Genomic DNA, 64245 nt, shown 5'->3' with positions numbered 1-64245 from the left:
TTCAGCAGGGTCTCCTTGGAGTGTGTCTTGCCTCTGGTTCCAGTCAGTCTTTGCATTAGCAACCTAGATGATGACTGCAATGTACTTAATAAATTTGTAGGTAGGAAACTGGGAGAGGTTATAGAAATAATGAAGAACCTTATTGGAATTCAGTTAGAGCTTAACAAGTTGTAGGTATGGTCTAGTGAACTTGGAGGTGGCTGAGCAGATTGTAAGCTATTTTGTGCTTAGTGGAATTTAAAGTACAAAATGAAAAGTAATGAGGTGGTAAGTCTGCATAAAATAGGCAGGAAGGGTTAGGGACATGTCAGGGCAAACATGAGCCAACTGAGTTTTGCTACAAAAAATTGGGGACGGCATGAAGTTTCTGAACGTCTGAGAGAGTCTGAAGGTAAAGGAAGTGATACTTTGCTCTACGTGGCATGCATTGAGACTTGTCCAAAATGGGTCTGATTCCACACACTTTTGAAAAGAGATCTGGACAAAATGGAGAAAGTCCAGAGCAGAATACTAAGAAAGACCAGCAGGGTAGGAACATTTTACCCATTAACAAGATAAGGAAATTAATAAGCGATACAATTTTTTAATTATTTAGCGCCGTTGTAGAGAGAAGGGGAGATGTACATACAATTAGCATGCCCACAGGGATCAAGAAGTGATGGATTAAATTGTAGTGAGAAAAGTTCAATTTACGTCTTAGAATGTCCTAATGAAAAAGGTGATTAAATATTGGAAAAGACTATGAGAAGGTTTTTGAATGTGGCCTGTTGGAGACTTGTAAGTAAAGATTTCACAGATGATATACAGCTGATCCTGCTTTGGAACAGGAGAGTAGGGTAGGCAACTTCTCAAGCTCCTTTCCAGCCTTTTCTTTTGATTTCACATGAGTTTACATTTTAATGGATCCGAGTATAGATAAACTAGGATTTAAAATAAAGTATATACTTGTTTCAACACACACCAAATAATAAATCATGGTGGGGAAGACATCTTGCTTAGCTCTAGGAAACATTGGACTGACTTCTAACACCTGTAATTGCAATTTTGAATTAATAGCAAAGTCCATTATTTTTCAAAGCTTTGAACCTTTGTGCATGAAAAATGCAATTGCTGTTAGATTTGTAATTTTAAATTATATTTTGGATAGGTCAAAGGCCTATAGAAACTGTCCAAAAATTAGAGACTGTCTTTCCTGGTTGGATCATGGAAACGATACAGTTCTGGTTAAATCTATTAGCATAGTTTATATATCAAAATACAGGTTTACCTTGTGTACAGGTAATATTTATGTAAATGCAAACGTCATTAATGTAACGTAATTGGTACAAGACTGCTCAAGTGATACTGGTGTAGGGCAGTTACATTTTGCCCATCAAAAGTATCCAACTACTAAAAATTTGTCCATCTGTGACCGATTCTTGCATCTGCTTCCATAGCTGTCCAGAGGGGCAGGGCTTCCTTAACAAAGCTCGTCTTGGACCAGCCTGTTTATTATTAAAGGTAGGCTTCCACAAAACCTACAATACAGCAAAGCATCTGTGATAGGCTTCATCAGAGCTGTTAAAACAAACGCAGTGGGAACCATTTCCTTACACATTCAGTATTCCAAGCAGCTATTTATTGATTATTCACATCCCTCTCTCCTCAGTAGTTTTGCTTTTTGAAAATTAGTTTCTCCATTGGTAATATCATTATTTCAAATGTGTGGCAGAAACAAGGGGTAAATAGTATGTTTTCTCCTACAAAAATCTGGAGTTAATGATGAACCTATCTCTTTGAATGTTTCTTTGCCATGTATTATTTGGTATAATTTATAGGATGCATAGCCACAAAGCAGTCATTCAGTCTTACAGATACATCTTTGGGTGAAATCTTTAATGCCAGCAGCTATTGCAAGTGAAGAACAGTTTTACCATGTGTGCCTTTCTTGCATGTCAAGAGAATGTGATGTAGCAAGCTGTAAATGATATGTACAGGAGCTTTCCCAATTTTTTTACTACAAGAAATCTTGGTGTATTTCCATTTAGTAATGAAAGTTACTAACTCAGGGGATGGTGTATTTTTTGCTGTTGTTGAAATTCCATCAATTTGCTGGTTATTTTTGCAAAGTCTTTTAGTGCAGATTCATTTCTAAATGAAACTTGAAGGTGAGGGGATTTGTGGACTGAGATTATTTCAGTGGATGTTGCCATGGTTCTGTGGAACTGTGCTCAGCAGTGCTTTATCTCAAGTCCACAGTAACAGTAAATCAAGATCTCTTGAAGTAATAAAAACATGTTAAATTTCTGCAAGGTATGGCTTGGTTTATGATCATCTCCTGATGTAGGATGTTTGGGAGATGAAAATAGGAAGTTATTGGCTCAAACTGTCCTGCTTGTCTTTCATTGGGAAACAGCCCACTAATAATTTGGAATAGGTTTGGCTTAGCAACAAATATAAGGATATAAAAGGTATTTCTGTAATAGAATGACATGTTTGAGCCTTTCTTTTTAATCATCCTACACCATGTAACTCAGATAATACTTCCCAATGTTGTTACTGAAGGACACGTGACAGGTTTATGTAAAAGGCATGGGTGTAGATGTTCTAAATGCAAGTTTGCACCCTGTATACTGTGCTGTGGTGCTGACTTTTGACAAAGACTGTACCTGAATATAAAATTACCTTTGTTCATGTTTCATCAGCTGGATATATGTTGTAATTTTGCTGATGGATTTTTTTTTTGTTCTTCTCCAACATCCTTTGCCCTCAAGTAGGAAGAAAAGTGTTATGCTTTGATTTTTGCAGTGGTAGCTGTAACTGTATTGAGCCAAAAGGTCTCTTTGCTGTATCTCCTAAAGTTGGTGTATTCTGGGCCAAAGGCAGTTCTACTGGATTCTGTGTTATTTGGAGGCTACTTACCTTAAACGTAAACCTTAAGCAGGTGTGTGTTTGTCATATCTCTTCTTGTCTGCCACTTCTGATAGAGTGTAACCTAGAAAGTAAAGCTGTATAGTACTCTTAATTTGCAAATAGTATAGAAGGACCTAATAGCATCAAATGAAGAATGGAGTCTGAATTTTGTTTAATAGTAGTGGTTATCTAGATTGTTAGAATATGAAGGAAAACACAGCTTTAATTGAAGGCATTTGGCAGAGTGAAGCATCTCTAAACAGGGCGTGTGGTCTGATGTCTCTGAAGTTTGATGACCTGTACATACGATAGCGAGTGACTACTCTGGATAATGCATCTCTTAGCTACAGAAATCATATTGCTCTTGTTAAGAATTGGATGCACAGAACACCTTAGTTGAGAGCTTATCCTACCAGGGGACTATTCTAAAGTGCTGCAGAAAGAAATGCTGTATAACTTGATAGAAACCCAGTGCCTGAATTTTTTTTTTTTGTAACTAGTTAGATGAGTCTAATGGTAGCTTTGCATCATCTTCTTCAGCGCAACTGCTTGACAGCTGTTCAGTAACATACAAAGGAATTTGGAGAGAACTGCTGGGAGATTCTTTCAGTATAACATTTTGGGGCTGAAGCAGCTGGAATCCCATAGCTTCAGAGCGTATTCCATGACTGCTGTGCTAATAAGAGCATTTTTAATTCTTCAGTTTCCTTTTAATACTCAAAAAAATGTAGCCATTCCCTTTGGATTTGTTGTTGTGTGGGGTTTTTTTTTGTTTTTTTTTTTTTTTCCAAGATAAGAACTGAGGAGAGGTTATTACAGCCCACTTAGGGGAACAAGTGATATTTGAGGCTGATTGAGAAAGGGCCGCTGCATTTGTCGAATTCTCAAAATGCTGTTTGAATTCTAGGGAGCTGTAAATGGCAAAGCAATCTCTGTATGTTGTACCACCGTGTTCCTGCCTGGGGCAGTACTGACAAGAGATTTTGTGTCTGCTAATACAACTACGAAAAGCAAAAGCTACCTTTCTTATCTATATTCTAAGCCTAACGCCCTCAATGCCTTTGTTCTTTCTACAGCACTGCATTATTCTTATGTGCCTTATCACGCTTTCACACTCGTGCAAAAGTGCTGGGGTTGGGGTTTGTATTTTCCTCTTTTTATGCTTTCTAGATTAAACTGTAGTGAGCTTGAGCTTCATAGGTTTAACTGATGTTTTAGGAGAGAGAGTTTATGTAGACTGTTCCACACGCAGTGCTGAATGGAGGTAACAGTATGGATGAAACCTGTATTGATGCAACAACAGCTAGTAATCAATTAATTGGAGGAGGTGGAGCTGAGCTGCTGTGGAATATGGGAGAGGGAAGGAAAAGGCATTGACCCACTTGTTCATGGTGTCTGGCGTCCCCTTTCTGTTCAGTCCACAAAGTTAGGCTTGTGCAGTTTGTTAGAAGCTGGAATTTTGAAGTGTATGAAGGATACCTTTAACATCTTGCAGTGATTCACTTTATCAACTATGGATCAATCTCATGTAGTTTATTAGTAAGAATACTTAGTCGCTTGAAGCGTTGTGTTAGTAAAGAAGCTGTGGGAAGGAGCAGAGGTCTCCCCTGCATATTGAGCTGCATCGAGGGGATTGCCCATCCCACTGAGGCCAGTATTCGTCATCTCTGGGAGCTGAGTTCCTGAGGCCACAGGAGGATGTGTGTGTTTGTGTCACGGATGGCTTGTTTCCGTGCAAGTGATCTGTGTGTAAGGGCTGCGGCAGGATGTAATCTTTAATAAACATTATGGGGATCTGATTTCTAGGAGGAAAAACATATGTTGCTAGGAAAAATAAGGGGTGTTGTGGAAGTAGTGTTTGAATTCAGACCAAAAAATTGAGGAAGTCAACAGTGGCAGATTTCTTGTCTGCTGTGTAACAGCAACCATACTGGAATTTAACAAGCCACAAATATATGTTGTCTATTAAGTTGTTTTCTTAGTTTGTAATCCTTATTTTAGTAGAGAAAGTTATATAATGTGTGGCAAGGACAGCAGATTGAAATGATCTGACACAGATTCTGACAAAGCCATGACATCTAGTTAATTAAGGCTTCATAAATTTGAAGTGTGCATTGTTTAATTTTTTTACACCCATTTACAATGTAATTTTTACTTTTGAAATTGCATAAAGACTTCAAAGTGTGTACAGAATAGATTTTCTGAGGCTTGAACTGTTTGCTGCTGTAAGATTATCAAAGCAACTAGTTAATATCTGATAGATACTGTGAATGCTGCTGTGGTTTCATTATAAATACCTCTTGCAGTATTATAGATATTCTATTTAAATAAAATAGAGTATTTTTGTGGAAAAATCAGCAAATGTGAAGAGTTTTGGTGTTAGAGTAGTACGTTAGCATATGTCATAATGGTCATGTACTGCCGGTAGGAGTTTTAGAAACTTATAATAACAACTCTTTTTTTTTTTTTTTTTCTTGGCTACCGTTTCTTTTTCAGGTATGTAAAACTTCACTGAGTTTCTCTCCTTTTTTCCCTTGTAGTTGCATGTGATGTTTGTTAACTCCTTTTTTCTCTCCCTACCCGAACTTGGTTTGGAAATACTATTAGAAGTTACGTATCTCGGTATATATGCAGTATTTTGCACAATAGTAAAATTCTAATAAGCTCCTGTAAAGTTGTTTGTGAGTACTGAGTAATCACCATCCAGTAGAAAGTATGCTGCCTAGAGTAACAGATGCTCGTAATGTTCTCTTGGATGTAGGTTATAGTGTATTAGTTCACTTGAATGTAACGTATTTTAGAATTTAAGAGTAATCTGTTTATATGTAATTTTTCTCTCTTTTTATTACACTGCTTTCCCAGCAAGGACAAGTTTGGAAGGTTTGCAAAGCTTTTCACCTTCCCTTTCCCCGCTTGCCCGCTTTCAGAATCGGTCTCATTCTCCATGACTTCTGTCTCTGCAGTCCGCAACTCGGTCATAGAAATCAGTGTGGAAAAGTTGTTTTAAAATGGGCTGTCATTCGAGTTCACTGTGTTGCGTAGGAACGCCTAGCATGTAATTTAGTTTTGCATGAGACACGAAACTCCTTTGCAAATCCCTATGAGGACTAGAAAACTAAATGAATATTTGAGAGAAAATACAATTTGAGCACAAGTTTTGTCATGTAAGTAACGCTGCTTTTCGTACGTTTCTTCAACCTGAGTGGTGTAGCATGGCTCGCTAGTCAGAGTAGCTGAGGAGTAGTGTCTGACAGCATGCACTGGAGCTGCCACAGGTGGGGGCTTCCTCAGCTGTTCGTCCACAGAAGCTGTTCTGAGATGTCACCGTAAGTCATGCAACAGACCTGACACTTAGTTGCGACTTCTCTTCAAAGCAAAATTTAATGAAACCTCGATTGCTGCTTTCAAAGCACAGCCTTTGCTGCCGTAGGAGTAAAGAACAGGAGCAAAGCTCGAGTGCCTCATCTAAGGGTATAGGATGCTTTAGGGAAGTACTGGTGGTTTTATTGTGGGGTGGAAAGTTGTCTTGCAGTTAATTTAAAGAAAAATTAAATGCAGGTTGGTGGTGGGGATTTAGTTTTGTTTCACAAAGGATAGTTTAATCATTTGATGTGCCCAGCACTGTCCTCTACAGATGATGACATGACTGAATTTTCTAACAGTTGATTAACTCCAGATGAATACAACACTACCTCAAACCAGGAATAGCCTTAAAAGGAAACCATTTCTTTCTCCTTCTTTTAGGATTGAGTTTTTTCCCCTCACTGCTGTTCTGCACTAACTGCTTTGATACTTCCATGCATCTTTTTCAGTAGAAGAGCATCTTTGTACTGTTTCCCATTGCATATTTCAGCTGTGACAGTCCCTGCACTTTGCCTTTCATTTTATCACCTGCTCACTAAAAAACAAACAAACAAAAAAAATCTTTCTAGTTTGTCTTCAGACTTGCAACTATCACTTAGCTTTAGATGGATGATTGTGGTTTTACTTCATTTTTTATTGTATTTTTTTATAGGCATGCGGTGACCCCAAAGCCAAACCATCCTATCTTATTGACAAAAACCTGGAATCTGCTGTCAAATTCATAGTCAGGAAGTTTCCAGCAGTAGAAACACGCAACAACAATGTAAGTAACCAAATGGCTATATAAATACTTTTGTCAGTATCCTTCAGCACTTGTTGCTCAAGTTTGTGAGGTTTTATGTGTTCTTATACAGCATCTCATGCTGACGGTTGCACTTGGAATCCACTTGTTGATTCAGATGTCTAATGGGAAACTAGCAAGAGGTATCTCCAAAGAGAGACTGTGAGACTGTAATTCTGGATTGGTTTTGTTAGGGTAGGACACTTCTTGTTTTTCTTTCTGCCTCTTCCTTTCTGGTTTTCTGGCTGCTTGTTCCTCTCTGGTTTTCTTTCTGCCTGTTCTCTTCTGTTCCGTTTCAAAGAATTGTCCAGGGGAAGTGGGCCTGGAAAAAAATCATGCCTTACCTGGACAGCAGAAATTCTTGGTGACCAGAGTGATTGCAGAAGATGGAAGTTGTGTAACTTTGTTATGAGACCTGACCAGTAGATCAATAAAAGGCATCTGACTGCAAAATGGGAAAATGTGTTTGTACTTTGCAGGTGGTCTTGCCTATGGGGTCAGTCCCTGGGGGAATAAAGAAGGTTTTAATTTGTAAGGAGAAACTTTGTGAAGTACAAAAACATGGAAATAAAATTGTCCTCTTTAGGTGTAGTGAGTTATGTTGTAGTAGGAAATTATTTTTCAGCCTTCTGTGTGATCCAGTATTGCTGAATTTAACTTTGTAACCTCTTAGAGATAATTAAGATTACTGAATTCCAGGTAGATGTTTTGGCAGGTGATATACACTTGTTTCTCTGTTTCAATTTGAAAGTCAAGGGAAAGATTTTTGTTTTACTTGCTTATATTTCTTCCAAAAGGTGGAAGGTGGAGGTAGGTGTTGGGTTTGCATGATTCCTGCATGCAGCTACTTGCATGTGTGCTTGAGAGGTTTAGGCTTGCATTAAGCATTCAGGTTTTTGAAGAATGGTAGTGGCAATAGCAATGGGAATAATTAGTTTCTTTTACAATGCCATCTAGAATTTCTGTGTAATGTCTCCACTTATACCAATGAAAACAAACAAACAAACAAAAATCCTTTCTCATATGGAGGAAACTATTTCTGTAACAATGTGCTTTCTCACTTGAAACATGTATGTGTTTTGTACTGTTTAATATCACTCATCTTTTTATTGAATTTGATTGTGTTAGTAACAAATATGGTGAATTCTTTATCAAATTTATGAGAAAATAGTAAACTCTTCATATCATGTTTTCTAAATGCTTCTGTATTCTCTAAACTTCAGGGACAGATCTAAAAGTAAAAGATGATGTACATAGAATTTGTTTAACACAGTTGCATGTGGGCTCTGTATGTCTTCCGGTTGTTGACTATGAATTTGGAGCTTAACTAATGATAGATATTTAAAGTTTTGATACTGTGAAGTTCATGGAAAGAGATCAAAGCTAACTTGATATATTTTGACAATCACAGCTTCTAAAATAGGACACGCTCATAATGTTTTGTCATTTCCTTGAGTTTATTTACCATGAGCCAGCCAGGCCTGTGTTTGTTAAGCACAGTTATCAAAAGCCTACCCTCCTTATGGATGAGCACAGTTTAAAGCAGGGATTTTGAGTTCTAACAATAGGCAGCTGGGGATTCCCTCCCTGTGGTCAGAGCTGATGGCAGCTTGCTTGTCTTAGTTATTTACGGCTGTTTTCCTCAAAGTGTGGCATCTCCCAAAAGAAATCTTTACCCATAACAGACAGCTAATGAGACCAAAGTCATGTCAAGTACAGAAGTTGTTCTGATTTGATATAAGGTAAATTTTTGTTTGTAAACCTTAGCCTCAAAAAGGCATAAGCCTCTAGCTCCTGGTTAAGAACATGTTGCTCTCCTTGCCTTTACTTTGTCTCCATCCTCCTGGCCAACAACCAGCTCACCATATATTAGCAGGGTGTAGCAGTCAGTTTGTTCAGTAGGAAACTTATTGGATCAGGGACACATCAGCTAATGAAATATTGTGAAGGATTATTGCAGGGGAAATAACTGAGAAATCATGGCCTGTGCTGCCTCCTTGCAGTGGGAATTCCAGGGCAGCCTTTCAGGCAGGAGTCTTGGATTTTGTACATTGCACTGCAGCGGTTGCTCTCACTTAGCGTTGTCCATCTATACAGTTAGTAGTACCAATGGACGTGTCAGTAGGTCATGTTGCTAAACAAGCTTGCATTGAGCTAGAGCATAGATAGTGCCTGCCTTACCTTGCCTGCTGCTTTCTTTTTCACTTTGGAGCTATTTTTAGCTGTTGGTTTGAGTTTTCTCAGGTCCCATCATTTACAGTGGTTTGTGTCTCAGAGGTGAACAATACATTTTATTGAAGAGTGTGAGCACAGTCTATGGTAATCAGATGATCTTCAAAACCCTGTGTTTTTATTCTCTCTAAATAGGTGGTTCTCTTATGTTTGCTCTTGATAGCTTTTAGATCTTTATTCACAAAAAATACAGCTCCTGGTTTTGATCTTCCTTCAGTGATGACTTGCTAAGTCAGACTTAGAGAGATATCCAGTGATCACCAATTTTCAGTATTGTACCAAGAATGAAAGTTTATGAGCAGTTCAAACAATGAAGTGCCTGATGAATCCTTGCTGACCAAGCTGAAAAAGAAAATGGAGTAGTTCATCTTCCAAAGGATCAGTTATAGATAACTCTGGACCTCAACAGTTCATAATTCACTCTCCCATTTTCTGAGGGCAGCCGGTGTGATCTCTTACACTTGCCCTTTCCTCTCCAGTCACCATTGTGAATCATATAACCTTGAAATAGTGCAGTTTGAGCTCTTAAATAGACTGTTGATTTTGGCCAGCAATGCAATATTGTTTAAGAGTGTATGAAATACCTGCAAAGAAGGGAATGTATGTAAACAAAATGAAATGATTGACAAAGTGAGAAACAAACATTTTAGAGTCCTATTTGAAAAGGAAACTATATAATAAGTAGAAGCATCTATCTTCTGTGTTTGGCAAACCTTAGTATTTGTATTTACTTTAAATTGACTAGAGCTTTGGTTGGAAAAAGCCTTCTAAGCTTGAGAAGCCTCCTTTCTCGGACAGATCAGTGATATGATTGTGCTAATATGAACTCAGGGTAACATCTATTTTCACTGAATTTTCTTGACTAGCTTCAGAAGAAAAGTTCCAATGTAAGAGGTGTAGAAGCAGCCTGATTTCCCTGAAAGCTTATGCCTGATCCTCTTACAAGGTCTACAGGCAAGGTTCTCACCACAGAGAATTAGAACATATCAAACTCAAAAAAAAAAAAATGCAGAAAGACCTAAAAACTGCTTTATTTTCAGTCAATGATAACATTTACTGCCATTGTAAAAACAGAATAAAACACTTCACAGTGGAGAACTGGATATGCAGGGAGAAAAAAAATGTAGATTTTTCAGTAGATTGTGAGTAGGGTCTGAAAAATCTGCTGCCTGCACAGGTCAAGTTCTGTGTCTGTGTGGTGAAGCTATCCTCCTTTTTGCTTTCCAAAACACCACATATGGGAAGTAGTTAGAATATCTGCCTGCTTTCTTGAACATATGTTTTTTCTTTTACTCAGATTGCTCCTCAGCAATTTCCCTGTAGAAAAACTTCCTATATTTTTACATGTCTCTTGGAGAAATTGAGGCTTAGTCATTGCTTGGTGGTAAGCAGACCAGTGAAGTATTGTGTCAGCAGGGACTGGAACTAAGATCATACAAGAGCAGAGTACAAGCAGTGTGAGCGTTTCCAGCCTGCCCAGGTTAAGATCTTTAGATAGGAATTAGTTCACTTCACATTTATTTACTTTTTCTTCATGGATGTTTCTGTTCATTGTATGGTCATTAACACCTATGGCAGCTAATTCCTTAGAAGTAACTTAAGTAACTTAGATCCCCAGATTTAGTAAACTTAAATATTTCTCTCCAGCTTTCTGGAGTGCTGGATATGTTGTACAGGAGACTTGATTTTTCAGATAACTTAATGCTTTCTTGAGCAATAAAAACCTATCTACTCATATTCCACCAGAAAATTAACTGACTGAAGACTAAAATTCTTTTCAGGTAAGAGGATGCTGTGCTTTTCTTGCACAGCTGTCTGTTCAACTATGCTACTGTTCAGAGAACTTGCAGAGCTGAAGGGACCACAAATGAGATTGAGTTTCCAAAACTCACTGAGGCAGTAATTTAGTTTATGGGAGTTTCCCCTTCGTGGGTAAAGCCAGACGATGAGGAACTGGTTCTTGTTCAGCTTTGTACGAGCAGCTTGAGAATAGGATGTACTAATGATATTTTGCAATTTCTTCTGAAATAAACTATCTGCAACAAAATTTTATCTATATTTTTACTAAAAAAAGAATCATTCACAGTGGAAATTACTCCACTAATACAACATTTCTCTGATACAACCATAGAAACTGTTCTGATTTTGTACAGAACAGCATGTCTGGTATCTGCAGTTGTTACCTGCATAAGACTGACTTTGCAGCTTAAAATGACCTACGCCATGATATAACCAGAGAATAACTTGGAAAATTTTTCGGTGTAACAGTCACTTGGAAGTGAGCATTTATTCATAGCCATTCCCAAAGGTAATGTGAAACCTTGAAATCTCTTAAAAATGTTTCACTGAACAGAACTGTGCTGACATAACTTAGGTTTTCCTTAAAATTGTAAGTCCTGTCAGCAATGATGTTTATATTCATGGCTTAATCCTTGATTGCACCTGAATTTGGGATGGATTAGCATCCAAATACTTTTTTTTTTTTTTCTTCATTATTTGTGATAAATAATTGTAGTCCCTTGCTGTAAGTCACATTAGTCCATATGAGTCAATTTGGCAAGGTAAACCAGTCATGTGCTTACTTTAGTTGCTTAATAGTATGTGCAAAGGAGTGAATGTGTGTAACACTTAACCTGGTTGCTTCATCCATTAAAACTCTTGATTTAATGATTGACAGCCGAAGAGTTTGGCCATTAAAAACCAAAGAAACAAAAAACCTCATTAATACCTGAACAGTATTGTAGTTAAGCAGTGTTACTGAGATGGCATTCCAAAATTAGTTTTCATGCATTTTAATTGAATAGTTCTTTCATGATTTGATGAGATAAATGTAATTATGCAAGCAGCTAGAGACATATGCCCAAAACATTTTTATCTATGGGATAGCACCAAGGAGACTTTTTTTCTGTAAATAGTTGCCTCGGAGATGTCAAGACCTGTGGCCAAAGCTTGTGTGATACAATAATAAGTAATGAGCCTAATGTAGGAAGTACTGTATGAATTTGTGTAAGAAAGTGACAGAATATTCCTTACTGACTGGCAGATCATTGTTCAAAGTGGAGCCTCACTGCTCTGATTGCCATTGTTTATAGTATGGTTAGCCCTGGGGGCAGTAGCAGTTGTGGAGGGTCATGTGTGGCTATCTCATTTTCAAAACTGTTAACTTCCTGCTAGAAACTTGCAAACAAACCCCAAATGGGTCTTGCAGTAGAAATACATTAGTAAACATATTAATTATTCTATTACATCTTTTTATATGCAGTATGTTTTCTTCAGAGGCTGCTTTTAATTGGACATAAGAAAACAAAGGACACATCCATCATTCTACAGTTAGTTTACAGGATTTAAAACTTTTTTTTTCATTTGATTAGATCCTTTTCTCTCTCCCCACACTCTTCTGCTCTGGACTTTGTAGATACAGAACTTTGTCCAAATGACTTGAACTTTTAAATCTTTATCTAAAGACTCCTCAGGTGGCAAGCATAGCAAATATATTAAATGGCAGTAAGAATACTGACAGTGATTGTTTATCCCTATCCCCAGAATTTCAACAGTTGGAATTTGTACTACTACTTTTGGGGACTTATGTTCCAGCTAGTAAGATTAAGTTGGTAGTGTTTTCTCTGAGGACATTGCAGTATCTGTGGGGTTGGTTTACAGAAAGCAAATTCAAGTGTTTAATAATCATACTTGCAGGAAAAATACCACACAGATATGAGAAGGGGAAAATTCCCCTTCCTTCTATCTATTCCTGGATCATGAAAGGAGACATTCATTCACATATTACTGCTACCAATCAAATAAATAGGATAAAATAGTTACAGAACTATAGTTAACCTCTCGTTTTCCACACATAAAACTCTCTGAACAATCTTTTCTGGCTGTCTCATATTTTTCCTGTGTCTTCATATTAAATTTTCACTCATTGTTAATACACCAGCATGTGTGTCATTACTTTCTTCAGCCATTGTGCTCATGCAGGCTTTAAGTGGGGCTGACACTTTCTGGTTGTTTTTTTGCTTCTTTTAATATATTTTCTCTATGTACATCATCAGTTGTGTAAAGTTTTTTAGGGTTTAATATGTAGAAGGAAAGGCACAAGACAACTTGGTAAAAATCAGTTCCTTTTCTTTTAGGTGACATACTTGATGAAGTGTCAGTTTCAGTTTCTGGTATTAAAAATCCCAGTTTGTAAATAATCAAATATGATTGGAAATATGGTATTTTGTTAATAGAAAAATTATTTCAGGCTTTTTTTTTTTTGATCTTGCTGCACTATGATGGAATTCCTATCACTTTTCATACATCATAAATCTAATTCACTTTTTTCAGCAAAAATATCGTTGTCCTTCTTGGTAAAAGTTGTACTTCAAATTGTTTAAGAATAAATAAAATACATAGGTCTAACTAGTCAACAAGGCATGCTTAGCTGTAGTGAAAATAATTTTTTTTATGCTAATAAAGTTTTAAGAGTTATTTCTTCAGCTTACCCTATTTTAAAATTCTTGTTGAATATTGGAAACAGATTTGTTTGCTGATAAATGGAATTGCAGGCTAAGGAAAAAAAGCTTCAAACCAAACACAAAATGATACAGCACCAGCTATTTCTAAACAGCTGTTAGGAAATAAGTAATGGAAAGTTTTGTTGCAGTGGGTGTGGAAAGAACTACACCCACATTCCTGAGTGATAAAAATGCAAATAAACATCCAATACCCTACATGCTGTAAACTGTACTTTAAACATCACCGATGAGGCTGTGCTGTATGAATTGAACTGTTTGCACTGTACCAATTTAACAGTGACTACAGTTGATGTAATATTAATATTTTAAATAAAAGTTTACTGACATCTTCAGTATGAAAGAGTTCAAAGAATGTTCACCTTAACTCTGTACAGGAGTTTTATCATTATTGAAGTATAAATATTTTTGGGAATACAGGTGACCAGTTACGTGCACAGCAGTGATTCCTTAGTTCTTGAGTTCATTCCTGAGTGTAATGAACACCTCTCTGTATTCTGTTATTTCATGTACAGCTTCACAGAGTTTATGAAAAACTTAGAACTATGATTTCTTTTGCAAGCACGGTTCCTAGCTGCCCTATCTCCCCACTTCATGCACTGCAGCTTTGAAATTGTGGCATTCTCCAGAAGTGGACACTCAGTTACACCAAACAGAGGTGTCATGTGCAACAACCTGTAAGCTTGATCGTCTCCCAGAGCATTGCACCTTGTTTAGTGTGCATTAGGACTGCAGAGAGAAAAAAGCACTTAAAGCATACATGCAGTTGAAATGTGAGTTTTGTGGTTTTCATCTCTCAGCACTAGAATTATTTTTATTTCTGAATACTACCCTGTGGCCTGTTGCCAAAAATGCATGAAACAACTTCTCAAAGTCACCAGACTGACGCTTGTGTTAGTTGCCCAGAAAGAAACCCCATTTCTGCTTAGTGTTCTTAAAGCAAATCCCTGGCAAGAAACACTTTTAAGCAACAGGACCAGAGTGAAGATTAAAACTGAGCATCTTAGGTAACGAATGCTCATCATGTAAGAGCTGTTGACTGACAAAGCAACTGTGAAAGTACAGGGTCCCAGGCATGGATGCAGGTTGGCTCAAGGTGTACTGGAGCTGTGTGCTCCTGCAGGAGCTCCAGGCTCTCTGCGTGATGGTGCTGGATGCTTCATCTTCCAAGTACAGCACAGTCAAAGTTTAAGGTATATGCTGGGAAAGGTAGTACCAAATTCATACTGAGGATCAAAGTACAATTCATAGGACTTAAATTTGACAACACCTTTTTGTACAGCAGCAGTTTAAATGGAAATAACCTGTTTGCCAGTGCAAATTGTCAAGAGAATTTACAAAATACACGTGAGCTCACACCCATTTTTCATTTTAAGTCCTGGCTCATGACTGTGTGAGGGAAACTGAACTATTATACAAGGCAGGCGTTCAGTGTCAGGCTTTCAAAGTTAAACCTTTTGCACTGGTTTAAGATTAGGCAGGAGTATTTTATAATTTAGCCAATCCAGTTTGCTCATAACATCATCTGCCTGTCTTCCTTGGCTACAATGGAAGTCTTGTGGGTCCAGGCTTCTAAAAATCATAAATGCCTCTAAAAATTCAGAGGAAAGAAGCAAAAATTATTTTGTATATGATATGCACTAGTGGTCAAGGCAGTCTGTTTTTTTTTAATTTAGTTGGATTTTTGTGCTTTACATAAAACTGAGAACACAGAGAGCAGCTCTATAAAGAGCAAGATGAAGAAGCGTGTTGAGTTACATGTGAGGAGTTATACTTCCCATATGAAAATAAGCTAACCAATTTTAAACAGTTTATTTAATCTTTCTTATAATTGATTGCTCTTGGTGAGAAGGAAATCCTATTTGACTTGATCAGTCATTAATTTAAAATCTTGTAGCTTTTTGGGGGGCACTTTTTCGTATTAAGTGTTATGACTGCTTTAACTTATTCCAATTCATGTATCAGGATACTTAATTTGTAGCTGGGTATTGCAAGTTAAGTGATTGGATTCTTGCACTACTGTGAGACTGTAATACATAGATAAACAGAATGGCTGTTCAGTAACAGCTGCTTTTTTATGTGATCTTAATTGTATTTAAGTGATCTGTCTGGTTCCTCTAGAAAATTTTGAAAAATAGGGAGATGTCATTTAATCTCATGGTGTGTTTAAAAAACAACTTAAAAAAAAAATCCATGTGAACTATTTTATGGCTGTGTATTCACATTTGCCTCTTCCATTTTATCCACCAGTGTCTAAAGCTAGTGTTTTGCTTCTTTTTTTGTTTCTTTATTTTGTTGCTTTTGTTTGAATGTATTATTGTGTTTATATGGAACTGGTCAAAGAACCGTTACTGTATTTTATGTTTGTATCTACATTTTATTTTGCATGCTTAACGTGGCTTTGCCTGGATATTCTTTTTGGTAAGTTCAGAATTTAAAAGCATAATGTTTTTCTGTAGAAAAGTTTGTAACCTGCCACCTTCTTTTCTCCCACCTCAAGTAACATGTTTTGTTGTTTTTTTTTTTTTTGTCATACTGATTTGTGCTCATGTACTGTTCTGCTTTTGCTAATTATACATATGATAACACTGTTGGCCTAACTACCCATTTTCATCTCTAGCTGAGCTAAACAACATGACTTTGGTACTAATGTGTACTAATTTGACTCTATCTTCGAAGTATAGTTGGCAGCTGTTAAAATGATCTGTTCTGAGAATTCTGTGTGTGTTTGACACACAGAACCTTAGCCTTAGAAAACCATATTAAGGCTTCTGCGCTTTACAGGTATTATTTTTTCAGCAGTCTTCTCAAGATCTTCTAAGAACAGTGTACATGTTTGTTTCATTTGTAGCAACAGCTTGCTCAGCTCCAGAAAGAAAAATCAGAAATTCTGAAGAACCTGGCATTATACTACTTCACGTTTGTTGATGTTATGGAATTTAAGGTAAGTTATTACAAATACATCAGTTGTTCCTGCCTTTTTATTTATGAAATAACACTCTATAATCAAACAGCTAAACCTGTATTTCTTTTCTTAAAAAAAAAAAAAAAAAATCAGTCTCCATCACTAAGTATAGTGAAGTAATTTACACAGATCTTTTTAAACTAAAATAATTCCTTTGTTTTTCAAGGACCATGTTTGTGAGCTGCTGAACACTATTGATGTTTGCCAAGTCTTCTTTGATATTGTAAGTTTCTGGGTTTAAACTTCAAAATGCCACTCAAAAATGTCTCTTAAAATGTTTCTAATCAGTGTCCTGTGTACAGAATTAGAAGGACTTGTTTATGTTAGCCCAAGAAACATGACAACCCTTGTTATAAATGCAAGAGAAAGAAAAACACTGTAATCTTCAGATCTCAAACTTTTATACCTTGAAATCAGAAGATAGACCATTTTAAGCAGGCTGCTCACAGACAGCAGCAACAACATTGTTACCAGACATAGAAATATTTATTTAATTTTTTCTTTATTGCATCTGCAAATTATTTCTTAGGCTTTACTGTTATCTGTATGCTTAAGCTGTGTGAGGCTCACAAAACAGGATTATTGCCAGTGTCCACCTAAGCTATGTGAGGAAGCCACTTCTGGTGTTCGCTGAGACAAATACAAAAGCAGCTAAAAGTGTGACATTTAAAAAAAAACAAAAACCAACAACAAAAAAAATCCCAACAAACCTTAACCCACAACCAAATACTGTAAAACCCAAAACCTCAGACACCTTTCCCTCTCAATTTCAGCTTTCGATCTTGATGTTCATAATGTCACTTGCTAGTTGTAGTCATTACTCAAAATTAGCTGACTTAGCTTCATAATAGGAAACAGAGCAGATGTATATCCTGTGGTATGATATTACCTGGCCAGTAGGGTATGTGCTAGCATTTTACATTGGAGTCTTACTAAAATATAATTTATAAGCAAGACACTTGCTGACTGCTTGGTAACATCCATGAAAAGTTGTCCTATCTATCAGCCTGACCTGTGATACTTAAGTCTGGAAAGATTGATTTGCTTGCTTGCTTTGATGAGTGCAAACAGTGCTGGGGTTTTGAGTGAATAAATCAAGATTATACAAAGCCTGTGTGCAACCAGAACAAAAACTTTATTCTAAAAAGTCTGTTGTATTTTTAAAAATGCAGAAAGTTTGTTGAATGGTAAAGGTTTCATGTTTGTTTCTTTCTTTGTTTTTTAATCTCTAGACTGTAAACTTTGATTTAACAAAGAACTACCTAGATTTGATTATAACCTACACAACTCTAATGATACTGCTGTCTCGAATTGAAGAAAGGAAGGCTATCATTGGATTGTATAACTATGCCCATGAAATGACACATGGAGCAAGGTAAAAATCTGTCCAATAAGAAATGTGTGTAATAATAACAGTAACAGCTACACCTAAGTGAATTATTTGTTGTTGCTTTTAGTGACAGAGAATATCCACGCCTTGGCCAGATGATTGTGGATTATGAAAATCCTTTAAAGAAAATGATGGAGGAATTTGTACCTCACAGTAAAGTATGTAACTCCTTTTCACAGGCACACAGTAACCTTAATTGAGAGAAGCAGAGATAAACAAGTAAACATGCAAGAGTTTATTTTGCCAAAGGCCGTTAAGAATAAATTTTACAGATGGTTTTACTTCTAATGGGTGCCTGGGGCTGGGGACTGAGACCTTATTAAATAAGAGAACCTCTAGAAATACAGGAATGCTAAGATCCATGGGTAATGTTCCATTGTTTTCACCAAGGATTAGAAATTGATTACAAATCAGTTGTGGATCATCTGAGAATAGCTACGTGTGTTGTGGTTTGTAGTGGGAAATTAAGGAGATGCCTAATATTTCTATGAAATGAGTTTTTACTGGTTTACCATTCTGGATGAATTATGTTTTTCTCTTTTGTCACCTGAGGTTTTCTCCTTTGGATAGTATTTCAACTGGGGATCCTGGCGATCACCACTACATCTTTATTAACAGCTCCAATACTCAAAAGCTGACCTTGTATACTCAGCTCAGTTGACTTCACTAAGTTAAATGAACCCAATCCCTTCAGCCTTTTCTGTACAAATGTGTTTAAACTTGCATTCTTATAGAGTTGGTTGTGCTGCAATTCTGTGATCGTTTATCTAGATGGTATTTTTGTATGGGAATACCCTGGAAAAGTGACAGAAGCCTCACTAAAGTCAATGTATGTCCTGTTTAGCACTTCCTGTTCATCCACTAGAGTTGCTACGTTCTCTAAGAAAACTACATTGGTTTGATCAGTACTGACTGACTGCTACTTATAAAGGTGGTTTTTTTCCTACATGCTTGCAAATTGATAGCCCAACAACTTATTTTTGGAATCTTCAGCAGGGGTTTGGCTTAAATGCTAAGTTACTGCCTAAAGTTTTGAAAGTTTAGTGGTGGTTTGTTTTTGTTTTTTTCCCTGATTTGAAGTCTAGGTACTGGTTGTGTTTTCATTCTCTAGTCCTCTTGAGATTTTTCTTGATTTCCTTAAATCTTTTAAGATAGGCACTAGAAGTTCAGAGGATTTTCCATCTACGTCTCTTAAGTGCTCTGAAGTGAAGTAGTTTCTCATTTGTCTAAATAATCTGTAATATTTTTGTTATACTTTCATATTTCCTGTCTTATTAAGACTTACTTAGCTAAGCATTTCATTGGCAATTAATTTTTTCTTGTGCCAAAGATGCTTCCTTTTTCAGCATTATTTCTCTTCATGCTTTTGTGTTTGATTGTGGACTAGTTGTTTCCCTTGAAATGTTTTGTAAAGCCGTTTTTCAGTCCGATTTTTGCTCTTCTGATTATTTTTTGCAAGAGCTATAAATTGGGGTCAGAGATCCCTTCAGGCACTCACTGTGCTACAGAGACACGTACTTAGCTTGCACTCTGATGGAAATGCACACTTAAGTTGTCCTTTCATCATCTTGCTACTCTGCAGTAAATGTGTCAGTTGTTTAGTCCTTTAAATTAACTTCAGCTTTTTTTTTTTTGCTGTTGCTTTTTGCCTGATGAACCATCTCTGCTGGCATAATGCTTAGACCTGGCTCCCTAAGGACCCATATAAGCACCAGTATTGATGCAAAAGATAGGGTAGAGGCATAGGACACTCAGATAAGCTTAATCTGCTACGAAAATAATTATAGTTTGCCAGCATGGTAGGAAGGACATACTAAATGAAGTGGCAGAGAAGGGAGTAACACAGTAATTGGAATGCTTGTATAAGTAATGAAGAGTTTTCAGTTGTACATGACAGATTTCTTGTTACTATTGATTTTTTTTTTATGGCTTCTAATTATCAACTTTTTTATAAAAACCTCTTAATAAGGAAAAAAAAATCAAACCCTCCTATTCTCTTCATCCTTCCTTTAGCCTGGAATAGGCTTTTATATGTAAAGTCAACTAGATGCAATGGGTTTTAACCTCAAGTTTAACGTCGGAGCTAGTTAAGGAGAATGTTTGGATTATTGTTAGTAATAATGCTGAGAAAACAGCACTATTGATAAAGTATTGCTTAGTGTCTTCTACACTTGGACTTTGACAGTGTCAGTACACAGCTCACAAAAGAGGTAAAGAACTTGAATATTTATCCAAGGCTGAGTTTTGAGGACATCTTCAAACTAATAATTTGTCTCCTTTTTAGTCCCTTTCGGATGCTCTGATTTCACTCCAGATGGTCTACCCTCGAAGAAATCTCTCAGCTGATCAGTGGAGAAACGCACAACTACTGAGCCTCATCAGTGCCCCCAGTACAATGCTTAATCCTGCACAGTCTGACACAGTATGGCCTTTTAATTTGCATTATATGATAAAGTTAAGCATTGTTGTCTGTAAAACAATGTGGGAGTGTTTCATTGCCTGTTTGATTACCTTTATGTGGCTTTTAATCAGAAAAGTAAATAGGCTGGTTGGGAGAGCTGAATACTATAGTACGAGGGAGAAGTTTTCTTGCATCAGTTAAAGCTTCTGTGGTGTTAGCTTGTGCCTTCATTTCCAGTGTTTGATAATCAAAAGATGAAGGAAAGCAATGTTAACTTCTGCAGTGTAGAAGGAAGGCATCCTGTGTGCTGTCATGGGGGTTTGTGAGCAAAGCTGAAAATCTGACTGAAAATCAGAATTTTTGCTGTTTACATTTGGTGCCCCAGTTATGCAATGTTTCATCTTTCTAAAAAAGTTCAAGCTTTAACAGTAGTCAGGTTGTGATTAGTATGCAGCATTTGTTCTTAAATCATCTTAAGTACAATGTTTCAACTAAATGTTTGTCAAAATTTGTTTAGTTTTATTCAAGGTATTGGATGGCTTATAGGGTTCAAATCCTCAGTTTCTAAAGGGGTGAAGCAGTGCACTGTTAGTAATCAGCAGCAGTCTTCCATCATTCATCAGGGTTTAAGGCTTTGTTCCTTTTTTCTAAAAAGTGCTTCTTTTGAAATGTATTGTCTTTTATATATTCAGTTTGCTACAAATTACTGTTTTTTCAACAGATGCCATGTGAATACCTCTCTCTGGATGCAATGGAAAAATGGATCATTTGTGAGTAAAATGTTCTGAAACAGCTCTTGGTTTTGTTAAACCTAGTTAGGATTTGAAAGATTACTTGCTTTTCTGTACTGTACAAAAGCTGTTGTATTCGAATTAGGTTCTAGAGAACTTGATCAAATCTCATTTGTATGCATCATACTTTTACATGCAGTGAAGTTACAACTCAGCATATGCTTCTGGAATCAAGTGTGTCGTCAATGCATTCCAGACTTCACCTCAACATGAGGGCTTTAGTAATTCTGATGAAAATAGCTGTGTGCTATGAGCATTAAATAATTCATGTTACAAAAATAGTACCACTAGAACGGTGTGGGGTACTTTTGATATATATAAAAAGATGTTATCCATTAAGTAGTCTATTAATGAACTCTCTGAACTGTTTAAAAGAAAATGCATAATGACTTCAGTATTCTCTTACTGTCTTTGTCCGTCTGGTTTGTGACACACATCAATGTGAACTTCTGAAGTTGGATTTATTTTGTGCCATGGAATCCTAAATAGTGATGCTACAGCTTTGAACCTTTGGAAACTTGCACTTCAAAGCAGCTCTTGCTTGGCTCTGTTTCGAGATGAAGTATTCCATATTCACAAAGCTGCAGAAGACTTGTTTGTAAACATACGAGGGTAGGTTTTTATCCTCTGTTTTTCCCTTCAGAACCTCTGTTAAAAAAGAATAATTTCTTTCAGAACTGTGTTGAAAATGTTACTTCTCCTTCATTAATGATAGCATGCAAACTTTTTTTGCTTAGTATCTTGACTGTTTCTTTAATGCAAACCTTTTAGGAGCCTGATTTCATAACCATCAATTCCTTTTTTTGTCTCTGTTCTGAGTCTGGTAAATCAGTCTCTGAAATGGCCAAAGTTAAAAAGAATGATCTCGCCCACAAATCTTAATCTAGTGAAGAGAAATGATGTCATGAATGTAGACTCTGCTTGAAAAATTGTATCTGTCTGTCACTGCTTCTACAATATACTCAGAAATAAAGTTGAGACCTCCACCAGCAAAACACAATGAGCATTTGAGTAGAACATACTTTTGGTGTGGGTATCCAGTTTTGGCATTTAGGCTCTAATCAGGGAAATAAGTCTTGTTTGAGCTTTTTTGTGTGTCCTGCTTGCTGTGGGACTGCAGCTCAAGTCTCACTCAGCTCTTTCTAAGTTGTGCTACTGATCCTTATTACCATATTGGATATTTTTTTAATTGCAGCTACAACAAGCGCATTAATGACATCAGAGAGTGCAAAGAAGCTGCTGTTTCACATGCGTAAGTGTCTTTCTAAATTCTCTGACAGATTTCAGTGTTTGCTTTCTTAACAAAGTTACAAAGAATGTATAAACAGGATTTGTTGAAGACTGAATTATTTTGCGTTTTCAACTGAAATTGTGTATGGATTGTTCTTTTAAATCTGTATTTGCTTAATGCCATTATTGATTTAACTGCCCAAATTTTAGATTATTTTTCAAATTATCAGGATGGAAGTGTTTAGTTTATTCTGCAGTTTATTTTTGTCGAATTGATGTGAATGCAAATTAAATAGAAATGTTTTAGTGGAGTCCAATGCACATCATGGAGCTGGGGCAGAGAACTTGGATTTTAAATTTGACCAAAATTCAGGAATATACAGTGCTGGGCATACCAATTTTAATTGAACCACATCCTTTGAAATACTGAACTTTTGAAGTTGGTATGATATGAGCTGGCTATGCTTGGGCTTAAGTGTCTGGGGAAAACGAAATGTCCTCTAGGTAGCACAGTGGTGATGTCTGGGTTTGTGCTTTCGATGCAGCGGTTCGATGCACAGAGAAAGACGGAAGTTTTTACGTTCTGCACTCAAAGAACTGGCTACTGTCCTGTCTGATCAGCCAGGCCTGCTGGGTCCAAAGGTAATTATGACTCTTTTTTTTTTTTTTCATTTTTGCAATCTTAGTGTGTTTCTCATTCATAACGTGACATTTAGTTTGTGGGGAAAAAAACCCTACACTTTACTCTGAGAGAAAACCGACTTAGATTTTAAGATTCCTTGGTTTTGGAGACTGGTTGCTCTTAGCATGTACAAAGCGTCCAAATGTTGTGTGTATCTAAAGCTTGTGAACCATTTTTCTTTTTCAGGCACTTTTTGTATTTATGGCACTATCCTTTGCTCGTGATGAAATTATTTGGCTTCTTCGTCATGCAGATAATATGCCAAAGAAGAGCGCTGATGATTTCATAGATAAGTATGTTAATTTTTAGTGTGATACCTTAAATACTCTTTAGAATTTCACAGATGAAATGCATTTGAAGGCAAGGGAATCTCAGAAAAAGATGGTTGTATGGAAGAGTTGGGACTGTTATAAAATCTTTACCTGGGGGAATAGTAAGTTTCCATCAAAAGACAAAACAGGAACTATTGCATTATTTACTGGAGCACATCAATGCAAATCCACTTTCTGCATAAGATTTATTTATGAAATAAAATTATTTTATAAAAGTTTTACACATTTTTTTTCCTTTGAATAAGCAAAAATTATCTTGTCTTTAGTGTTACTGACTTTGCATTGAGCAAATCAATGTTGGGGGAAGGAAACTGTCAAAAAGTTCGACTTGTAGAATGTCTTCTGTATTGTAGCAAAACTTTCTTTTAAGTCAGATAAGGCTTATTTATCTAATACAGCATTAATATCATCATAAACAGAGGTAAAAATGAGGAATGATGAATGTGGGTAGGCACAAGGCCACTAGTTGTCTTTGAGTTGTTCTCAAGATTGCTGAACAAAAGATTGAACTGAAAGTCTGCGTATTGACTGCAGTAGTTGAAACAGGTGATCACAAGGCTATTCCTGGAGCTGGAGTAAGAAGAGCTTGGGTTTTCTTCAGTGGATTTGAGGTGATAGGGGGAGGGATGGAGGTCCCAGAGCCTCCCTGAAACAACCTGTGCAAATATTTAACCATCTTCATCTTTTTTAGGAAAAAAAAGGTCGTTACTACAATTGTATGTTTCAGATACAACCTCTTTTTGAGGAATAACTTGTTTTTCAAATTGAGCATTATAAAAGGGCTTCTTATTTTAAAAAAGAGAATAGTTATACAGACCTTTGAGGATTATGGTTATGGTATCCTGTGAACTTACCTACTTACCTCCTGTTGAGTAGCTTTTACCTTGCAGAGAAAATTAGCTATGTAAAATCATTGTACAATGGGAATGAATACTTTTGTATAGAAATTACCTATTAATAATGGTTTTAAAAGCAAGATATAGGAGGAAATCCCTTGAGAAGCGTTCTGCTGATAGAAATGTGGTTGAATATTTTGGATGTTTCATATTTGTAAGCTTTTTCTCATCTTCTTGCCTAGGCACATAGCCGAGCTGATCTTCTACATGGAGGAGCTCAGAGCACATGTGAGAAAGTACGGGCCAGTGATGCAGAGATACTATGTGCAGTATCTCTCGGGCTTCGACGCAGTGGTCTTGAATGAGCTCGTGCAGGTATGGCAAGACTCTGCTTTTGGGTTCTCAGGTGCAAGCTTTAAAAAGGGCTTTTTGTCCAAAATGACTTCCCAAAGCACATCCTGGCTTGTGGATCTTGAGTTGATTCCTCAGTGACCACTAGATGGAGACCAAATTTTGTGACTAAGTCCGCAACTCAAACTTGACTCAAATTTGTACTGTAAGCTTCTCTGTTGTATCCAAAATTTAATTCCACTTAATGAAGCATTATATCAATTACAAGAAGGTGCAATTAAGTACTCTGCTCTTTATTTAAATGAACCATTTAAATGGTTTAAGTATCAGCTTGTATCACTGTTTCTATTATTAAATGTAACTGATCCTTGGATTTACTTGCAATAACAATAACTGTATTTGAGGCTTTTTTGCTTATGACTCCAAATATTTACATAACAGATTTATTCTTTTTCTTGTTTTAGAGTAACAGAACTAAATATTACTGACATTTGTTATCTGTTCCTGGGTAATTATTTCCTAGATCTAGTGAATGACTTCTGAATGCTGTACAAGTGGCACAAGTGTTCTGTGTTTAGATAGTGTAATCCTTTAGGATCAAACTGAGATGAAGAAAAAAAAAATTAGCTTGAATTTTAGTTCTCATTAGTTCATAATAGATACCAAGCACAAGACTAGACAAATGATTGAGTGATAATTTGGATATTTTTCAGCCTTTAGGTTAAAAAAACTTCTGTATTGTATTACTTAATAGAAATATGATCTTATCAGTGGCTGAAACTGCTTTTTCATTAACTGTTACGTTTTGTAAAATTTGAAAACTTGATAGCCCATCTTTCAGGTGGTATAAATCATTGAAGTCAATGTTAGTAAAAAAACTGTTCAGAGTGGGTTTTGTAGGAAGCAAAGCGATACTGATGTGGGCCATTACATCCTGTCACAGCCAAATTTTCTTTGCAAACAGGTTAGGTGCCTGTAGAGGTCAGAAAAACATTTGGTGTCTGATGTATAACAGGAAGATGTTTGATGTCCATTTTGTAAATGACTACAGCCTGAAAATGGATGGGTGCATATACTGACAGATTTATCTGTTTTGAGCAGGTGTTGGAAGCTCTTCTAGGTGTTTGTGATCACCCAATGAATTAAAAAGTGGAAACTGCTAAATAGCTTTACTGGAAATATTCCATTGATTTAGGTTACCTTAAGTAAATTTTTGTAGGTTTCAGGGTACAGCTGCTAAGTTGGGCATGTATGTTGATATTGTTCCATAAACCCCTTGAAATAATAGAAATAACATTTATTTTAGAATCTTTCAGTGTGCCCAGAGGATGAATCAATCATCATGTCCTCTTTTGTAAACACAATGACTTCACTAAGTGTGAAACAAGGTAAGTTTAAATGAACTTGGGGAAAATAGTCACAGAATGGCAAATTCCTTGGGAAAGCCTAATCCCTTTTTGTTTCATGCAATCAGTAGAAGCAGATAACTTGCCTAAACTGAGTTGGTTCCCTTGTTTTGTTATGGTATCTGCTTCTTGTTGTGTGTCCCTTTTCCAGGGCAGCCCTATACAGATAGAGCTTTTGGAGAACGCTATTGGAAGTAATCCTACCTTTTAACTTGAAAAGCATATTACATGTGTTTTCATCTAGATATTTTAATTCCTATTAGTGTGGCTGTGCTGGACTGAAATTCTTAGGTAAAAGCATGCAGTTCAGTATCCAAATAATTCTTGAATACTTTGAGCTTTTTTAGAAGATCTGACACAGTATATCTGAAATTGTAGTTGTTTTCGTAAAGGTCTTATGTTCTGTATTTTTCCCTGATGCAGTTGAAGATGGAGAGGTGTTTGACTTCAGAGGAATGAGATTAGATTGGTTTAGATTGCAGGTAAGACTTTGTAAATATTCATGACACTGTATTAAACGTTTTGGTTTTAAGTTAGTAAATTACTGCTCTTCTGGATTACTCTTGCACTTGCTATCTAAGAGTAACCTGATCTTCTAAAATCAACCAGATACTTCAGCAGATAATTTGCTGTATTTTAATGTAACTTTGCATTGCATACTTTTTGAAAATCGTTCTTTGGGGTGATGTTAACAGGTCAGAACTAGAATGTGTTGAGGATGTGCAGTTTGGCAGCTGTGTGCTGGGCAGAGTGTGATTCAGGCCGCCCGGGCAAGGGAAGCTGCTCAGTGAGAAAGTAATACTCGGGAAGATCACTCCTGTGCTTTGCAGTAACAGCATCTTCAATTCACTTAATGAAGTCCTGTTTAGACTGTCAATCAGTTGTCTCTAGTATTAGATAGACATGTACGTGTTGCATTTTCAAAATACACATTCCTTTTCTTGCTTTCCAAAACCTGATTGTTAAACTGGGGGCTCACAAGTGCACCTTTGTCTTCTGTCAATACACTTGTTCTACAGTTTATCTGTGAGTTGGTGTCGTATTCAAATAGCATTTGGAGACTTCACAAAGGCAGTTTACTTTGCTTAAGCTATTGTGGAAAGATAAAGTAGTCTATCCACAGTCTTTGAAGTGCACAGGTGTCTTACACGCAGTGTTTAACGTTTGTGTTGGGCAATAGCCATGGAATTTGAAAAAAAAAAAACACCACAGCTGTAGATATAGCATAAATTTTTTCTTGTGTCTTTCCAGGCTTACACCAGTGTTTCCAAAGCTTCACTTAGTCTTGCAGACCATAGAGAACTAGGAAAAATGATGAACACAATCATTTTCCACACAAAAATGGTAGATTCTTTGGTGGAGATGTTGGTTGAAACCTCAGATCTTTCTATATTTTGGTATGTTACTAAACTGGTTGTACAAGCTTTTTATTATTTATTGCTTGGTTTATTCATGCAAGTGTAATTTTAAATAGTGAGCTTTGCAGGAAGATAGGCCAGTGGGAGAATCCATTAGAATTTTTGGTTTCCATCAAAATCAGGTTGATAAAGGTATTTCTGAAGACCTGTCAGAGAGATTCTTCAAGCAGTCACATAACTGATCTGGGATCATTTACAGATTCTTCCTTAATACATTTTTGCAAAAGATGCAAGTTTTTGCTCTGCCTGTGTGGCAAACATGAGAATGAAAATATGATAATAATAATAGAGGGATGCAAATATAATGCATAAGAAGTGAATGCAGGAAACAAACTTCTTTGAAAGCATGATGCAGTTTTCTGGTATAAGTTATAACTACAAATCTGTTATTAATAGTATGGTTTGTTTCTGTGAAATAAACTTTATATGCAACAAAATCGTGTATACGTTTCATTTAAATGTCTTATTTCTGATCAGTTTTTATAGTCGTGCTTTTGAGAAGATGTTTCAGCAGTGTTTGGAGCTTCCCTCTCAGTCAAGATACTCAATTGCATTCCCACTGCTTTGCACTCATTTTATGAGCTGTACCCATGAACTATGCCCGGAAGAGGTAATTTTTAAATATTTTAGTTATTGTCATCTCTGGTTTGAAGTAGAGAGGAGCAGAGCTGAACACTGCAAGAAGGTTTTTGTTAGGGCAATATAAGACTCAAGGCAGGAGAGTAAAACAAGTATATAGTTTTTTATGTGATTCTTCAGCCATAGATTTCAAAATCCTTTTCTGAAGTGGGTAAGAATTATCATCCTTGCTTTAGAGAGTTTAAACTGAGATACGGAGGTTAGATGACTCTTCTGAGGTCATTCAGACTTAAATGCTAGTTAATCTTATATGCCTATTAAAACTTCAGAGCAACAGTTTTTCTTTCAAATTATTTATAAAGTCATAGCTAGAAAAAGGAAGTTGGGAGTACTGTATGGCTTCAGTAAGATATTTAAAAAAAAAAAAGACAGCTGAGTGATGCACAGTATAATGCAAGTATTCCTTTTGGTAAGGACTGGGTAATGCAAGTCCTCTTGGGCTAGAGTTAGAAATGAAAAAATGCTTGAAGAAATGGACCCTTTGTTCAAGGAAGTATTTTGACTGAGGAAATTCTATTTTTGTTGTAATGAAGTAGATCTTTTAATATATTTCCTGTGTGTCTATTGACTAGAGAATTACTCCATTACTTTGCCAAGTTTGCATAGTGCTCATAAAAGTATGTTTTCATTCTTAACAGTGCTCATCTGAAACAATTGTATGAATAAGATATATTGTAATATGCATGATGTGGATTTTTCCTTTGTAAACATTAAATCATCTTCTGCTAAACTTCACCTCAGTATATGTCTATACCATTATTTTCCTTGAATACTTTGCTTTAAACAGCTGCAAATTCTATTTATACTAGACAACCACTAACAAGTTTCCAAGAAGGCCTCCTTTCAGGACAAGAGATGTCTTTCAGAACAGTTATAGTAACAGTAAGGAATCAGTAGCCAAGTCCAGAGTACACCAGTTAATATGAATTCAGCTGTAGCAAGCACATTTTGCCACAGCCAGCAGAACTTTGAATTCAATATCTGAATTGTATGACTTTGCAACTGTTATCATTTGGGAAAAATAGTCTTCGCTGTACAGTGTACAATGTGTGGCTGTTAGAAAGTAAACATTAGTGGTGAAAGGATTTCAGTGCAACAGAGGCTGTGCTTGTGCAGATCCAGTGGCAAAAGAGCTGAACCCAGAAATTAATGCAGCAGGACTTCGTTATTGACTTTTTCAGTGGTGTGCTTTCTCTGTAGCTTGAGTTGCATGCTCTTTTTTTCCTAGATTTAGTACTGGTAGAAATTAATGAAGAGGCAATTCACAGAAATCTTGAGTGTTGGACACATTAAAATAGATTCAGTGTAAAGTTAAACATGAAAACCTACTTTTAAAATCTACTTTGAGTCCTTTTACAGATGTTTTGCAAAATATAGTGAGCAAAATATTTTTAATGATAATAAACCATGTCAAGGACTGAAAATTTCACAGGTCAAGTTGCTTTCAAAAATTTTTTTTTAAAAATTATTGTTTAGCTCAAATCCTGGAGCTGAGATTGAGGACTAATTAATTTATAATTTCTCATAACCTAGTTGTATGATTTAGTGAAGTATTACCTGCAGTACAGTGTGTCTATTGTGTGAGTATTGTAGGATTAATAGAAAGCTGAAAATCAGACCTTTTTTTTTTTTCCTTTAACAGCGACATCACATTGGTGATCGTAGTCTTTCCTTGTGCAACATGTTCTTGGATGAAATGGCTAAGCAAGCTCGAAATCTTATCACAGACATTTGCACAGAACAGTGTACACTGAGTGATCAGGTAAGTGTGGTTGTGCCTTATTTTAATTCTTCTTTGAGATTTTTCTCTGTTCAGCTTTCTGAATTTTTATGGATCTATTTCCTGTTCTTTTTTTTTTTTCCCCCTTCTATTTTGGGGAAATTTTTTGTTTATAGAATGAGAAGTGCTTTGAGGAAGACTTTTTAATATTAGAATTGTGTAGTTACTAGGCAAAGGAAGTTACACCCACAAGGTTTACTTGTGTGGCGAAGTCTTCACTCAGACCATAAGCTTTTTTTATATCTCTTGGCTGCTAAAAAGTTGGATTTTAATTTGGAGAGGCTATTTCTTCTCGTTTACTAGTTGCTGCCGAAGCATTGTGCCAAAACCATCAGTCAAGCAGTGAACAAAAAGTCAAAAAAACAGACTGGAAAGAAAGGAGAACCTGAAAGGGAGAAACCAGGAGTAGAAAGCATGAGGAAAAACAGATTGGTTGTGACAAAGTAAGCCGCCTCTTCTGTTCACTTCACCTTGAATCCCAAGTCAAAACATGTGTGGTTTACATATTGAATGTTTCTTGTTTCATTTATTCGAGTAAGTTTAATTGACCGTAAATACAACAGCTTTGCAGTTTGTGAACATACGATACTTCTGGAGCTTGTATAGAGACTTGAGTTCTGTTACACAGAGCAATAGGAATGTGTCTGTCTTGAATTTATCCCCTCGGCTGTTTCCTTTCCTGAACAGAACTGCTCCCCATGCTGTAGGGGGTTTTCTGCAGAGTTATGTTATGTAATTGCTGTGGAAATAGGAGCACAAGGAGTGGATGGAACCTTCAATTCTACCTTGGTTTAACACTCTCAGCTAGGTGAAGTACAGGTTGGACTGGAAATTCTTGCTGCCAAAAGGCTGTTTGTTGCCTTCAGCTGCTGGGATGGAGTTGAGGCTCCAGTGCCTGTATCAGGTTGGAAAGGTTTGTTTGTTAATGGCTATAGAAAAATTGAAAACACCAACAAATCAATAAGAAAACAAAAACCTGGCAGAGATGAGGAAAGACTAATAAACACAGTTTGGGGTATATGAGATGATAGAGGAGAAAAAGGTAGAAGATAATTGTTAAGAGACATCAGAGGACAAGATGGTAGAGTGATAAATGTGTGAAGAGGAAGGAAGCTAAGAAGAGGAAACAATAAATGTTACGTGTTGTGGCTGGGAGTGCCTAAACACACCACTGCTGAAAGGGAAGTGGTTTTGCTACAGTTGCAGCAACTAAACATCAGAGAACTAATGGTTAGAGAAGTTGAGAGAGAAGGATTTACTTGTAGCTCAAGATTCACTCCCCCAGTTTATAGGGGTTTTTTTAGTGCTGGCTAGTAGCAAACATTACTTGTATTGCTTAGTTCAGTTAGGAAAAAAACACCTTAACAGACTGTTCTTTTTGAGGGAAAAAATACATATTCATGTATATATAAAAATATATATAATTCTCATCACTGTGTGTTATGCAGATCATTATACAGTTGTAGCATGTGTTCTTACCCAAAATACTGTTTTTTAAATAAACTAGAAAAGTATCTCAAAGCAGAAAAAGATAATGACAGGAGGAGCTAGAGCTGGACCTGCTCTTGAGGGATCTTCCATCCAGGGTGTGCTTTCCATGATAATACATGCTTATGTTACATGAAATATTTTTTTTCTTCTTAAAGCCTGGACAAACTGCACACTGCACTTTCTGAGCTCTGCTTCTCAATCAATTACGTACCAAACATGGTGGTTTGGGAACACACGTTTACCCCAAGGGAATACTTAACATCCCACCTGGAAATCCGCTTTACCAAGTAAGAAGTCTTGTAAAACTAGTATTCATATACTAGAGAAGTATTTGCTGATCTGTGTTGGAAGTATTGTATACTTACTACATAAAAGTAATTTGTAAAGGTGCATTGCAAAACTCTTAAGTCAAATACTGACTAAAATGGCAAGTTACTTGTAGAGACATACGCTGTTGTTGGTTCCTGTTTCAAAACAATATATATTGAAATTGATATCACCTATTTAACAGCCTGATCCTGCATTCCTAGTCCTGTGTATTTTGTAGGAGTTGGGGACACCTTTATAAAGACTGTCTTCTCATTGTTCTTTTGCACAGTGATGGATTGTTTCAAGTGTTTGAGTTCAGTGGCTTACTGAAAGGAAATGTAAAAATAGGAACTCAAGACCTGACAAAGCCAACAGTGAAGATTTCTTCTTTTCCTTAAAATAAAAAGTATTGCCACTTGATATTCCTTTGAGTTCATAGCTTGATCTTCCTGTTGTGTATAGGAAGAGGTAGATGGCAGCTTCTGGAGAGGACTTAATAAAAAACATTAAAACAACCAGCTATCATAGTTGTATTTTTCGACAAGGATTAGTAGTCATGTATTTCAGTCAGACTTCAATAAGACTTATTAAGTTTTAATCATCAAGACATAATAGTAGATCACTAGAGCACTCCATCTTTCAAGTAAGACAAGGTAGCATAAAAGTGAAGGTTAATTTCATGACTTTATAAGAAGACAGCTGTAATCTCCACGTTTATGAATTTAGGCTGGTGTTGGCCACTTGTGCTTCTTACATTAATGTGGGAGAGGGTTGGGTTGTGGATTGGGGCTGAAGCCACAGGCAGGTAGCTTTCAGAGACTGCTTTCCTTTTTCTTGCCTCATGAAAGAAATGAGACTTGTTAGCCAAACAGAATAAATGTTTAATTTACAATTATTTTTCAGATATTTTAGTGGCGTTTCTTGTCTTACAAAATTGATGCACTCGAATACAGTAGATATAGTTAATATCACAAGATAATCGGACATGCCTTTAAATACTTAAGCAAATCAACACAATATAGATGTTTTGCTTTGAATATTTTCAATTCATACTTAATTATAGCTATATGATTTTTTTTTACAGATAATTAAAACTATGACAGCAACTTTGGTCAAAGAGTTTTTAAACTTAGTTAATCTGCTTTGAACACTTTAATACACCATTACTTCTGCATTTCCCAGAAGTTTTGCATTTTGAAAGACTTGTATTAATTTATTTACCAAAGTAGTTGTAATATGAGTCTTCCACATTATGGATTGCCTTTATATATGAGGGAGGGAGGAAGCTGCATATTAATGCTCAGTGAATATTCTTACTCTCATGAAATTTTTGCTGGAACCACAAATGTCTTTGACCTCTAAAAGTATTTTTAAAAGTGCTCATGTAGTATGTGTATTAATTAGATTTTTTTTATACTTGCAGTAGTAGTATGTACCTTGATTAGAGTTTTATACTTGCAGATTGGAGAAGTATTCAGATAAAAGTTTTTAATATAAAATAATTTTTATAGCTGCATCTTCGTGCTTAATTTTACCACTAAATGCAATTTATTTGTTCCCATTTTTTTTTCTCAAAGGTCAATTGTTGGAATGACTATGTATAATCAAGCAACACAAGAGATTGCAAAGCCTTCTGAGCTGTTAACCAGTGTAAGAGCCTATATGACAGTCCTCCAGTCAATAGAAAATTACGTACAGATCGACATTACCCGAGTATTTAACAATGTTCTGCTGCAGCAAACACAGCATCTAGATAGCCACGGTGAGCCAACCATTACCAGCCTGTACACAAATTGGTAAGTAAATCTTATAAAAAACTTTTAACAAGTGTTTATGTACTTTTATTTAATGAAAAAATCTGGAACTGGAGAAGTGGAGTTGTTAGAAATTTTCTTAAGTTTCCAACTTCATGAGTTTACTTTTCTCAATACCTGTTAGAAGCACTTCAAGGTTTGCCTGTTGTGAAATTCACTTTTTTAGAGGGGAGATACAGATTAAGATACAGGTGCAAGTTAAACCTTAGTCTGTAGGCTTTGTTGTCCTTTGTCACACTATTATACTTGGTCTGCATCGAGCATCTAGGAACGTGTGTCTTTTCATCTAAAACTTTCTCCCGTTCTGATAAGGTATTTGGAAACTTTGCTACGACAAGTCAGCAATGGTCACATAGCCTATTTTCCAGCCATGAAGGCGTTTGTGAATTTGCCTACAGAAAATGAATTGACATTTAATGCGGAGGAATACTCTGACATATCAGGTAAACGATGTTTCTACTGAGTGTTTGTGAGGGATAGATACTGTATGCCTGAGTAACTGGAATAACAGCAACTCCTAGAGCTTTCTATAATTAGACAGCATTTGTTAACCTTCTGTAGTGTTTTAAGTACTTTTTATGTGTGCTGCCTTTATGCATTGAGAAAGCTCACTTCTCCCATTTTTAGGCAAGGCAGGGCTGTTGCATTTGAGCTACAGAGACAAACATATAATGTGTTGGTGACTGCTGCCTCAGTTCTATTACAAGTTCTCTTACCTAAAATTCTACTTTGTGGTAAACTGTTTTTGCAATTAAAATACCATTGTGAGATATATGATGGGCATCAAGTAACTGAAGAAGGAATGTGTGAAGTAGAACAGTTTGTTTTCTTTCTCAGAAATGAGAGCCCTTTCTGAACTTCTGGGACCATATGGCATGAAGTTCCTAAGTGAAAGTCTGATGTGGCACATTTCTTCACAGGTTGCTGAACTTAAGGTAACCCTGGGAAACTGATGGGTGGGAAGGTGGGCAGTTTTCTCTTTAAGCTTCCTTTAGGATATTTAATAGCTATGCTTCTGCATGCCATCTTTTTGGAACTACTGCACCAAACTGAAAGCTGTGAATCCTACTCTTGCAGTACATTTGCACATGTAGTAAGTGTATATTCCACATTCTTCAGCAGCTGAACGGGCAGGACTTTATGCAGGCTCTGTTGATTTCTGTGTTGGATACCCTAAGTTAGGAGTCATCTGTTTTTATTGTCAATGGGAGGCGAAACGTTTTTCAAGACCTCCAGGTGCTTGTGAAGCATGTATCCAAGTCTGTTGACTCTCAAAACTTAGCACGAAAATCTGAAATGTCTTAATTCTTCTGTAAAGACTTATTTTCTTTATTGTGTGTGTTATTGTCTATTTTTCTGTCCACACAGATGGGAGACTCCAGGATTTTTTTTTTTTCCTCTGTTTTAAACATAGCTTTCCCTCTGCTTGAACAGTATCCATTTATTATAAATGTCTGTATTTGGGTGTATAAACCTAGTGCCTACAGCAACACAAGTAATACAGTTGGTGCCATGAAAAAAAAACAAAAAGTGTAGATATCAAGGAACCTAGTTGCACATATATCCCAAACAACAACCAATGACAGGGGAAGCACTTGGCGCCTATGTAATTAATTCTGGAAGAAATAATGTGTACTGCTCTCCCAGGATAGTCATACTATTAAAATTTGAGGGTAACGGAGCACTGGAACAGGCTGCCCAGAGAGGTTGTGGAGTCTCCTTCACTGGAGTCATTCAAAACCTGCCTGGATGCCTTCCTGTGTGATGTACTCTAGGTGATCCTGCTCTGGCAGGGGGGTTGGACTAGATGATCTTTCGAGGTCCCTTCCAGCCCCTATGATTCTATGATTCTATGTCACTAATCTGCATAAATTTGCTTTTCATATGACTTAATCTCTTAGAATTAAATTTGGAAATGATGCTAAGTTATTACTACATCTCATAATTTTCAATTTCTTTAATTCCTAGTTACAATAAGGTTGTTTTTGTAACAACGTGTGCTATAATTTTAAAAATGTATATCAATACTTAAGAGATCTAAGCAACTTTCAGGTTTTCTTCTTCAACAAATATGTATTTTTAATATATCCGACTTTATAGTTTTAAAGATCTTGTTCTCTCTGTAAACGTGGTGAATCTCAGTGCAGCTGAGTTGCTAGGATTTATGATGCCCTAAAAGGTTTGAAGCCTTTTATTCAATGTCACAGCTGAAAGAGAGGGGCTTTCCGTGCTTTCCAAGCTGCTGTAAGAGCATGCAGCAACCCTGACCTGAGTGACCAGCCATCCAGGGTAATTGATTCCTTATGCCCATTCCAGTTTTTGAATTTCAGGGTGAGACTTTCCAGGTGAGAACATGGATTTTAAGGTTAAATTCTGTACGTCCTGGCTGTGCATCTGTTGTGTCTCAAATAAACCACAACACCATTGGGCAGATGTTTGTTGGTTGCTGCTGGGTTTGTCCATTTACTATGGAGTTGTCATACTTCCTGAAAATCAGCATGATTGATCTTGTAGTTCTCTGTGGTTCTTTTAAAGGCAACGTTAAATCGTCCCTGAGACTTGTTGTTTTCTGATACTGCTAAGGATAAGCAGAACATAATGTAGATCCACATGCACATGACCACATATTTGGAGGGAAAAATTCCAGTAATAAAATGTTCATCTCTTTGGCTGAGATGCAGTTGGCTTAGCAAGAGAACAGTGAGGAACATCTGGGTTTGGGGGAAGGAAGCAACAAGAGGATAAAATGGTGAATATATTAAGAGTAGGGCTCAGCTTGCTTGCTTTACTTCCCACAGTGGGACCAGGTGTTGGGTTTATATCTGAAGTTTAAGACTGGGGTGAGAAGGGGAAGTTTGCCTCATTTCAGCAACTATTTGAACTGTATTCAGCCTGTTCCTTTTGAATCATAATATGTTGGTTATTCTGTGTAAAGCTGAAAGCTTGACAGTAACAATGTGCGTGGGCTATCGCCTTCAATCTCGCATTCTGGAGAGCTTTGAGGGATTTAAATGAAAATGTCACACATCTGCCAAGTTCTGATACATGGGCTGGTGTGAAATTGCCCATCTTGATTTCGGTGCAAACCAGTCTTGCTCTGGCTTTCAGCAGATAAAGTACATCTTGTGTGTCTGTCCCTGCACATGTGCACACATTCTGGGAGGTGGTTAGTTTGCTACATCTTGTATAGCTTATTTCTTTCCTTGCTTCTAATTAAAGAAAAGAAGAATGGAAGTGGGAAGACTGTTGGATTATGGATAGATTTGAGCTTATGGAAATAGCATGACCATGACACAGTGTAATTGAATCTGGGAGGTCTACAGGTCTGCTTTGCACAAGCGACTTGCCTAGGAGGTGGGAGCAAACACAGACCAGTATTTCATAGCAGCATTATAGTTTTAAGTTGTGTTGGGTTTTTTTCTACTGTGGTCACAGAAATATTTACTCAGAAATTTAATTTCCCTGCTTGCCAGTTGCTATATTTTGCTCTATTTTTGGAGAAGCAAAGTAAACTAAAACAATTAAAGCAGTTAGCAGAACTAGCAAAGGTGACATGTTGGATCCTCAGCAATAGTTTCCTGCAGGTATGTTGCTGCTTAGATTTTATATGATATAACTTAAGCTACCTTCCGAGGCTTATAGTGGCCTACATGTATGATGAAAAATAGTTTTTCCTGCTCTGTCCTTATTTGTTTTTTTTTGTCTGTGCTGCCTGGTAATTCAGATGGATTGGAGTGCATCCATATGGAGAATAAAACTGTTGGTAATCACTTGGGAGACGACTCCAATCCAGAATATCCTTTTACCTTCCTCAGTCTTTCAGTTCTTTTCTACCTTGATATTTACTGTACAAAGCACTAAGTTAAGTCATCTTTAAAAGAAACACTTTCTTCATGCAATGTTCAGAAGCACAGAAGATACCTAAATTTTCTTAGCCACTGGTTGTCCTCTACCTAAAGAGAGATAATCACTTTTTCCATTTCTGAAATAGGGTACCTTGCATTCAAACTGTAAAAATATTTTTGTTCAAATAAAGTACTTACTTCTTGCTTGAAGAGAGTTTAAAAATACTACTTGGAACAACATAAGTTCCTCAGCTAGCAAGAAACCTTTTTTGGATCTGACATTTTATAGATGTGATTATGCAATCTCTGTGATTTAAATTTGATACATATTTGGAGAGTGATTTCAGGAAAGTTATTAAATTTACCCTAAAGCCACAAATTGCATGTATGAGAACTATTACAAATTAGAAACAGACACATATTTTCTTTTCTTCTGGACAAACTGACATGAAAAATATTGCACTTGAGTTTAACCCTTTCAGGCTGTGGTGCTGGGAGTCAAATGAATGTCTTTGTATTTTATGTTATAATGGAAAAAAATTTCAAGTAAAACACACCAAGATTTAACAATCTGACTCTTCATTTGATTTTTCAGTGTTACCAACATTAAATTTGTAATCCTTACAGCATGACTAGTGAAAGAGCCAACTCAAAAGAATGGATTACTTTGTGAATCTGCATTTCTATTGCTAGATGTATACTTTTTCTTATAAAGTATAGCATGAGGAAGTATTGTCTTGTTTTACTGAATTTCATTCCCTTGTTTTAAGAAATTGACACTGAATATGAGAATCACGTCCCAATGAGTATCTAATTCTCAGCTTTTTTGATTCAGAGCTTGTTTTTTTGTAGAGTAGTGCCTGACAATATGTAGTCCCATTAAGACCACAGTAGGGACATCTGTATTCCATGAGTTTAGTTGCCTCTCTGCTAGGCTGAAATATCCTAACCCATGCATTTATCCTGTTAATATACTGAACTCTATTGCTGACCTGAGTCTCTGCTTCTTTTTAGAAACTTGTGGTGGAGAATGTTGAAGTTTTAACACAAATGAGGACCAGCTTTGACAAGCCAGACCAGATGGCAGCACTCTTTAAAAGATTATCATGTGAGTAACTATCAAGGTCCTATTAAAGATAAAGAATTGGTTTTTTATCTTTGCCTTTGTAAAGAAAATAGGAAAAAATTAATTTCTCTCTGTATTAAATGTCTAGAAGCAGCAAAATGTGTGTGAGCTTACATGAACTGATGCATCTTTTCAAAAGTTTCATATGTCTCACATAGAGACAAAAAAATCATTATTGTAAAGAGACATCTTTGGCCTCAAGAAAACAGAACTAATGTTAGCATCCAGTATTTTCAGCTGTGTGTACTGGGGTTCATTCCACAAAGTGGTTAACTGGGTAGTCTTCTACTGAAAGTCCCTTTTTTCAGCTGGGCTCTAAAACCCTCCTTAAGCACTGTTTATTTTGGCTCTTTGAAGGAACGCCGTTGTCTCAGTACCTTGTGTTTTTAAGTATTTTGTTAAATGTTTTCATTCTCTTTTTTGAAGAATTGACCTTGTAAACACCAACAGATTCTTGTTCACTGTTGTTCTTGTTTCTGTTCAGCTGTTGACAGTGTTTTGAAGAGAATGACCATTATTGGTGTTATCTTGTCTTTTCGGTCATTGGCACAGGAAGCACTTAGAGATGTAAGAAAACTTAATATATTCCAAATAATTTTAACTGTATTTAATGTAATGGAATAGTATAGTACTTGAAGCTTCACTGTTTCAGAATCCTACCTCTTAAAAGGTTGGCATGTGGGTAAAATAGCAATACTCAGTCATTACTGAACTTTTAATTACAAGGGTGGGGTGGGGGAATCTACTTTTTGAGTACTGTTCAGAGAAATGTTACATTAAAACATAGAGGTTTTAGTTTGAGCATGCCTCTCAATGTTTTCTGTTCAGTACATTTTAAAAACTTTCATTTCACTTCATTTTTGAACAGCTTGATTTTGCATTTATTAGGCTTTAATGTCTTAAATCTACAAATTCATATGCTTAAAGTAAAAGCTCATTTAAAAAAATTAATAAGCCAAGTAAACTAATGGTAGTGTCTAACATTGGAAGTATTTCTTCTCATTTTGTATGTGTTTGTTTCTCTTAGGTCTTATCCTACCACATTCCTTTCCTTGTAAGTTCCATTGAGGACTTTAAAGATCACATTCCAAGAGAGACTGATATGAAGGTAAATGTTTGTCCCAAAGGGTGATGGAATAATTTTTGGAGCTTCCTGAAAATATGTAAGGGGCAAGACTTTCATGCATAATGTGAAGAATCCAGAAACAAAGAACAACCTTTTTTCTAAAGAGCTAAGTGGTTGTTCATCTGTAGCCTCTTAGTGTTCAGGGTGGGGTGAAAAAAGCACAATCCTCTATCTGCCTGTGATCATATTCAAGAACTTTCATGGAAAGACTTAACAAAATTTATTGAGTGTTAAAACATGACTGAGTGCTGAAGGGAGGAATCCTAAGCTGCTTCACAGTGTGAGCAGTGTAAGTGGTAAAACTAAATGTTTCAAAGACTCCGTGTATGTAGTTGGAGCTCTGTATATGTACTAGCTACAAGTCTGATTTTGACCTTAAATTGAAAATTGTGAACCTGCTTTCTGAAATGCTTAAAAAAAAATTAGCAGGTTAAATAAGATCCCTTGCTTCTGAATGGTAGTGTATTTCCATTTGAAAACCCTCCTTGGTACCTCACTGGCTTCTGGACACATGCAGAGTCGCTACAACCTCGCTGGGTTTTTAATCTCTTCTTGCAAGTTGGGAGCCAATGAAGATTTCCAATCTTCTTAATGCTGTTGTGGCAGCTGGATGTGCAGAAAATGTGTAGTGGTATATGCATTGCACAAGTCTGGCTTCATTTTTACAGAAAATTTTTGGAAGTGTGCTTTTGACCAAATTACCTTTCTTGAGGGTTGGAATACATTGTTATTCCTGAACTTGAAGTTTACATTTTGCTGTTGACATTTGAGGAGAGAAACTTAAGTTCTATTGTGTATGAGCAATCACTAAACTTAAAAAAAAAAAAATCCTTCTCTTCTGTAGAAGTACATTGTAAGCACAGCTCATTAGGGTGCGCCTCAGGACTTCAGAAGACATGGTTTTCAGTCTGTCTGAAAATGAGTCAGGGTGCATGAAGAGCGTTACTGAAATTGCACACATATATGATTTCACTCCAAAATCTAGTCACATGCTTTTGGGGACTTGCAGTTCTGATAAACCAGCCATGAATGTTTGGTGTTCCAGGAAATGTTGAAATTCACACCACAGCAGAGGAATTCTCTGGAAGTGCAATGGAAAATTAACTTCAATGATAAAAATCGTATCAAAATGATGCTTTTGCACTTCTCAAGAGAAGCCTTTCTAAAATTCATGCCTATAGTATTTGCGAGGAAAATCACTGATCCAAAGCATCATGGTCTGTCATTGAGCTTGAGGAATCAGCATGCAGAAGCGATGAGAAGGGAAGTTCACTGCTTACTTTGCTTGATCTTTTCAGAAAGCATCTTACGCCCTCTGGTATCAGAGGAGTGCTGAAAAATAGGGTAAAATAAAGGCTGCCACAGTAATCATTGAAGACTATTTTATCATTGATATTTTCAAGCTGATGGTAACAGATCATTTTAAACATCTCAGTGAATCTCTAAAGACGTCATTGAATTAATTTGTGTCAGCAGGTAGGAGAAGGCATAGTACTTGCTGCTTCTCCTCTGGAATCCACTGGAGTAGCTTGCAGTCACAGGAGTAGTTGGATAGCAGAAAAAACTACCTACTGCCTAAATAACACCATGCTGAGGAGTATTCTCTAGTTCATGCCGTGTAGCACCACCTAGTTGTTTCTACTTCACATATTTGGCTGTTGGCCTTCTCTGGCTCTGCTGTAATTTTGCTGTGAATCTTAAATATAACTATTTTGCATGGTTTTTTTGTTCCTAGTTCAGAGTGTCTGAAATAAAATTCTAAGTGTTGTGGTACAGTCCACCATGCTGGTGTTCACATGATGCCAACTATAAATGTCACGTCTTGTGGTGTGGCGTGATGCCATCTAGGCTTGTTTGAGAGTACATCGCTTGCCCAGATGACGTTGGAGGACTGTACATGGAAAAGGAGTCAAACTTCTGTAGCCTTCTCCATAGTTCCTACTGGGAATACTGGGAACTCTGACATGTGCTACCACACAACTCTGCCAGGGCTTTGTCTTGAAAGCAGCTTGTTGGAAGGGCCAGGACTGTGCTATGAGCCTCCTAACAATTAAGCCCTGTGGACAATCAGCAGCTCATTGTCTGAGCTTTCTCCTGGCCTTGTTGCATATAGCAGTGCAATTGTAGGCAACAGAGGCTTCTTTTGGGACAATGGGACAGACTTTTCTTAAACAAGGCATGTCAGCAGATAGATCTTTACAAGGCTTTGTGCAATGAATTGGGACAATTGCCCAATTGGGCATATTTTAGGACTTAATAACATTGTAATTTCCTACACACTGAATTTACCAAGCAAAGCGTAAACAGCTTCAAAGCTGTTGGGGAAATAAATGCTTGATTTTACTTCAGTATCCATGAAACTTATGATTTGGGGTGACTGGCAAAATGCGTAATTGTTCTCCTTTTATTTCATTTTTTTAATATTAGATTGCTGGGAGGTCTATACAAGCTCGTAGGAACAGGCCTGCATTTGTTCCACTGTTGCTTCCTAACCAGTTTGTTGTGGACTTGCTCCCATCCAGATGCTCTGCAATTGCAGGACTGTCCTCAAGCTAATAGAATTGGTGGTCCTGACAGCGTAGCACTCTGCAAACAACATCAGATGTGTCTCATATCAGAACTTGCCCTCGGGTAGCCAGGTTGGAGCACACCAATAAGGATATCTGCACAGTAACCCCTACATGCAGCTGAGCAATGCTGTGAGAATTTACGGGCAAAGTATAAAACTTCTCAAACGTTACTGGCAGGAAGACACATTGTGCTATAGTTTCCAGTAGTCCTTTGTATTGGGTATAAACCTGCTTTTGCAGATTCATCTGAAATAGAGCTTCAGATACTTTCCAAAATGACTCTGCATCAGATTAGAATGTTGTAAGATTTCTACCTTGCTCTAATTTCGCCAGATTGTGACTTCTGGCTTTTGTCTAGAAATGCCGTATTAGCAGGTGCTACCTGATAGATGAGATCTGGTAGAGAAGATCTGATGGCTTCTTTTGAAGTGAAGAAGGATGTAGAAACAGCTAATTTGAAGTCAGGATGTTTGCTTTGGAGGTCATGTAGAAAAGTATACAAACTTTGTTTGGCGTGGCAAAAAGAAATACCATCTAACACACAGTGCTGGCCCAGATGTTCAGTGTAGCTTAGAAAGAAACACAAATCTAGAGTCTCTTTATCTTGCTTTAGCCAAGGCTCTGAAATACCTCAAACTCGAATGTGAGGATTTTAAACAGGACAGCGAAACTGCTTCATCAAGTCTCCACAAAAAGCATTCAGTGTTGTCTTTTTTGATAATTATCTTTCTTCTGGTCCTCAGGTGGCAATGAATGTATATGAACTGTCATCAGCTGCTGGCTTGCCTTGTGAGATTGACCCTGCCTTGGTCGTTGCACTGTCTTCCCAAAAATCAGGTAGGAAGTTATAACTTAAAAAAATAAAGCATAATAATAATAACAGGGGGAGCAAAAATAAGTGCAGCCAGGCATGGAAATGTTTGAAGTGCTAGGACGAGACCTTCATATCTCAAATAATTTGTATTCCTTTGATGAGCTCCATAAATGGCATAAGAACGTGAATTATTTGTGCCTCCTGCCTGCTGATGTGTTAGCTCGAAAATCTTTTCAACCACATAGGGATTAACTTGTTGACCTAGAAAAGAATAACAAGTTGACGCTGAAGGAGTTTAATAGCTAATAGTAAAAACTGCTGTGATTTAAGGACAGTGAAAACAGGACTCTGTTGTGAACAACTATAGACACGATCAGTTCCGTTGTACAGATCTGTAACAAATCTGTGCCCTGTAAGAAGGCATTAGGAGCTGAAATGCCAGCTGAATGCACTTCAGGAGCTTCACAACACGGTGTCACCCCACCGTGTTATACAAGTGTTAACATGGAGCTTACAAGGGGAAACAGGGCAAAATAAACATCTTAGTGTTCTAACATGTGTAGTGTTTCCTTTTGCTCTCTTTACAGCAGCACCGTCTAACCTTTTCAGTTTTGTTTACTCTGGCAGGTTTAAAGGCATGAATTAAGACTCTAAAGTGCTTTTTGACAGTTTTCAGCTTTTTTCCCTATCTTCCTTACTGAGCACTTTTAACTATCCATTACACACAGGAGAAAAAAAGCAATAATGTTATAATCAGATTGGGAATATTTTAGATGCTGCTTAAGTAATTTTTTCTTGCTTTAACAGTAGTTATTTTGGGAGGGGAAAAAACAGCTAATTTCAAAGGGCATTTTAATAATCAAACTTAAGAGTCAAGCACAGTTTCTTTGTGTATATTTATTTGAAAAATGTATATTTGTTTCATATATATTACATATATAATATGTGTGTGTATCTTTGGAAGATAACTAGTATCTGAAATGGCATTTTAAATAGATTATTTTCTTTGTGGTGCAGCTGTGAAATGTTTACATTGGGTGAATGAGACAAGGAATTTCTGTATATTTTCATGATTGGTTAGGATCTTCTATTTGGATTCTTACCTTTGCAGTTTGATGCATTTTGCTTCAGTAATTCAGTTTGTGCAGGTGCAAGTCCTGTATTTGACTGTGTGTTAATTTTTTTTTTCTTAATTAATCTTACACTAATGTGCAGTGATGTTCCTGTTTTTGAAAACACAAGGTTTTTGTGTGAATTCGGGTGAGTGCACATCACCTCCTGCTTATTTACCAAAGGGAGAACGCACCAGAAGCCCCCCTCACCTCAGAGCAATAACTGGATTTACACTAGGATGTGAAGAAACTGTTCTGCTCACCATATTAAAGCCTTAGTAATGAAATGGTTAGAAACGATAGAGTGGCAGCTGCTTGCCTTAGTTCCTGCAGATAAGAAACTGGACGTTTTGAAGCTCCACCTTGTTTCTTTTGGCAAGACTGACATAATATTCCTCCTTTTGCAATACAGACATTGATTTTGTTGTTTATGGACTTAAATCTCAGTTTGGTCAAACATTTTTTGTATTCTAAGCTACCTGCAGTTGAAAGGAATATACTTTAAGATTACTTTTTTTAATTAAAAGAACGTTGGTTTTGTTTTTAGAAAACATTAGTCCAGAAGAAGAATATAAAATTGCTTGCCTTCTCATGGTCTTCGTGGCAGTCTCCTTGCCAACACTGGCTAGTAACGTGATGTCTCAGTATAGCCCCGCCATCGAAGGTAATGTAGAGTCAGCTAAGTATTTGCTGTGAGTGCTTTCTTCATAATAGTCTTTGTAGTTTCTTGAATACTTTTGCTTTAAATATTTACTTACATTTACTTGTAGTGATTACAATGTAAAAATCAGTTAACCCTGATCCAGAAGGCGGCTTCTCAAAGTTACTTTAAAAAGCATTTACTTCACTCTTGTTTGAGGTAAGGTTCTGTGAAAAATGCATCTTTTACTTGTAGTTCTAAGAGCAGTTCAGATACTGTAGGGGGCAATCTCGTCCTAATATGTGGAATTGCTAGAGCATACATTCTACATTAATTAGTGTCAGACTTATTATATAGTGGTATGGATGTTTTAGTAATCTTTACATTGGCTTTGGGCCACTCATACAAGGTGTCTCTTCTATGTTTAATATGCTGTTTGTATTACTAAGTATAAAATTTTGAAAATAGAACCTGGCAGGTGTACGCTGTGAACAGAATTATATCCTACACAGTAGTTGAATTTTCTTATTTAAAAAAAAAAAAAAAAAATTTGCCTTGAGGAAATTCTTTGCATGTAATCCACCAAAAAGTTCTCTTTCAGGCAAAATTAAGTTACAAAAAAAGACTGACAAAACTGTTCCAACACACACAAAAGTCACCTTTCAGCTGTTCAAGCTATTTTATTTGTGACGTGTACCATGGCTCACATAAAAGACTATGTTCATTCTGCATCCATTTACTGGGTAGAGCATGGGATCTTTTATTTGTTTGTTGTTTTTTTTTTTTAAGTTTTGTTATTTTAATCCAGTCTAAACTTAAATCACAAAGAACATCTAAACTGACTTCTGAAAATTGAAAGTACTAAGAAAAAAACAAAAAATCTGAAAGCCTTTTCTATCATGAGGTGTATTATGCAGATCATACTTCTGGAGACAACTGAGATTCTGCTTTTACAGTGGGTTAATTAACGTTTTCTTCATTTTTGAGAGTTTAGAGATTGGGTAATTCTAGTTCCATTTTAAACAGTGTAGCCTTTTGTCAGTTGTGAAAAAGTTGGATAAAGCTCTGGTGCAATGGGTAGAACCTGAACACTGATCTGTAAAGTTGTGAATTTTAAAGGCAACAACTTTTTCCGATGAATAGGGAGAACAATCTGTAACCCGTAGAGTTGTTTCATGTTATCTGCACTCTCATAGTTTTTCTCAGCTTTTTGTGAGCTTTTTCAAAGTCATGGTGGCAGAGTGAAAATCTCAAAATACAGGTGAGAGCAGGGAATGTGATTGGTAAGGGGCATACATAGGAACTTGTGTGTTAAAGGATGATCAGGTTGGTTCTCATAACCCAGTCTGAATTAACTTGCTCATGTGTGTTTAAGACATCTCTTAAGTAGTCCTTCTTTACAGTTTGTAAAAGAGAGCCTCAGGAAGGACTTTCTGCTATTGGTTTCTCCTTGGCGAAAACATCTTACCTACTGTAGAGGCTCAAAACTTGTATTACTTGCTAGGTGGACAGTACTAAACGTTTTTAACACTGATTATATTTTCACATTCACCCCTCAGCAAAGTTATTTCTAAGAACATGAGTCAAGCTAACTAGAGGCTCATCAGCAGGTTAGAGCTCGTGCAGGTTTGCCTTCCTCAAATGCCCCATTATTCCAAGGACCATTTTAGTCCTCAGGGCCTTAGCAGGTGGAAACAACAGATAATTCTGGTTTATATCATGTAGTCTAAATATTCCAGTTTCTGTGATTTCGTTTATATCCAGTAACTCTTAACATGAAGTCAGACAAAGCCTGTTTCAAAGCGGGTTCTTAAAGTAAGTACAGTTAATAAGATCTCATAAAACTGTGACTGGAGAGAAGTTGCATCTAGAACTCAAATAAGCCTGTATTAGGAGTTGCTGCGGGTTTTATGAGAAGTGGCCTCTGTATTATGTTGTTCTTTACTGAGTGGGCTCTTTTTTATTGCAAGGAGAAGTCTGGCAAAAGGAATACATAAAATAAGTTCACTGCACAAAAATAACCGAACAAACAGAATAGACCTTGTCAGTCCTGCCTTCCTTGCATAATATTACTATTTCCTGTGTTCTGCTCTTATTGTAGAACATCTGGCTTTAGACACTTAATATAGATGCTGTTTCCAGACTGAGAACTTAATAAATGCTGCTTTTTATGAAGTAAATTCCCTGGACAAATCGTGAATTTATCCATCAACAAGTCACAGATTTGAAGGAGTTTCAGCTTTCTAATCTGGCAAGACATGCCTCCCAAACACAGACAGTTCTTGGACAGCTTTAGCAATGTCTGCATTTTCTCTGCCTACTTCAGGATCAAACTTGTTTCTTCCACTAGCTCCAGATAAAGGCTCAGACTCTAAACAGACCTTTACTTTTGTTCCTGGTAAGGAATGTGAACTGCTATTCAGATATCAGGCTAGAGGACTGATCTGTCGTGTAGAAGGTTGAACAGAACACTAGTCTGCAAGAGACTTGGCCTTTTCCAAATACTTGAAATCTGTTGTAGGTTGGAAGGCAACAGTTTGTCAGCTGAATTCCCTTTTTCTATGGTCTTCAAGAGATAAAAATGAAATCACTTCATATCAAACACTTAAACAAATATAAATTTAAACCAGCAGAGTGAAGCAGAACAGATGCTCTTGACTGACTTTCAAGGGAAGTGGTGAGCCATTCATTTTTTGGAGTGGCATTCATGCAGCAACATTTAATTAAAAAATAGACTGAGTAGGAGTATCAGCTTGAGGGCATGGGGGGGTCTTCTGGTGGAGGTCCACAAGGATCTTTTCCGGTGGTCCTGATTAGTAGGTCCCAGCAAAGAAGGTGAAGAGTGGGGCGAGAAAATTCTCATACTATGTGAAGTTACTGAGGACGTTAGAGGAGTGAAGAGCTGCAGATAGATATTATGACATTGAGTAAATTGTGCAATAAAAGGACTGATAAAATTCATTTTAGGTAAGAGTAGTGATATGCATGGGCAAAAATAGTTTTTCTTATGTGGAGTGATGGGATCTGGCTGACCTCACTATTCAGGCACGATCTTGGAGTCATGATAAATGACAAGAAAAAATGAGCTCAGTATTCAGCACTGGTCAAAAAGAACTGAGAAGCATGAGTAGTGTTTGCTTGTATGCTTCCTTGCCTCCTTCAGAGACCTCCTCTTTCTCATATGTTAGCACTTTCCCAAGATACTTGCCCAGGTTTCTATGAATGTGATTTAGTTTGCCTAGAAGATATGCCAGGCTTACTGAGGAACAGGTCTTCTACTCACTTTGCAAACTGGTGTCATTTAGTCACCTTCCAGGCCTCTGAAGCCTGGCTGTGTTTTAGGCAAGATGTTATATACAGCAGTTAGCAAGTCAATATTTTTGTTCTTGAGTTCCTATAGATCTCTTGGGTGAATATTGTCTGGGCACAATGTTTTTTTTATTTACAGAGAGGAAAAAAATAGCTTATTAGCTTGAAAAAAATCAGCTTGCACATGTCTTTTTAGCCTAATCAAGGGGCAGTACTCTCAAGTTTTGTAGAAACCAAATAAACTTTCAATATATTCTTTTTCCTTATTTCTACAAGCCACAGGGATCTTTGTTGGCTTGTTGTGACCATTACAGCATTCAGAAGGGAGATCTGTATTTCTGGTGGCTTTCTTGATACCAAGTTCCAAGTACCAGTACTTTGTTCCCCTTGTGTAAGATGCTGAAAGTTGATATTTCGTTGTGTCCTTGGTGATATTTTTCAAAGAATACTGTCATTTTCAAACATGATGCTGAGGTAATTTGTATATGTTTTTGTTTAGGGCATTGCAACAACATTCATTGCTTGGCAAAAGCTATCAACCAGATTGCTGCAGCTTTATTTACCATCCACAAGGGAAGCATTGAAGACCGTCTTAAAGAATTTCTGGCTGTATGTATAACTTCATTTCTAGACCTAGATCCTCTCAAAAGAGGAGAATTCTCACCTCCTAATGCCCCTCAGTCTATTTTTATACATATTTTACCTTGCACAGTGCTGTCATTACATCACCAATGTGTTTGTCATTGCAAGTGTTACCTTTACAGCAGCAGTCAGCCATGAGTAATCTTAATCACAAGGGCATACTCTGAAAATCTAGATTTATATGGATGAGTATTGATTAAGCAACATTTGTTCTAACAGCAATATTGCTTCACAATGCTTGTAATGTTACTTATTTTTCTGTAGTTGTAAATGGTTTTCCCATGATGTATTGGACTCTTTTAGTTGATTTTACCTTTTCAAAGGAGTGGCTTTTGAGCTGTACCTTTTGACATTGTCTGCTCTTCTTAAACGGTAGCTGTCTGATAGTTACAGGGATATTTGGGGAGAGGAATTTTTATGCTTCAGAGTAGGTTGCAGATCAAAGCTTTCAAAATCTGTAATGATATTTAGGGGAAAAAAAAGCCCTTAGGTGGTGGTGATGCATTTTAAATACGTTCTGGTGTGCTGCCCAGGTAGAAATGGAATTTTTAAAGCGGCTTTTAATTAGCCAATACTTGAAGGGAAACTTAAGGCTAAAATGACAACTTCACTTTAATTTTTAAAACTGCTAATGATCTTGAGTGACAATTTTTTTTGCCATTTGGCCTTGAAATACAAAAAAAAATCTCTTCTTATTTTAGATGCCTTACTTACAACGGTGGATGATGGTGACTTTCTGTAACTAAAAGTCCACTTTTCTAACTAAAAGTCCATTTTTCTCCCTCTTTTTTTAAAAGGTTCTTTCATTTCTGGAATTTCATTGCATTTTATAAAACAGAAAAAACCTTTGGCCATTGACCTTGTCTAATGCAACTTCTGGCTTTAAAAGATGAAAGAGAAATGGTTGTGTCAAGTTGCATACGTTTGACAAGTGAAGGAAACCAGTATAGTTTCATGTGATAAAAACACTTTTGGTATGAGGTTTGCCTTTTTTCAGTGTTTACGAACTGGTTTCAGACCACTACTCTTACTGCACAGACCATGACTTGATGGTTCAGACATTTTGATAATCTTTCTTTTCTAACACCTTTTATATATCACTTACTGTTAGTCTGAAAGAAAAACATTTCTCTTAAGAAGAAAATGTACTGCTGGGGATGATCTGCTTTCCTTTCAAAGTTAATGAAATATGAAAAAAATAAGTAGTTAATACTGATGAGTATGTGCTAAGATTATTTTGAAAAATGCATATTCACTTTTTATTGCAAATTCATTAATGACAGAATTTGCCAAGAGGAATCTTGATTTAGATTTTAAAGTTAACTTTTTAAGTTAAAAATCCCATTTCTGGTAAGCATGTAGTTTAGGCACATTGCCATTGCTTACTGTGAGATTGTGATGATTGTACATCTAAAAACTTAGAAGATGCTTTTTTCTAGTTTCTGTAAGGCATGAAAACATGGGTTATCAATGCATATGCAAATTAAATATTTTACTGTATTCTGTCATCCTTATAGCTAAGTATATAATAATAATAAGTAATAATACATCCTTGTAAATACCTAAGTATGTGTTACAGGTTTCTAGGATATCTTAAAACTGGTATTGTAGGATTGTTCCTGGTCTGATAAAATGTTATTAATTTACATTTAGGATGACATTTCTCTGATTAAAAATACATTTTAGGAAGTGAAACTTATTTTTTCATGTTATTGCAAAATGATCTTAACTTCAAACAATAAAAACTCCAAAATCATTTTAATCTTCCCAAAATGCAATATGCACATTTTGGTAAGGACAGAGAAAGTGAAATCTTGATCTCACAGAAGTTCTGTCATTAATTTCAGTAGACTTTATAATGGTCAACCAATGATTACAACCGAAAGTTCTTTGCAGTAAATTAATTCACTTTTTGTATTAAAGTAGCACATATTGCTTATTAAACAGTGCTAGAAATAAAAATGGCTCCCTGAGACTAAAGCCCAGTGATGGTTTGCCTGTTCAGGATTACTTACGTTCCTTCATAGTTACTAATACACCACAGTGCTTGTCAGTCAGGATATTGATTCCTTCAGAAAGGTTTTCTCTGTGTATAGCAAAACACCAGAAGTTGATCAAAGTTTTATTTATTGCTTTGAAATATTCCTTTTTACACAGCTTGCATCGTCTAGTCTACTGAAGATTGGCCAAGAGACAGACAAAACTACTACAAGGAACAGAGAATCTGTTTACCTACTACTAGACATGGTAAGCTTTTTGTCTGTTTAGTGTTACTAACTTAAGGAATAGGCTCCACATGGCATCATTCAGCAAGGGGGGGTTTGGGTGTCACATTGTGTATTGTAGCTCATCAACCACTGGGGGTAATTTTTTTTTTTATGTCATTCTTCCTGGCATTCTCATGTCAGAAACAAATTTCTTCCATTCCCCCAAGACACATATATGTTGCCTAGAACATTGTATCACATAGTTCAGCTGTTTTACTTTGAGCATTTAGTATATAAAACATTCAGATGAAATTTCACATGGAAGAAGCACTCTTCAGAGCGGTGGTGGGGAATCCTCTCTGCTCAGCAGTTTTCCTGTCAGTATTCTGTATCTTCTGGACATGACAGGAGTGCTAGATGACTGCATATAGAAGAAGGCTAAAGGGTTGGCTTTCAGAAGTGGCGAGTTTATAGTAGTGTGTTTCTCCCCAGCATTTAAACTTTGGTTTTGTGGGGCCTTTTTTTCACTATGAAATATGCGAGTGGTGTTGTGGTGCAGACCAGAAGTTGCTCCATGAAACACCTCAGCAGCAGCAAGCAGTAGAAGGTGTTCTGCAAGAGCCTGTGTTTCTGGTGTTTTTCAGATTGTGCAGGAGTCTCCTTTCCTGACAATGGATCTCTTGGAGTCTTGTTTCCCTTACGTCTTGCTGAGAAACGCATACCATGCTGTCTACAAACAAAGCGTCACATCCTCTGCCTAAATATCTACTCACTGGAGATAAGACTTAGCACGCATCTATGTGGCCTCAGTTTTATCTGTCAACTGTGGAGCTATTTTACTTCATGGCCTGATGAACAGTTTTGTGGATTATAAACTTTTTTCCATAAAGTTGTATTTCTGATCAGTGGTTTCTTAATATGGTTGTACTACACGATAAGCTTGGTTGATTTTAGGTTGCGCATTCATGGAAAATCTTTTTTCTCATTTCTTCCTTTTTTTTACTTTAGAGCATCAGTTACGTTTTAAAAAAAAAATAATACTTCTGCTATATGTTTTTTGATATTGATCATGCAAAAGAAAAATTGCTTGTTTATTTCCCAGAAGAAAAATGTATTTAGTGATTATTTTAGATAGTGTAGCTTTCATCTGTGTGTAAATTATTTCATATAGGGAGAGTTATAATCTTGTACCTATTGTTCTTATTGAAAACAAATATTGGATGTGCATTTCTGTGAAGTAATTACAGCATTTCTAGTTTTATTTTGAAACATTCACCAATCTACGTGCTATGACACTATCTAACATTAAAAATGTTATAGGACTGCTTATCCTTCAGACAGCGATCCTCTCCCGGTACTCTGAAACAACAGCAAGTGGTGTTGTTTGTATAAAGCATAGTGGAAATTTTTTTTAAACTAACTTCTGTGGTGCCCTGTTGGCATTAACACTACCATTGTACCCTGCTGTATAATAAACATTCTTACACATTTATCACATGTTGATAAAATGTTAGCCCTTAACCACTTTTTATATGTTTTAAATTTTTGAAATTCAAGTGTACCTTCCATAACATACAATAAACACTAGACTGTATTATCTGTAGGTGAATTATTTTTAATATAAATGTTATCCTAGTATTTTAAGCTTAAACTGTGCTGTTGTGCATTGATTTACATCTCACAGTTCATTAAATATCAATCCGTAGAGCTTTTATGTGAAGACTTCTTTTAATCCTTCACCTTTTGGCTTCTGCAATAGTGAATCTTGTAAAAAGTCAGAAGAAGGAATTAAAAAAAAAAATGTAAAAAGTGTCAGTTTAGTGCCTGTATCCTTTAAATCTTAAGCTCTTCTAGCTGTATTATGTAAAATTTTTTCTAGTATGTAGCGATGCCACTTGTACCCACAGAAATAAGCATATTGTTAAAGTATAAAACTTGAAATAGTGAGTTGCTAAAACCGTAACATCAGACATTACTGAGGCAGATGTATAATAGGCCTTTTTTTATCAATTGAGCAAATTGGCATGCAGGATAGCTCTGGCTCATTCAGCCCGAAAGCTGACCAGATGGTTGTGCTCTTTAATCCACGGCGTATAAAAGCGATGTGTTTCCAGCAGGCTCTGGACATTGTATGGAGCCCCTGTTCTTGATGCAACTTATGTGCGTGCTGGTAACTTTTTCCTATTATGAAAGAGCTGTTGTGTGCTCAGTTACAATAGCTTCCTCTGTCCAGAGGGAAAAAGCACTGGAATAAAATTGTCCTAAGGAAGTAAGACAGTACAGCTATATTTTTCCTAATTACGCATTTTGTGTTACAACCATGGAATTGTTTTTAAATTGATAATTTAGTATCATAATGAATAAGTTTGTTCATAAAAAACTTAGGTTGAATGTGAGGCTTTTAAGAGTTCTGTGATATTTATCATCTAATACCTTCAAATGTCTAAGGTTTTGATTGTAATGTAGACTTTTTATGAAAAACAATGCCTGTTTTCAAGACTGGTTCTTGAAAAACGCACATTTAAGAACTAACCTATTTTGTGTCTTTAGTCTATTTGAGTACAAAGCAATTGCATTTGGTTGTTTACCTTGGATCCCTGTCAGCTTTCCCCTCTCTGAGGTGTTACTGAACTAAGCCTAGAAAATGGGGATCTCTGATATAATAAGTGAAGTACCTCTGCAAGAAGCTACTTCTGATGCAGTCAGTTCAGATTTAGTCACGAACCTTTCAGGCTCAGTAATTTGTATGAGCCCTGCATGATTGTGCTGTTCTGTCTGGCACACAAGTGCCTGAGCTGGTGCCTTTTTAACTACCCTTCCAGCAAGAACTCAGAGCAAGCTCAGAACCAAACCAAAGAACAGGGAAATGGAGGAAGAATCATGTGGACTCACCCAGGTATTTTTTGGATTTTGGGGGGGAGGGGAGTTGGGGAGGGGAAGGGAGGGTGTCCTTGCTTTGTTCTTGCTTGCTGTATTTCTATTAATTTCTGATTTCAGCTGAGCTACCACAAAGCTATTTTAGGGTTCAGCCTGCTCACGTAAGGCAGAGCACATCAAGTATAGTCCTCAAGGCAACCTGTGTCCATGCACCACACAAACCTGTCAAGCAGGGTTTGTTGGGGAAGAAGGTAGAGAAGGAATTCTTCCTGCAGAGCCCACAACACCACGTCCACAACTTTGTAAGTTCAACTGTTGACATTGTACGTTGAGTCATCTCAGGTGGTCTTTTGTGCATTTCCAGAAGTGTTTGTAATTCCTGGAGCATGAAGCACAGATGGCTGAGCTGGTCCCATATGGAGCCAGTTTGGATCAAATGTCTGATTCATGGGGGAGGGCTCTGCCTCACACAAGAGAGAGCATGGAAGAAGAATGTCCTATTGCTGCCCAGAAAGCTATTTTTATAATTGAAAAAGATGCATCCATCAGGACAAAAGATTACCGTGGAAAACAAAGGCTCCTGTTAAACCTTTTTTTGCTGTAGCAGTTTGTTTTCTAGATAGGAAAAGGAACTGGTAACCAAACTAACACTTGGAGTACACTGGCTCTGACACACTGGAGAATGGCATTCTCCCCAGAAATCCCTGCAATGCGGCCGGTGATGCAAGGCAAGACATGAACCTTCTTCAGGTCATCACGGGCTTGGGTGACTTCACAGCTTATTCGTTCCAGATACAAGAATTCTTGTCCATAAGTAAATATGCCTTGCCTCTAAACTCTGTTTTTGCCAGAAGTTTCCCTGGTCATGGGATTCAGCATTGTGATTTATACTGAAGAGTGGAGCTCTGGGTTACATACCAGTAACTATTATAAATTCTGTAAATTTCGGTATGCCTAGACCAATGTGATGACATTTTTTAGATTAATTTTTCCATCAAACTGAACCAAACTCTAAGCTTCTAGGTGTAGCCAAATATGCTGTAGAAGCAATAAATGGGTTCTGTAGACATAGGCTTGTTTTTTGTATTTAAATTCAAGCATCGTTTAACTCCATAATTCATTTTGGGTGTTACAGTAGTAACTTATTGTAGGTACACTACTAAACTTGGCTGATAAACGAAGGACTGGTGGAATACAGGGAACCTTTCCAGTCCTTGTGGCTCACCCCAAGACACTGACACGGCTGGCTGTGCAAAGCAAGGTAATTTAAAGGACAGCTACACACATTTGATTTGGTTTCATGGATGAGGACCACTCTTTTCGGTGTTGTCAAATAACCAGCTTTTAAAAAGTTCTGCCTGTTTTTTCTTTTAAGTACAACTTTTGAAGTATTAACTGTAAATTGTATTTTGATAATAGTAGATCTTCCTCTGAAATTACAAGTTTTTACTTGAATTGACCACTCCTTCTATCCTTTTGCTATTCATCATGTTATAAAGCCTGTAAATATTTGTACGAACCCATAACAAAATCAGAATGGCCCCTGACCTGAGTCCAAAACCGTGTCTAATTTGCTATTAGTCATGCTGTTTCTAGGACTACTGGGTCAAAACGACCTGCTCACTGGATCTAGTGTCAGTGTGTCTCACATGAGTCAGGAACAGCAAATGTTGGTATTAAAATGAGAATGAAAAGCGTATGTTGAGCTTAGCGAACAGTGAGGGGGTTTGGATAGTTTCTTGTGTAGACTTTAGGGCTCTTGCCTTGTCCTTGATAACAGCCATGGTGAGAAGGCACTTCTTAAAAATAATGAAGGTAAATAATAAAAATTGTATTGACACCTTTGTGAGTACAGATGTGAGCTGCAAAGCTCTTAGGGCCAAATGTTCCAGACCCTGGTGCCAGTAACTCCAGTTCATTGTCCATTAACAGCAGGATTTTGTATCTTTACTGTAGTTGCTTCAGGTTGCAACCAGAAGATGGGGAAGGTGTTGTCCCAGGTTACCTGCAAACTCATCTATTCGTGCCCTTGTCATTAGCCTTTAAGTTTGGCGACGTTTGGAGTAAACTCTATAGGCAGCCAGTGCAGAGGGGACAGAAGACTGGAACCTTGCAAGAGCAGTATTATTTCTAAATACAAATTAAATCATAACCTTTTTAATAATAGCATGAACACAGTAGCAACAGCAATGAAACCATTCTTTGCGTAGGCACACAAAGCAAAGAGAAGTAAAACTAAGAATGCAATTTAAATTAATCTTTTGCTAATAATGGTGATACCAACAGTGGAAAGAAAGAAGAGGTAAGAGGGGAGTTGAAAGCTGTGATTAGAGTGCTCAGAGAAGTTGGGAAAGATGTTTGCTCGGTGACTCCAAGTCCGTGCTGTAACTGAAGTCTTATTTGACACTTCATGGGTTAAATCTGGGTTGTATCTCACTGCAGAATTGCATTTAAAAATCTCAACTGAGGCGTCGTCTGTTTTCCGCTCCGTACATGAAGCAAACTTGTTCAGCTTTAGCATCGTTTGTAAATAAAGGATGCTTGGAAGTGAAAACCTTTGAGGTACCTTAGTATGAGCATCTGCTTGCCAAGACTGAGTCAGCAGAACTGGATCAGAATGTCTTATGCCTCTCAAGTGGAAGATGTCAGGAATGGTGCTTAGTGTAACAATGAGGTCGAGTAAGTGAAAGAGTTGATCTCAGCAGGTTATTATTTTGAGTAACAAAGCACTTCAAAGGGACAAAAAGCAGCTGAGAAAATGGGCTGAGCCAGTGACACTTTAGAGGTGGCTTTATTAGGGAAATAATTGCATCACTATTTTCATAATGCTTTCTGTTTGAATGCCAAGAAAATATACAAACTTTGTCTCAATCTTGGGGGTAAATCACAGCCAGAAGGCAGTGATAATGCATTTGGATTTTATCATATAATATTTATGGTTTGCTGGCTAATCCGTGGTGGCACAGACACTGGTTGAAAGTGGTCACAATCATTTGCCAAGAGGTGTGTGGAACTGGAGTTCATTTGGATTTAAATCTCTTCATTTGGTGGAAATGCACACTGTCCCATGGATTTTGTTAGTTCAGCTGGCACCTGGCATGGTGGCTATAGGTATCAAATGTCTTTCAAGAAGCATCCTGGAGCATTTCAAGCCAACATCACCATGGACCTTCTCAAAATCCCAGTTGTTGACAGAATATCCAAGCAGCAGAAAAGAGAACTTGTGTATCAATATCGTAATTTTGCAGGTAGGTGATGGAGACAGAGAACAGTGAGTAAGGACACAGCCTTGAGGTGCCTGGTCCTCAACTTCTAGGTCTCAGTGCTGTTTAGTGCTCATTGACCTGAGTGTGAAGGGGGAGAAGGAATGAAAGACAGTGATAAGCACAGAGAGCCTTTTAAACAGCACCATACACATTGTTTGAATCGAGCTGTGAAAGTGCGGGTAGTTTGCAGAAGCACTGGAGCCAAGATGCACAGCAGGCAAAACTTGCTGCTGCTGCCTTCTCCCCAAGGAGAGCTACCAACAAAAAATCCTGTGGTATTGGAAAATGGCTTTTTCTAAACTCGTATTGTAATGATTTCAGCATGGTGACTGACAGTCCTGCAAACAGAGGACAAGCTCGTCAGGACTTTATTTAGTTCTTAGTGAGAATGTAAAATGCACAAGCTTTTCTAAGTCACAAAACCTTTATCAAGTTTATTCCTGTCCAGTTAAACTGGCAAATATTTGTGTGTGTGCTTGTGAGCTATACTGCTAAAAGGATTTGTGTTTCCAGTTTTAGTAAGCAAGCCTGTGGCTTCGGGGAGAGGAAAAAAGCAGCATTGTTGTAAGAACAGTCTGTAAATGTGGGAAAAAAAACTAGCCTGAGAAAAGCTTGTTGGGAGGTTAATTTTATGGATCTTGTGAAAGCAATACTATGGGGAGGGACCATGAAATAGCCACTCTTAAAACCTATAAATATATTCTGAAAAAAATACCACTAGCTCTTTCTCGTGGTGTTAGTTGAGCTATGAGAGTTTGCTGAGAAGTAAAGCAACTTTGAAACGTTCAATTCTCAACACTGTTACCTCATTATTTAACTTTAAAAAAACAAATGTTTTTGAAACATTCTTAGTATCATCTGGGAACTGGAGGAAGATAAACATGATAATGATTTCCTGGAGCTGATTTTTATTCTGCCACAACCAAAATGTGTGTGGAATTAAGCACGATGACCTGAAAGTCCTAAAATATCCCCCAAATCAATTTTTTTAATTTTTTTTTTTTCTGAGAGGAAGAGCTTCAGCATGGCCTAGTGTAAACTTTGAAGGGACTGTAAATCCCTGCAAGTGCTGACCACCGTGGACTGCTGTGAAGGGCTAAAAGATGTGGTGTGAAAGGAAAGGGTTGTCCAGAAAAATAAGGTTTTCTAGGAGACTGAGCACTTACTTTAGACTGGGCTGGTTTACTGTGTAATGGCTTCACGCTGGCTTCGTACTTTAATATTGTGGTATTTGTGCTTATAGAACACCAGCTCTTCTGTAATTTTGTGACTCTTCCTATACCTATTTTCTACCTTCATTACTATCTCTCACAGAAGTAAAAACAAAGTGGCAAAACAAACACCCTCGCGAAGCCACAGGAGCAGCTGCAGCCTCGGCAGCTCTGCTGAACGTTGGAGCTTTCCAGGAAATGAGAAGAGGGAGCTGTGCAGTTACCAGTGGGCACGGAGGAGCTGCTCACCTGGAAAGCCTGGTGGGCTGGGCGTGCTCACCGCTGCCAGTCCGGGCGTACACGTGAGGCAACTGGGAATCCTAACCTGGAAGAGTTAAAAACTCCTGAGGGCATGGGTTGACTTCTTAAAATGAAATTGTTTTTATAGGATTAGATTTCCTAGGTTTTGGCTTTCTAGAGCATCTGCTGTTTGTGGGGCTCGCAGGTGTGTTGGTAAAAGCTCTTGGGAAAGGTGATGTTTCTTTTCCTGGACTTGCTGAGCTTCCCATACAGAGCCCTTTGTGCCCCACCAGTAACTCCTAAAAACACAAGTGAAATACACACAAACTGTTGGCTTCTATTTATAGCTAGTACCTGATCCTAGGGCGTGTCAAACCAAATCGGCTCCCAGTGAAATCTGCGACAAGTCCAAGCTTCAGCACCTGGCAATATTAGGCTGTCCCTGTAAAACTCAACTGTTTGTGCAGGGCTTATTTTTAGGCATGGGTGTGATTTGGTACTTTAATGCTCTTGGGCACTGCTAATAAATCTGGGTGTGTGGGAGCAGAGGCAGACTCGGGCCGTGCAACCGGAGAGGTTGTAAATCTGGAAGAGTAAATTTATGGTTTAACAAAATTAAATTCTGAGTGGTTATGGCCTTTAAGCTAGGCATCTCAAATTATTTCTGCAGGGGCCAGACTAGAAATGCTGCGTAATGTATATGATATTGGAGAGCTTTGCAGGGTTTTTTTTTTTTTTGCCTTAAATGCTCCATCTGGAGGCGATTATAACTCAGAGAGGTTTCAGTGGCTGCTGTTGTGTCCCTAGTGTGGCCCACAGTGGGAGGGAAGTACCTATTTTTCCATTATCTGCATAGTCATAGTAATAGGATATTGCAATTTGCCACATTAAAATAACGAACTGAATGCATATTTAAATTGAACATCTGTACATAATACTGCCACGGAGGTTATCTCACATTCATAAATGCTTGAGAAATAGTTGGGAAAAAAAAATAATTGTATGCTGGGAAGCAAAGCAGCCAAGCCTCTTCCCATGTCCCCTCCAGTGCTGCAGCATGTCCCCCCCACCAAAGCAAGAACTGCCTTCAGGATGCTAATTATATCCCAGTCAGTGCAGTTAAGTGTCTGTAGATGGTTGTTCTTCACCTTTACAGTGGGGAATTGCTGAATTAACATTGACCAATGAGCAACAGCAGGATTAAATGAAAATTAAGCTACTTGGTTCTGAAACCAAACCAAATGCTTTTCCAGTCTTAAGTCCCCAAGCCCAAGTACTGCCCAGCTGTAACTGTGCTTTGAGTATGGGATCTGCTCAGGTCTCTTTTGCTGTTTGCTTAATATTTTCCACAGCATAAACTGATTCTGCAAGTATTCAGACAAACACAGTAGTCTTGCAGCACTTGCAGTACTGTTACCTAAAGGGAGGGACCTTTGAACAAAGTTTCTATTCTTAATTCCTCTGAAATATAGACTCTTCTCACATTTCTTAAAGTGTCTGGTTCTTTTGCCTTATTTTTCACTTTTAGCGATAAAATTGCATGACTGTGAAAACATCTAGGTGTCTTCATATGAATTGTTAAATGGAAACAGCTGTATATATGGTGCTACATCAGAGGAAGTATTTCTGCTTTTCTGTATGTTGAAATGTGAAAATGTTCTGAATGTGATCACAGGTTTCAGGCAATTTACTTACAAAGAAAAGAAAGTTACAGTGGACATGATATTTAGATGATTTTGAAGATTTGGAACAATAAAAACCTCTCTGGCATTAATTCTGAATTTTGTGCAATGGTCACAAATTTATCAGCTATATCTAAAGTTACAAGCCCTGACATGGCCAGAAAAACCTGGGAAAATCCAAAGCAGCCAATGAATTCCCCCTGCAAAACGAGACTCGTATAGGCTATGTATTTGAGTGTGTCTGGCAATAGACTGAAAGCCTACAATGGGCAATACTAAACAGAATTGCTACAGGCATCATTTTGTCTTTGAAAGGCATGTTCATTGGGCTTCTTGGTGTTTAAAGATATTTCCCTAGCCATCCTATGAACTTTACCAGTAACACAGGATGCAAAACACTTGGCAAATGAAGTTTGGTTTTGTTTTTTTTCTGGGACTTGAAGAACATGGACATTGTTAACAAATATAAACACAAAAAAAACCCCCACTGTATTCTAGGATGCATGCAGGCCCTAATAGAAACAGCTCCAAAAATTACAAGTCTGAAATACTGCATTAAAAGAATCTTTTCTTCTTCCTTGCTTCCAAGTTATCCATGGAGAAGCTCAGAAGATTATTAAAATAATTTAATAGTCCACTGTGTTTTGTCTACCTGAGGGAGCTGAAACAAAATACTGGCAGGAACAGGAAATGTACAATAAATCCCATTTTTATGACTCTGTAAGTCAATGATTTTATGGGTTTAGTAACAGCCGTATAAGAAGTATTTTAGGGGGTTGTTTTTGGTGAGTTTCCTGGTTGGTTTTTAGTGTGTGGTTTCATGTTTGTTTTTTTAAAGGCAGCGTATATAAGCAAATTAGATTGTATGAAAACCTGAGATTGCTACAGAAAAGTTCAGGAAAGCAAAAACCTGTTCTGAAGAAGTATTTTTATCTCAGCTAGTTTTCTTCTTAGGAACAGCCTCAATAGGTATGGTCACTCTTGTGCTTTTTTTTTTTCAGTTGGAATGGGCAGGAGCAGACCACAGAACTTAGTACCTGGTTTATTAACAGCAGCACGTGGGCAGCCTGAACCTGTCACAGGTCTCTGAACACCATCACAGGTTGCTGGTCTGAAGGCTCTGGCAGAACATGCAAAATGAGAGGGAAAAGGTGACTTCTAGTAATGTCACCTAGAGCTACAGCCTAATGCAAGCTGTTCCCTACCGTGCCAGTGGGGTTTATGGTATCTAAATAGAGGTGTGCCATGCAACATGGGCCCTTCATCATCGGGGTGGTTCTTAGACCAGGAAAAGTGACACCCTTGTTTTGCATTTTTTTCCTGATCTTTGATTTTCTCTGATTTTTAAAATTTCACCTCTTCCTTGTTGGTTTTAGATATGTGCCCGTTTCCATACAGGTTGTAGCAGACTATGGGGTTATATGTATCCCCAGTATCTACTTAATATCATTCCATTTAGAAATGTAAATACAGATCTGTTGGTCTGCTGAACTCTGCCCCAAGCCAGAGTAGATGCTACCTGGTCTGAGTTGGGTCTAGTCCTCCCTGGGCTGCCTCTGGCCTAAAAACAGAGGTGAGGTGCTGGGATGCATACGTGGGGAAGTTCTGCATACCCTTAAGGGAGCCTGTAGCACTTGGGGATGGAACTGATGCAAACACACAGGCTCAGGAGTGCCTTGGCTACAACCTGTTCGTCTTGGCCAAACACACCTGTGTTTCTGACTGTTGCAAAGAAGGCTTCGAATTTCCATTTTATTTTTAATAAGGTAATATTTCTATTCAGTAATGTAATTGTTCCAACTGAAACTTCAAATACATGCATTTATGTATTTGAAGCCATAAAGCTTTGCTAATGCAGAGTTATAACAGCTGAGCTGGACATCAGAACAGCCAGCTCTTGCTTCTGAAGCCTTTCACTGTTTATCTGACTCCCACAAGAGAAAAACAAGCCGGGGAGGGTGGGGAAATAGGCACTGTGTAAGGAAAAATCCAACAAAGGAACAAATCAATGCCAGCTGTCTGGAAGCAGTTCCTTACTTGGCTTCCTTTTGGGGAAGGGTGCAAGAACAAAGCCCTCAATCCCTTTTCATGTGTCTGCAGCTCCTCACGCTGCCACGTTTCTGTACCCAAATAAACTCTGGCCATCCCCCGAGCTGTGAGAGATGCCCAGACACCTCCCGCTGAAGTCCGTCCTCACCGCACCACACAGCCACTGAGTTGTTGTTTCCCTGTGGGGTTATACATGAGTAACTGAGGGCAGTTTGGCCCCAGGCTGTGTTTTGCACTGTTGTGAGTTACTGTAACTTTTGTGGACCATAATAACAACAATAAACTTTTTTCCCTAATTTTCATACAAGCTACTCAAGGGACAAATCCTCCTCTTAGGCTTCAGCTCCACCGAGGACTTGCTTATTCTAGGAAATGATTTTGTGTGATACTGTGGGCTCTATTACTAGGCTTTTAATTTCTAGGTCTGTAGCAATCCCTCAAAGCCCACCAGGAAACTCGCAGGCAGGCGATGCTGATCCCAGACCACTGCCAGGGCACACTTTTATTAAGAAATTCCTGCTAGGCATACATGACATTGAGTTGATATAATGATAATAAAACAATTTGACTGACCCCTTTTGGAGCTGAACAAGATTAGGAACCCAATTATTATCACCACCCAACCCTAGAGGTTTAACATGGCCCTTGTTGATGCAAGCTATAGAAAGAGATTTTGTTTTCTTCCTAAATCGTAAGAAGGTGGCAGGACAGAAGGGGATGAAATTCCCAGCAGTGGTGCAGTGGCACCCAAAGTCAAAGCTACTTTGCAGCCCAACTTTTTTGATTGTGTATGAGCTCTGGGTGAAAATCTGTGCATCATTTGTGTGGTCATCTGGAAAACATGCATGCTCAGGATTGTGTGGTGCAAGAGCAGATAGCTTAGGCAGGGGTGAGCAGATCTCTTCCCCTCTCCCATCACAGTCCTCCCTCTACACAATGGGGCTGGTGGGTTTGACCTCTCTTAAGCAGCATTTTGAGAACAGTGGCAAATTGTGGCTATGACAGTGCTTTACTTTGCTCAGCTAACAAAGGAACTCCACTTTCCTCATTTTAAGTACCTATGTGTATTTTTGTTTGAATTAGCAGCTTCAGTGTTTTGTGACAACTGCATGTGAAGACCAAGAACAGATTGTTACTTTCCTCCTGTCCTCCAGCCATTTTATCCTTCTGTGTAATTATCAATTCAAAACCAGACTGGAGGTAATTGGAAAAATTATTCCCAGAAAGCAAATACAGAGGTTAGAAAATTTAATGGTGAAGAGGAAGAATATGAACTAAAGTTCATTCATGTCCCTGGTTCCTTTGCAACACTCTGGCCCATCTCACTGGACTCCGATGCCCCGGGATGTGCCACTCCCACATCCATCCTCACTGCCAGGTGAGGTCCCAGAGAAAGCCAGTGTATTCAGTTCCCAACCAGCTGGGTAAGGTATTTTATTACACCACATACTTTTTAAACATGCATTTTACACTACAAAAGGAAATTCAAGCCTCAGACTGTGCTCCTAAACGTGAGGAACGGAGAGGGCGAGCCAAACCAGATCTCTTTTTAATTCCCCCTGCCATCAGACACAGTCCCCTTCGCCTGCCCTCGTGGCTCTTTGGCAAGCCTGGGTGCAGGCTCAGGGGCATGGGCAGAGACTGACTGTGGCATCCTGAGGCTGTCATACCCACAGGTGTATGGACGCCTCTACTCATCTCTGAGACCTAAAGTTCCTTCTGGGAGTGCAGGGAACATTTCAGTCCATGAAATGAACACCTGCCTACAGAGGTGGGCAAATAAAGGCCAAATACTTGTACTCCATGTTTACTTGACACGTGCCTTCACTGGAGTCAACAAGACTTTTGCAGCCCAGTTAAAGGGATTAAGGTTACATATGCAGTGATAAAGTTAAAAAGTAGGGGG

General features: G+C 37.5%; 1 protein-coding gene across 1 annotated transcript; it reads left to right on the top strand.

The window, feature by feature from the left end:
- Positions 1 to 5754: 5754 nt before the first annotated feature.
- On the top strand, positions 5755 to 52829 carry NCKAP1 (NCK-associated protein 1; the record flags this gene model as incomplete). The annotated part of the gene is made up of 31 exons (XM_008947432.1): positions 5755 to 5772; positions 6908 to 7018; positions 16640 to 16732; positions 16920 to 16976; positions 17986 to 18128; positions 18211 to 18301; positions 20428 to 20565; positions 21266 to 21314; positions 21791 to 21947; positions 22531 to 22587; positions 23111 to 23207; positions 23434 to 23540; positions 24658 to 24790; positions 26073 to 26154; positions 26596 to 26654; positions 27424 to 27569; positions 28068 to 28200; positions 29872 to 29991; positions 30313 to 30452; positions 31656 to 31787; positions 33387 to 33605; positions 33936 to 34066; positions 34461 to 34558; positions 38483 to 38576; positions 39079 to 39161; positions 39622 to 39702; positions 43034 to 43127; positions 44764 to 44880; positions 48665 to 48774; positions 50965 to 51054; positions 51659 to 52829. Coding segments are annotated over 31 exons (3297 nt in total), but the record flags the coding sequence as incomplete, so codon positions are not given.
- Positions 52830 to 64245: the final 11416 nt, after the last annotated feature.

The sequence above is a fragment of the Merops nubicus genome, unplaced genomic scaffold, assembly GCF_000691845.1.
Source record: "Merops nubicus isolate BGI_N331 unplaced genomic scaffold, ASM69184v1 scaffold34589, whole genome shotgun sequence".
In the NCBI taxonomy this organism is placed as follows: Eukaryota; Metazoa; Chordata; class Aves; order Coraciiformes; family Meropidae; genus Merops; species Merops nubicus.
This window is presented reverse-complemented; position numbering and strand designations above follow the sequence as displayed.